Source organism: Quercus suber, unplaced genomic scaffold (assembly GCF_002906115.3).
Source record: "Quercus suber isolate HL8 unplaced genomic scaffold, Cork oak 2.0 scaffold_57, whole genome shotgun sequence".
Lineage (NCBI taxonomy): Eukaryota > Viridiplantae > Streptophyta > Magnoliopsida > Fagales > Fagaceae > Quercus > Quercus suber.
Window position 1 is genome coordinate 741,370 of NW_027069522.1, and position 72,089 is coordinate 813,458.

Consider the following 72,089-nt stretch of genomic DNA (forward strand, 5'->3'; position numbering starts at 1 on the left):
TCGGATCTCATTCTCAGCACCGCCCGAGGTAACTAATTCTTTCTAATATAACAGATATGAACGAGGCTAATTATTATTATTAAATCTAAAGATTAATTTTAGATTTCACATTGCAGTTATAGATTTTTTAGGTTATGCACCATCAACAATAGCAGCAGCGGCTGTGCTTTGCGCTAGCGGTGAGGCTGGCTCATCTGATTGTCCGGTGGTTTTTGATAAGAGAGTAAACAAAGTATTATTCTGTGGTCTTTTATATAATTTCCTATTTTTTAAGGAACTGTTGTATAAATAATTGTTTTCTTTTTTGCAAGACTATTATGCTCTAGACTGTTGACTGTTTTGTTTGAGTAGAGAAGCATAGAAAGTTGTGTAATATTTTTTTAACTTTTTGGGGGGTCTTTTGTTCTTTTTGTTTTTTTGGGACAGGAAATGGTGAGAAGCTGTCACCAACTGATGGAGGAGTATCTGGTCGACACGTGTCCTTTAGCTCGCCTTAAAGAGCGGAGAGCAGAGCCGGCGCCGCCTCCAAGCCCAGTTGGCGTTCTCGACGCCGCAGCTTGTGGTAGCTGCGACACGCATTCCGAGAACCCCAGCTCAATTGGCTTAGCCGAAGCCGAGCCGCCAATCAAAAGGCTACGATCCTCTGCCCCGGATGTACAGAATCGGTAGATATAAGGCACCCAATCAAAAAACCAAGCCGTAGTATTTCTCTCTCTTTTCACATCTTTTGTCAGAGAAAGAGGTTTTTTTTCTTTTTTTTTGGTCCCTTTTTCTACTCGGCATTAAATTCTCATTTTGTCGTTGATAGTAAGATGGACGGTCAGGATTTCAGGAAGGGTTAGGGAATAGGGATTTTTCATTTTTATCATCATCTTATATAATATTGGGAAAAAAAAATTATATAGCAAATATTTTGAATTTTGAATTTTGTAGTATGTGGAGGGCATTTTGGTCAATAAAGAAAGTGTATTTTGTTTTTTTTATAAGAATAAAGAAAGTGTAGTTTTTTGTTTTTTTTTTGAAGGGGAAGAAAGTGTAGTTAAGTACGAAAAAACTGTATCTACAGGGATGGCCTAATGATTTTTCAATTATTCCCGAAAAGCCACTTCAATTCTCAATCATGTCTGCATAGAAGAGATCCAATGGGTCATGATGGAACCCAACTGTTTATTGAATGTGTTTTGTCCAAAATGCCCTTGTGAAATGCATATTTCCGTGGCATAAACCATGAAAGAAAGAAGATTATATATTTTGATGGGCATGTGTATCTTTTTACGAGGGATTGAATGATCCAAAATGGACATATACAACGTGCCCGACAGGAAGTACGGTCAGTGGGTTGCAGTTTAATGTAATGTCTCAAATCCGCAGATGTGGAACAAGGATCCCTTAGAAAAGCGCAAGGTCGTTTAAACTGTTGTTAAAACTATAACTTTTAGCGTCTAATAATACTACATGTATTTTTATTTATATATTTTTATTCAGATATTTTTTAAAAATACAAATAATATTATTAAAAATTTCTTAATAAACGGGTTTTAAATTTGTGAAAATTGGACAACAACAAAAGATATTGTATTTTTATATAGGATGGGATAGATTATTCTTGCAATTAAACAAAATTAGTTTTTTTATTTAATAAAAAAAGTATACACAAATCTTCTTATTGTTTTTATGTGTAAACAATTAAATATATATGGAAATAAGTGTTGTTAATGTGCTATATACTCGTCAATCTTTAGAATTGTATTTCATATAAAAACATATATACATCAAGAGTTTTTTGGTATATTCAAAATTATAAGGGATTCTAGTTAAACCATTTCTTATCCTTATCCGTTGTGTGTGCGTTTGTTTTTGTTTCTCCAAAATAAATAAAAAATAAATTGTAAGGGATTCAAGAATTAGGATAATAATTTGTGTTTTATAAATAAAAAAAAGGATAATAATTTGTGAATGTGTAGTTATTTTTAGGTGGAATTAAGGATGAGGTTTGTAGGTTTTGTTCTTAACTAATTAACAATGATTTTTAAAAACACAAATTCGTACTTGTTTGTGATGTGAGATTCAATATATGAGACTTAAAAATTTGACATCTCTTGATATGTAAGGTTTATAAAATTATGGAATTTTGAAGCTAAAGGTAAAAAAGAAGAAGGAAAATTTAACACGTCCCAGAGCATTTTTTTAGGAAACAAATTTAAAAGATATTTATGGGATAAGTAATGCTAGAAGCCTAGAAGTATAAAAATTTGTACAAATTTTTTTACAAATTGGTAATGTGGTGAGTAGTTATTGGTAAATAAAAAAATAATGTTAATTGTGAGTCTAAATAAAATTCAGTAAGAAGTTGGTAACATCAACAGTTTGTAAAATAGTTTGTGACTATAAAGTCTATAATATTAACGAACACTACCTTATAAATTTTTTATGGAAGTGATATCAAAATTTTTTATAGAAAAATTAATTAACAAATGTTATAAAAAAACTCGTTAATCGACCCAAAAAAAATAATTCCGCAAACATAACAATTTTCACCCTATTGTTAATTTTCAAGATTGCATGTTATTAAATTGTGAAATTGAGTGTGAGTTTAATATATTTTTTATGATAATTCATAAAAAAAAAAAGTAATTGGTGGGGGAGGGGGTCGTACATGTCCATAAGACACATGTGTATTCAGGGTGACAAGTGTGAAAGATATGACGTAGGCAATGACGGGTCGAAGCCACGTAAGAGATAGTGAAAAGGCCGAAAGAGCGAGAGAGAGAGAGAGGAATTGGAGGGAAACGATCTGAGTGGAGGGGTTGATGGGAGACAGAGAGGTAAATTCAATCAAGACCGTCCAGCTGTAAAGAAGATCCCAGCAGTAGTACTATTTCCACTGAGGCAAAGATTTGATTTGATGGAGGGTGGAGCCACTACTTGTCACATCACCTTGGAGCTGGAATGGCAATTTTATGTTATGTTAAATATATAATATAATTCGGGAAAAGACTTGTTTCGTCTCCTTGCTTGTTAGTTTATCAGTCTTTTTCATATTTTTTTTTTTAATGAAAGTCTGTAAACATAATTTAGCAATAAAAATTTACATGATAAATTTTAGTCATAGATAAATATTAGTAAAAATTTTCCAAACCCTGTAAAAAATATAATGAAATTTTTTATGTAAGTAGATTTATTTATTTATGGACTTGATTAAGGGGTGTTTTTAGGATATTTGTTAATGAATATTTTAGAAAAAAATTAATACTAATTTTATGAGAAATATAAAATATTATCAACAAAATGAATTGGTTTTTTACCATAAAAAGTTTTGGAAAATATTTTTTTTAAACTATTATTGTTGAGGGTAAGACTTAGGTACAGTTCCTATCTTAAAATTCTGCCGCATAGATTTTTCTTATGAGATAAAAGTGTATTTTTTAGTAAAATAGCTACATGACTGGATCTTAAGAAAATAACCTAATGAACAGCACCTAAGGGAACCTAAGTTTTGTCATATCCTTAAATTATTAGTTAAAATTTTCTTTTATTTAATTATTATTTATTGTTTGTTTTTAATATTTAAAAAGTTGTTGGTTTATTGATCTATGCACGACCGTGAGATGACTTTTTTTTGAGGAAACAGTAATACTCATTAGAACACACAAATACAAAATTAGTATATAGAGTTTTTTAAACAGATTTATAATATACTACTTTTGTGTTTGTGTGTTCTAGTATTACTGTTTCCTAAAAAAAAAAATATAGGGATGTTTATCCCACATTAGTTGTGTGTGTTAGAGTTTCAATCTTTATAAATTCAGACTACTACATAAATATTAAACCCTTTTGTAGTGATACTTTAGTTATGTAATATATTATAAGCTTGTTAAAATAATCTACGGTCGTGGGATGACATTAATGTTATATAGTACATACACAGAAAAAACAATTCCCATACCCTTGAGCTTACTATTCCTAGTATGTGTCAAAAAATTTGGCTGAGCTACAGTGCACCTCCTTCTTGTAGCTAATAAGATACCAAAAAAAAAAAAAAAAAAAAATTTGTTTTTTATCGTGTTGGGCAGTGGTTGTTATTTATTGTAGTAAATAAATTATTTTATGGACAAAATTTAGTTATAAAATTGGTTGTAACTTAAAGTTACAATCTTACTCAATAAAATTAATATTACTACATATTTTGAAAATTTAACCATTAAATTGCATGTTCTTTATGCTCTTAATATACATGTCAAATTTTGTGTTAATCAGATATTATTTATTATATAATTTATAAGCTTATATTTTATGCATAATTTTAAACTATAAAAACTTGCAATTTAAACATTTTATTGATAACATTAGCTATTGATCTTTATTTATTTTTTTAAAATTTTGTAAGGATGCAGGGTATAAGAATTAGATATAATCCAATGGTGGATTTATTAAAATTAATCTCTAATAAAAAGATATTGAGTAAGGTTGTAACCTAAGATTATAATTAATTTTGTAGCTAAATTTTGTCCTTATTTTATTGTATTGTTATATTATTTTATTGTATTAAATGCAAAATAAAACCACTTATATTTGGTGTTTGTTAAAATAAGGTGATAAAATAGATAAATTAGTTTCTTATGGTACCAAATTGCTAAAATTTTGACACTATCAATGCTGATGGTCTTATGATAGTTTAAGGCTTTAAGGAGTCTGAAACTTTGAATGGTTCCTAAGAAAACACATTTCTGTTAAATGTTGTGAAAATGATGGAACAGTGTTACACTTTCAATTTAATTTGTCCAACTAAAGTTGGAATTGTCAATTTTTACCAGCATTAGATTCCAATTCTAGAAATGCAAGGAGACACAAGGAGACACATTTCCATGAATGGGACTCCTTCTCATTCATTACATTAAGTGTCTGTTTGACACAAGCTGAAAATTTTTGCTTATTTACAATTTTAGCTTATTTTTGTTATTATTCATGAGTCTTATTACACTTTTTGGTACTATTCATGGGTTCCACTATATTATTCAACTAACTTTTACTTTTATCTACTGTACTTTCATCAAAAAGTTTACTATAAATGTCACCTTATTTACATTACTTTTTTTATTTTGCAATTTCAGCTTATTTTTAGTACTATTTATGAGTCCTACTGCACTTTTTGGTACTATTCATGAGTCTTACTATATAATTCAACTAATTTTTATATTTATCTACAGTATTTTCAATAAAAAAAATTTTAGTTTCAGCTAAATAAGCCGTTTTCAAATGGAATTTGGTAGTGCCAACCTTCAATTGAAAAGCTTTTTGGAAAACACTATTTAATAGTGCCTTTTGTTTTGCATACCCAATTAATTAGGATTGGAAATACCGGATTTTCATACATCTAAAGGGAGCTTTCAAAAATAGACACATTTGTTTGAAAACTGACCCAACATGAAAATGCTCTTAACTTTGTTTTGGATTTGGGTATTCTGTTTCCACAAGCACCTCATCAAGATGTTGATTTAATGAGTGTTGCACCTTTATTTACCACTTTTATTTTTTATTTTATTTTAATAATGAGCCATTCATCATTCATCAGGTGCTCTCTCTTAATTGAAAATTCCCAATAGCACTTTTTGTTCTGTATTGTTACATCAAGATTTTATCTTTTTCACCTTTGATAATATACATATAATAAATTCTTTTCTTGCTTATCTTTCCCAGCTTAAACATGATATTTCAGTCTCTCTCCCAGCCTAGAGCTTTATATTATTTGTCTTTATGGCTTCATCTTCATATGCCTTCAAGAGAGCTAAAATGGGGCCACCAATTTATGGCTTTGATCTACAAGGTCGGTCAAGGTTGGGCCCCATTTCCAGGCTGTATGAAAAAAAAGTGGGGGTGAGGAACCAGATTTATTCATATCAACTCGAGGAACAGGATATAAATGAAAGCAAAAATTTTTTTTTTTTGGGGGTATGTTTTAATGTCCCCAACGCAGTCCCCCGATGTTTTTAATATCCTACCCCCCACAATGTGTATACAATGAAGCAAAATAGTATGTTATCAAAAAAATGAAGCAAAATAGTAGGAACACAATTATGCTGCACCCAATTTTTCAACTTGTTAAGTCGTGTAATTATGATTGATAAATAATTATAACGAGTCGTGCAGAATTGGATATATGATTGAGTATGTCTCTAGAATTATTCTACAACAAAACAAAGTATTAATTGTTGCATGAATTTTTTATTTTTATTTTTGTGGTTTTAACAATTACTAACATCGAATTCTAATTTATTGGGTGAGGTAGTTCTGTTGTGTTGTGATTTGGAATTTAGGAAAGTGTAGAGTGTACATGTGAAACCTGGGCTGAGACAGGAAATGGACCCCTCAAGGCCCACAAGAAGACAAGAGGGCTCACAAACAGCCTTTTAGTAATGGTACTAAAATGTCCCTTACTTTCAGGCTTTAGGGAGGGGTGCCCTGACCATTTAGGACATGCTCTATAGAATGGAGCCAGTGCATGAGACAAACCAGCATTAACAGCCCTTCACAAGCACCACCAACTATGTCCCTCCATATCATAATACCATTTTCCTTCACTTGCATGCCCAATTGGCATGTCTCTCTCATCAATATCCCTGTTTTAGCTTGTGGGATTTTTTGTCCTTGAGTCCCTTGCTTTGGTCTTTTAAGGAAGAGAAAAAACCACAAAAAAAAAAAAAAAAAAACCCAACATACAACATTTTTAACCTAGTGTTTTTTTACATCACCTACGCCTAAAGCTTCTCTCTTGGAATGGCATTATGAAGCTTAAGAGGAGAGTGATACAAAGTTAGAAAAAATTATAGCTAGGGTTGTAATTACAAACTTGAGTTTTAATTTTCTTCTTGCTCCACTACTAAATGGAATATGGAGTTAAGTTGAACTCTTGCCGTTGCTGATAATACTTAACACTTAACAGTGAAGTGTGCGTTTGGTAATTGTTAAAAAAGTTTTAGGTTTTTTTTATCTTTTATCTTAGCTTTTAGTTAAAAAAAAAAAACATATTTAACATAAAAGTTACTAAAAATTATATATTTTGATAAATACTATACAAATATGCTATAGAAAATAAGCCATTCTTAAATGGCAGCAATATTGGTGATCATTTGATTCTTTCAAATAGATTATAATTGCTAGACATTAGACATGGCTTCGGTCATTTAGAATATTAGCTCATTAGTATCACGAATCTCAATTTGTAGATGTAACATTATAGGGCATATAAAAGATAATGTTGTATTTTAGTGATGTGTGAGGACTCGATCAAAGTGGCTTCAGGGGTAGTTGAATGCCATTCGAAGGAGAGGGAGGGGTTTGATAGGCTACAAACTGAATGACCCCTTGTGATAAAACCAATTAATTAATTAGCCAAGTTATTAATTAATCAATTTATCATGCAATTGCGTGGAAGCACAAATAAATCACCAAAAACTAAATATGCAGCGGAAATTAAATGACACGGTGATTTGTTTACGAATGGGGAAAAACCTTGCAGCAAAAACCCTACCGGGTGATTTTCAGGTCACCACTCCCGAAACTCCACTATTATCAAATCAAGCGGTTACAAGTAAAGGAATCTCAAGTACCTTACCAACCTACAGTTGAACCTTTACCCTAATACCCAATTGGACTTGATCTGTAGCGACAGTTTCCACCTTTGATGCACGGCTCCCAAGTACGTGACTAACCAATGCGCAGATCCCAGTACGCGACTTCAGAACACCAACTTAAGGAAGAAAGGTTGGCTGCAAAGTTCTTCAGTTCATCCTACATGATGAATAGCAGGAAGATGCTTGGTTACAAAACCCTTTGGTGCAAATACACAGCAACTTCTTGAAGGAAGATGAACTAGGTCAAGAACTTCGTTTTTTGATCACAATTTGCTTGAACAGAGATTGCTCAATCAATTTGCAACTTGTGTCACACTTGACGGCTCTTAAAACAATCCTTTTATATGTTTAGGGTTTGGAGAAAAGAAGGCCCAAAAACATATTCACGGATCCTAAGAAAATCAGATCAGAAAATCTGAAATTTTAAATCTCGACAGATAGCAGGTGTCGAGGTAGCTATCGAGCAGGTGTCGAGTTTTAATGAAATTGCACTTCAGCTTGCTTTTTCTTGGACAGACTTGATGACTTCAACACTTGACCTTGAAACCTTGTTTCATGAAGTATTGAAAACACCTAGAACTACCCAATTACAAGTAGAGTGCGTTTTGTCAAAGGATTAGCTAATTTACATAAATAAGTGACATATGTTCTTAACAAGTGAAAACACATATGTCCTAACAATCTCCCCCTTTGGCAATCCGTGACAAAACCACAATAAGCAAATAAACATATGAGAGAAATCATAAATCACTCAACTCATATTCACTTGTTGAATACAATAAAATCTATCCTAACACAAACTCTTGAAAAACTTTGCAAGAAGAGAGTTGATGGCAAGTAGACTTTGACAACCTGTATTTCTGAAACACTTTAAACAAAACTCATCAAGGTATCTTGTGTGAAGCAGAAATAATAGATTGCATACAAGTATAAAGAACATGTGTATAAAGATAGAGAAGAAACAACACCTGAAGAGAGAGGTGAAAGAAACATACATCCACATATATAAAGAAATATAAGTACAATGTATGTAAAAATAGTCAAAGGATCTCATATACAAGATCAATGTATCTAAAAAGTAAGAAAAGAAAAGATACATAAAAACCTCACTATATCCCTCAAAAAAATATCAACACTCCCCCTATCAAAATGTTCTATACTAACTCTTCCCCTAAGATGACTACTCTCATATCCCAAAACTACTCCCCCTTTTTGTCACGAGTGATAAAGGGTAGAGTGTCATGTAGACATCTCATCAGTAGAGCTAGCATCTCTATCATCATCATCATCATCATTATCATCCTCAGAATCTGAAGCTGCTAGAGCAGGTGGTGAAGGAGTAGCCTCTAGAGCAAAACTACCCATGGTTGCCTGCCGTTGTGCAATACGACCAACACGAACATTCACCTGATACAACTCAGCAGAGAGTGTATCAAGGCAAGTGTCCATGTGTTGCAGTTGCGCCATAATGTCTCCTAGAGATACATCGCCCGTAGAGGAAGAAGGAGCAGATGTAGATGGAGCTGATCTGGCTAAAGCAGATCTGGACGGAGTCGAACGGGAGGGATGAGTGGAATCCGTCTGTCGCGACCTGAACTACGCCTCACTATGTTTTACGGTAGCGGCATCTATGTCAGATATGTGTGTGAAGTGGTCGGACATAGGAAAGGGAATGGAAAAATGGCGTAAGATCCTCGTGGTAGCGGAAGGAAAGATGAGCTTATCACGGGACGCCGAATCAAGATGAACATCTATGATAGAAAGAATGAAGTGAGAAGGAAAATCTATAGTAAGATGCTCTAACAAAGATAACAAAAATAGAGCACGAGGCTCAATGATGGAGTTGTAGTGAGAAAGTGGATGGAGTACAAAAGTCATCACCATGTTAAGAAATCTAGGACTTTTAGCAAAAGGCCTACATGATGTGTACTGATGCTCACCCCAATCAGCAGGACGCTGACAAAAGGCAGAGATGAGCTCATCTTTGGACACAGTCCTTAGACGCTCATAAGAAGGATAGTCAGAAAACTCTATCCTAGGAACCTTAAGCACATCTGCAACTAGCTGCGGTGTGACAGGAATGCGTGTACCTCGAACGCGAGTGAAAAAGAGAGGTACTGAACGATCTATCCTGTGCATGTTGGAGTAAAACTCCTGAATCAGTACAAGGGGACAAGTGACCGGGATGTCACACAGTGACCTCCATCCCCTACTGTGAATGACAGTGGGAAGGTCAGTGTCGGCGAAGTCCGCCAGAATAACTTGGCGTTTCAAATGAACACCTCGTCGAGAAAAGTTCTCCGAAAATGCCTTGTGGGCATCTCCATCGCGGAACTGAAGGTTAAGAGGAGCAGAGTCAGAAAAAGAGGAAGCTCCAGAACGTAGAGGGTTCCGAGCAGGAGTGGATTTACGTTTGGGTGCCATAGACACTACTAACGTAAAAGAATAAGAAAGAGATAGAGAGGAAGACAATCAAAAAAGTTCCTAAAACAGTTCACATATATCAAATATATTGAACAATAAGTACGTATGCATAGGAATGCATGAGCATGTGGTATGAAAATCAAAAAGGCATCATGGGTTCAGCCCAATCCAATCCTACTAGCATACAGCATAAAGCACACATCTAAATGCATGTAAATGTGATTCCAATGCACATGGAATGCAATGTATGACATTTTAAAAGCATTTAAGTGAAAAACCAACCCAAAATTTCAAGAACAACTCATCAATTTTGAAAAACCCCAAAAATTTCAAAAAAAAATCCTAAAACCTAGGTTTCAAAACATGTAATGCATGAAAAAGGAAGGGAAAATGAACTTACCAAGTGAAGGAAATCAAGGGAAGACCAAAAATGATGAAGATTTGAAGATTTGAGTGAGAGAAACTTGTTTAGGAGGTGAAAAGTCTTCGAATAGATCGAGAGAGATCGATAGAATGAGAGAAAGATTGTGATCGCAGCTTATATAGGCACCTCAGTAATTCTCGACAGCTGAGGTGTCGAGAGGTATCAAGGAAGCTGTCGAGGAAGGTGTCGAGAATTTTGCCTTCGACAGCTGTAGGTATCGAGAGGTGTCGAGGTGCAAGATCAATTTCAGATAAAAGAAGCTCGATCGATCGACAAGGTGTCGAGGAGGTGTCGAGGGGACAAAAAATTTCTCGATCGATCCATCAGGTGTCGAAGAGGTGTCGAGATTGTGATAAGAAAAAGGCTTGAGAGGCTCGACAGATGACTAGGTATCGAGGAGGTGTCGAGGAGGTGTCTAGAAAGCAGTTAAAAACAGTTTTTCGAGAAGAGAAAAACACAGACATGAATGTAATCCAACATACACCTCAACCAATGATCCATTCAACATATAAAGCTCTCAAAATCATCTCTTAACAAGAATTTAAGTACATGGATCCTCAAAAATACACCCACACACTAAATAAGTCTAACCAATTTTATTTTTAAAAAACAAGTTAGGACAGTTTAGTGAGCATACATTAGCACATGTAAACACTTGTGATGGCCAAATCACATTGTACCTGCACATGTATCAATAGTAGCAAAGAATATTGCATGTCGTGTGTGAAAAACATCGCAAGATTGCATATGTGTATGCATGTTATGACAATTTGAGACATGAGAAAACAACTTTAACTCACACACAATCATAACTGTTTGATGGGGACTATCATCTTCGAGGTACATCCTATAACTTCTACATCTCCTAAAATACACGCTTGCAACCATATTTAAAGCATTTTTGATCTTTTTGCTTTTTATTTTCTTTGCATATTTTCTTTTAAGCATATCATACATGGGCATATAAAAGAGAGAAAAAAAATACCCAAGATGTTAAGCATTTGACATCGCACTTTTGCTATGCCGAAGCATACAAATGTCTTTGATACTGTACTTTTATTATGCCGAAGCATACATGTGTCATATTATGATTGGCGGGCAACAGTTGTGAGATGGTTATTTATGCCTTTCTTTTAGGATTTTCTAGTCCTACCCGTCAAAAAGAGTGATACGAGTGTTAAGTTTAAGAGATAAATTAATCTTACTCATCAGAAACAAGAGCCACAAAGCTCACTTGCTTAGTTGTGCATAAAGATGCTCATCTAAGTTACAAGAGATGCAAAGTTTAGAAACTTTGTTTCAATGGCCATCCAAGGTAAACAAGTACCAAATTACACAAAACACACACTGTTTTTGTATTTTTCTGATTTTTCATTTTTTATTTATTTTTATATTAAAAACAAATAAACAAAACTGAAAGTAAACACACAAAACATGTTAAACAAAGCAAAGCATAAAACTAGACTGACTCAACAAAAATGCAAAACACACAAGTAATGCAACAAAAAAAGAAAAAAAAAAAAACAAGAAGGGAAAAAGAAAGTGATGAAATCACTTAGAATCCTTTTTCTTCCACACCTTGGAAGAACTTTTCCTTTGATTGAATCCTTGAACCGATGGTGAGGGGGAAGAATTGAAACCGTTCAAGTTAAAAAGAAACATGAGGGCTTTTAGAATATCTCCAAGAGGAGCAAGAGAGGATTGAAGCTGATTTTGGCTTCCTGATGCTATCATGCCATTGCTCTGTTGAGTGGCTAACCACTTATAGCAATTTGGTCGAGTATGATCGGCAGCTCCACAATGATGATAGAGATGTTGCTTCTTTTGTTTAGGCTTTTGAGAGTTAGCCTTCCTAGTCCTAGGGTTTTTAGCATCTTTCTTATCTTGCTTAGGGGGTGCTCCTAAGATAGATTTACCCTTGTCTAAGTTCTCACTAGCTAATTCAATTTTGACATCAGTGTTCTCAATTTCAGTGTTATTAGCAGGAGAAACAAAAACAGTATTGCTAGTGGAAGCAGTATTAGAGAAAGAAAGACCATACCCCAAGCCAGTTCGATCTGAAGCAGATTTCTGATTTCCAAGCATCTCATCAAGTTTTGCACTTGAAGTCCTCTCCAATTGAGCTCTAACTTGAAACAGCTCAGCTTCAAGCTTTTTGGTCTTCTCGGCCAAAAAGTTGTTCTCAAACCTCAGTGCTCTAATAGTTTGATTTGCCTCATCAACCTTTGTGGACTCTTCACGTTCAAGTTCCACATCACTAAGCTCCTTGGTGGCCAGCCTATATAATTTCTCATGCTTCTCAGAGAGCTTGTAAAGCTTCTCATAGGCTGAGTGGATATCATCTTGATCATCCATCTTCTCAAATTTGGACTCCACCAATTCTTCTTCTTCATCCACTTCTTCAACAATCCCCTTAGTAGGATTGACTGTGGCAGTGAAGGCATTTAAGATTCCATCATCCTCAGTGTCGGAATCATCTTCAGGCTCAGTGTCACTCAAGGTTGCAGCAAGTGCCTTACTCTTCCCAATGCTCTTGAGATATGTTGGGCATTCATGCTTCATGTGACCGAATCCATGACATCCAAAGCACTTTGGTCCTGCAGGAACAGTGTACTGATCGCCATCCTTAACATCCTTCTTCCCTTTGTCTTGACTCTTGAATTGAGAAGAACTGGATTGTCTGCGGTCCTTGTCAAAATTCCTCCCATTGGCATTCTTCATAAACTTCTTGAACTGCCTTGTAATGTAGGACTTCATCTTAGAATCTTCGTCATCGGAAGACTCATCTGTATCACTGCTCTTCGCCTTCAAGGCCATGCTCTTGCTTTTACCGATTTTGCCAATCCTGGAGAGTCCTAGCTCATAGGTCTGCAAGTTTCCAACCAGCTCAGTCAAAGGAATCTTGTCAATATCCTTTGATTCTTCTATTGTCGTAATCTTGGCATGGAATCTCTTAGGTAGAGATCTGAACACCTTCCTTACAACCTTGGGTTCAGGGATGGTTTCCCCAAGATTGAAGGCTGAGTTCACTATGTCCTTAGCTTGGCATAGAACTCATCAAACGATTCATTCTCCTTCATCTTAATTTCTTCAATGCTAGTAGTGAGCCTCTGAAGTTTTGAATCTTTGACAGCCTTTGTTCCTTCATAGGTTGTCTGGAGGATGGTCCAAGCCTCCTTAGCAGTTTCAGTTGAGGATATCTTCTTGAACTCCTCATTGGTGACTGCGCTAAATAGGGCATTTAGCGCTCTGCTGTTGAAGTTAGCCGCCTTGATCTTTACATCATCCCAATTGGCCGGCTCTTCTTTTGGCTTAGTCTAGCCAATCTTTACAGCTTGCCACACCTTCTCATCTAAAGACTACAAGAAAGCTCTTATGCGTACTTTCCAGTATGCATAGTTAGTGCCATCAAATAAAGGAGGTATGATTAATGACTGTCCTCTATCCATGACAAACAGGGGTCAATGGATCACACAGTAACGATTAAACCTAATCAGAGTATGCCCGCTCTGATACCACTTGATAGGCCATAAACTGAATGACCCTTTGTGATAAAACCAATTAATTAATTAGCCAAGTTATTAATTAATCAATTTATCATGCAATTGCGTGGAAGCACAAAAAAATCACCAAAAACTAAATATGCAGTGGAAATTAAATGACATGGTGATTTGTTTACGAATGGGGAAAAATCTCGTGACAAAAACCCCACCGGGTGATTTTCAAGTCACTACTGCCAAAACTCCACTATTATCAAATCAAGCGGTTACAAGTAAAGGAATCCCAAGTACCTTACCAACCTACAGTTGAACCCTTACCCCAATACCTAATTGGACTTGATTTGTAGCAACAGTTCCCACCTTTGATGCACGGCTTCCAAGTACGTGACTAACCAATGCGCGGATCCCAGTACGTGACTTTAGAACACCAACTTAAGGAAGAAAGGTTAACTGCAAAGTTCTTCAGTTCATCCTATACGATGAATAGCAGGAAAATGCTTGGTTACAAAACCTTTTGGTGCAAATACACAGCAAATTCTTGAAGGAAGATGAACTAGGTCAAGAACTTCGTCTTTTGATCACTATTTGCTTGAACAGAGATTGCTCAATCAATTTGCAACTTGTGTCACACTTGACAGCTCTTAAAACAATCCTTTTATATGTTTTGGGTTTGGAGAAAAGAAGGCCCAAAAACATATTCATGGATCCCAAGAAAATCAGATCAGAAAATCTGAAATTTTAAATCTCGACAGATAGTAGGTGTCGAGGTAGCTATTGAGCAGGTGTCGAGCTTTAATGAAATTGCACTTCAGCTTGCTTTTTCTTGGACAGGCTTGATGATTTCAACACTTGACCTTGAAACCTTGTTTCTTGAAGTATTAAAAACACTTAGAACTACCCAATTACAAGTAGAGTACGTTTTGTCAAAGGATTAGCCAATTTACATAAATAAGTGACATATGTTCTTAATAAGTGAAAACACATATGTCCTAACAGGGTTGAAGGAGTACGAATAGTATATGGAAACAATGTCTAAAAAGAAAATGATATGACAGAAGATATATGTATGCGACCAATGGATATATCAAAACACTTGACCCCTTTGATTGACAACATCTACCTAGAAAATATATTTATATATGAGTATTAAATTTAAGTTTGGGACAATTAAAGGGAACCATGTAGGAATAAATAACAAGCAATACTAAAAAAAGAAAATAAAAAAACACATCCAAAGACACATTATTAAAAATGAAAAAAAGAAGAAGGAAAAGCACAACCAAATAAGAGAGAGAGAGAGAGAGAGAGAGAGAGAGAGAGAGAGAGAGAGCACATTTCATAAGGAGAGCGAGTGCCAAGCACTTCAAAGTGTTTTATAAAATGTTTTGAAGAATAAGAAATAAATGAGAGAAAGCCTTTTACTTACTGTAGCAATTTAGATGTAACATGATTTTTATAGTTTGAGGTGCTAAAATGACTTTTTAGTGGTTTTACAACCACCAATGTAAATGCTCTTATATGGCTTGTTACGGTGTTAACAAGATTCCTTATTTTAAAATAAAGGCTTACAATTTTATAACAATTGAATTTGTAGTGAAATTCCTTACTAGATTTTAAATACAAAAAAAAAAAAAAAATTCATAATTAAATCTTGAGTTCGATCGAATGAAAGTTGAAATCCTAACATAACAACTTCTTTAATATAGATCTTTATACTTCATTCCTGAACATTGTATGACATATTATGGACTCATAAATTATTACATTGTTATTAAATTGCAAACTTAAAACCTAACAAATAACAATACATGAGAAAATCCTAACAAAAGCCTAATACTTTTATTTTATTAAATACTACTCCATATGGGTCCAGTAAACGGATGTCCTTAAGGTATTTGTTAATGGATAATTTCAGAAAAATTTTAATACCACTTTCATGAGAAATATAAAAAATTGTCAAAAAAGTTAATTACCTTTTTCTTTTTCCATAAAAAAATTTTTAAAAATAATTATTAAACCAATGCCCTTAAGGAATCCATTAACTTTTCTCACACTATATATGGTACTATTAGGTTTATTTAGGTTACCAACTTGGACCAAAACTTTTTCCTTGAAACTAGAACAGCCAATTGTCTACATTAAAAAAAAAGTAGAAGCAAATGTTGACCATGTTAAAGATGTTAAAAAAGGGGAGGTAAGGCTTGGCTTTAGTGCACTGGAGCTGACGCGATTCAAACATGTGTGAAAATCAAACACTTGTCCGCATTGTTTTGACAATAGACAGAAAGTAAGCTGTGTCCCAAGGGGGGGGGGGGGGGGGGGGGGAGGGGGGGGGGGGGGAAGCAAGGCCATATTTTTCTATATAGAATGGGTGGTGCTAGAACCTTAGCCCAATATGCACTTTCACAGTCCAATAAAGTTTGGATGGACCATTGTCATTCTTTTTTAATTCCTGTAGTCAATATATTGACAGAGGATGATGACATTATGTAATCTTTTTAATGTTTGAATAAAATTGCTATTTTAAACTAAAAAGAAATGCATTAGTAATTTTATATTCCCAATGGAAAAACAAAATTAAATTCACTAAGGAATAAAAAGATAACAGCAGAATTACACTACGTACACTCCAAAAAAATTATTGTTATTCAAACAAACAAACAAAAATTGTAAATTAAAAAAAAAAAAATTGTGGTAGTAATCCATTGATTATCTACTCAGGCACTCAAAAGATTAAAAAAAAAAAGAAATTTCCTCATTTAATTTGGTACGTAGCCATTACTTTGAGCCTTTTATCAATATAAATGACTAATTAGTATCTAATTAAATAAAATATATTCTAATAAAAGCGATTCATGCATTGATGACCAATAATCATATATATTTTTTGGGTAAGACTTATGTACAATATTTAGGTGCTGTTCCTTAGGTAAGATTTTGCCATGTAGATTTTTTTTCACGGAAGGAAGTATATTTTTTTATTTAAGTAACTACATGGTAGAATCTTAAGAGGAACTTAAGGAATAGCATCTAAGGTACTGTACCTAAGTTTTGTCTTTTTATTTTATTTTATTTTTATTTTAAATATAAGATAAAAATTCTACTCTAACTTAATCTAAGTATATATATGTGTGGAATTCCTTCCTATTTAGGTTTGTCTATTGTTGAGTGGTCTATTTATGCACTGTTGAGCAATGCACATGAGATTAGTCATTGTTTTGACTTATGTGCATTTAGCTGGGTTAGAAGAGAGGCAAATAGTGTCACTCACATTACCTTACCTCAATGTAACAAATTTGCTTTTACAAATAGGTCTTTTGTTTTTTGTAATAAAAATTTTTTCCCCTCTCTTTCGGTTTTGAAAGAGTTGGGAAAGGATGTTTGTGGTTTTTTTGTTTAATTAAATCATGCATTAAAAAAAAAAAAGTCATTGCTTAATACATTGATGAAAAAAGTCAAAAACATCATCGAAAAACTGAAATTAGAGTCTACATATATGTGGGCCATTGTAAGCCATGTCAAGCTTTGGCGAACTTGATTGCTACTTTCTCAGTTGTGGGACTGATCTTATAAAAGTGCTGCAGATAATCCCCCACAACTACGTTCTTGTAACTCTCATTCTTCATCGTTGTATTCCTTACAGGCACAATCTCAGCTAAGGAGGCTGGGTTGTAGAACAAAGCAACTGAGAATCGCTCAACATCCATTTGGGTCACAACCCTATGCCATGGACTCTGTAACCTCCCATTGCTCATAATCTCTAGCATGTCTCCCACATTCACTAGCAATGTGTCCCGTGGCCACTTCACGGGGAGCCATTTTTGGTCCTTGAGTACTTGGAGTCCACCAGAGGTGTCAAATTCCATTAAGATAGTGAGAGCACTTGCATCTGTGTGTGGTGTGAGGCCCAGGGTTTGGTCAGGCCTAGGACATGGTGGGTAGTAGTTCACTCTCACATTGATTTCACTCTCATTAGTGTCGAACTGTTGGATAAAAACATGTCTTTCTAGTGATAATGATTCGGCAAGGACTTCAAGCAAGTCATCCAACACCTTTCTTGCTTCCCTGACGTATAGTTCTATGGCTTGCCTGTCATTATATATAATGTCACTAATTGTTGTGACTTGTGAGAGGATTAGAGGACAAATGTGCATGTGAAGATTTATTTTATTTTTATTAGCAATTATAAATGAATATGTGTGTGCTAATATATTAAAAAAGTGGTTTCAAATACTAATTTTATTCTATTTTCAAGGTTGAAATGATGGTCCAATGATAATAATGTCCTTTGTGGTGCTTTATGTAAGGACCTTTAGATTGTTGGCAAAATTTATGACATTTTTAGATGTATTTTTTTAATATTATTTTTGCATTGTATTTCAATACTTGTGGTGGGATTAATTTTGTATTGGGTTCAAGTGGTTTCAAGTTGGAGATTGAAGTATCTTCAAAAAAAAAGTTGGAGATTGAAGTGCATATTGAAAGATTTCGCTGGGTGAACAAGCAAAAGTGTCTGGCGAAATCAGATTTTGAAAAATAGTTATTCTAATGGATTTGTTTGATACTTTGCAAACAATTGTTAAATGAAAATGCCAACACATGAGAGTAATTAGTTACGAATTTCTCTGCTATGCTAGCCCTTTGCCCATCTATTTAAGCCCCATTTACCACGAAATTTGATACTAAAAAATTCCGATCCTAATTGAAGTGTTAGAGAGCCAAATTAAATGTTAGTTTAATTACCCATTTCTCTCTACCTTCGCCTTCTCTACATAGCCACATACTAATAGAGGAGATAAAGACCATCACATTCATCACTACCTCAGAGTTGTATGAGTTGATTGGTGTTTGGGAACCATTGGAGCAACCCAAAATCAGCCATGGAGGCTTGAAGTTGCAATTGGAGCATAATTGCGAATTTGGATGAATGCTTGAGTATATAGGTAACTATCTATTTTAGTGGATTGTTTTCGATAGTGAGAGATGTTTTTATGTTTTGTACTCAGTTTTTTCTTTTCAATAACACATTGTGTGTTATAATTTTTTGTGGGTTGTCCATTTTATATGTTTATTCATATTTATGTTATCATTAATGTTTACTTTAATTTGGACCAAATTGTTAGATTAGGCTAAAATTGACTAAGCTGTAATTTAAAACTTGGGGTCTAAATCATAATTAAATTTGATTGTTCTCATATTTTGAACTCCACCTTCCTCTCCCCAGTATTTTCCTAGAAGTTATATGTTATTATATATACCCCGAAACTCCCAAACCAATATTTGCATCAGGTGAGCTTCATTTGCAGGCTGTTAATTTTGGGCTGAGCTTATGAATGATTTTTTTAAAGGTTTTGTAGGAGCTACGTTTGTAGCCCAAGCCCAAAAGATATGGGTTAAAGGCCCAACGAACCCAGGACAATGAATTTGTAGAGAGTGGGCGAAAGAGCTGGGTTGGTTATGAATTAAACAATGGTTGGCCAGGTTACTTGTAGTGATGATAATATGAAGTAATGCTTGAACAACTCCCTGAATGAATGTCCGAAGAGATGTTTTATTAAGTGAACAGTAAATACAACATTCAGAGCTACAGTAAAACTTTTCTTCCTTTTTCTCACGTCCCCATTATCAGGGACCCTTCTTCTTTATATAGCACCCTTTTTCATCATCTCCACCGTCCACTTGTTCTTCATCTGCGTATCCACTCAAGTGCACGTCACGTCATGTGTCCCCTTTAGTTCTTTGTGAGTGGCGGTAGCTGAGGTTGCACTGTTCAGGAGTCTTCTCCACATAAATGTGGCCAGAAAAACTGTTGCAGTGCATTAAATACGGTGGTAGCAGCTTTTCCTTTAGATATTTTTTAGTTCTGATCATCTCCAGACCTACCCAGAACTTATCATTATCATTGGAATTGCTAGGAAGATCATTTGGACCTTCCACACGCTTGATTGATCAAGGTTATTTGTGACCGAGGAGTAAGACATCTTCGGACCAGTGGTAGCCTCTTCGGACGGTACTCCCCCTCTACTTCTGGGCTTTCTGCCTTCAAATAGGCCGTTCCAACCAATTATTGCTCATCGGAAATATAATACTCCTCGACATGGTGCCCTAGGCCCATTGAGTAGCTCTAGGTTTCTACCCTCACAATAGCCCCTCAAAATCTTAATTTTTCCCTCTCATCCGAAGAGAAAAAGTGGGATTTTGACTTGTCATGGAGTTAAAGCTTAAAAACAGACAAAAATTCGTCCTGGCACGTGTATAGGTATAGATGCGCGCGCTCCATCATTGCTGCCGTTGTTTTCCGTATTCCTAAAGCGCTACATTAATTACTCCAGGGGGCGTCTTGTCCTTGGCATCCAACGGTGGGCTATTGATCCAACGGACGGGGTTCTTCCTCGGGATTTGGGCGAAATAACTTCTGCCCCTTCGTTTGACCTCGTATAAAATCTCAGAGGTAGACGTTTCTTCCTTACTTTGCAACTCTCAGACCATCCCACAAGAACAAGCATACAAACGCTTCGAGCTCTTCCAATCGCCAATTTTAATCCTTCCCAGAGTTTTCAAGAATCATTCCCAGAGTTCAGAGATCGGTCTCTAGTTCAGTTCCTGTAAGTTCTCATCATCTCAATCCTTCATTTTGCTCTTCGGCTGTCCTTTTTTCCTTTTGAGCATCTATTTCCTCACTGCTACATCGTACCTCCATTTTTTCATTAAGGAGTGATGGGTAAACTTGAGTATTTGGTAGATAGCCCTGCCCAGTTGGAGAAGTTTAGGGCCACATACCATATACCTCCCAACGTGGGTGTGAGGTATTGCCCTTCGGAGAAAATACTAACTGATCGGAAGACGGGGGAAGTCGTGATTCCTATCATCGCCTTCCTAGAAGGAGGGATGACAATTCCTATGGCCCCTATCACCACTAGCTACCTTCGAAACCATAGGATTACCCCTTGGCAATGTGCACCTAATATGTTTAGGATCTTAGGAGCAATTGAGGACCTTAACTGCCACCTAGGACTGAGGCTCACTTGGCTCGACGTGGTGCACATGTATGAGTTCCACAGCCAGCAAGGGGTGGGATATTATTTAAAATCCCGGTCCGACATTGTTAGGCTCATTTCCTGCCTTTCCAAATCCAATAAAGGGATTAAGGATGACTATGTGATCATCTTGGGCGCGTGGCATGACGGCCCTCACTGTCTGACCAAGCCAAGAGAGCCAGGTGGGACACATTAGTCTTAGGCACACTAACCATAGGCTCAAGATCTTTGTCTTTTAACAGTTTTTGATTCTTGTGTTGCTATTTCCCAGTTTCTGACAAAGCTCTCCTGTGACTTGTGACAGATAAAAGAAACATATCTTCTCTGCTCAGCCTCACCAATGTCGCCGCGCTTAAATTTTTATTACGGTCAGAGATCTTTGTAAGCGAGGACGGACAACTCCGATCGGCTCCCCTCATCCTAGGGTATAAAGCAAAGCCAAAGGACTTCCAACCGGTCGGCAACGCGATAACTCAGGGAGATCACCGTCTCAATCGTATTGACGTCTCGTGGAAGGGTTTTTTGGCACCGCACGAGCTTCCACCCGTGCCACACCCAAACCCTCAGGGTATACCCCCTCTCGTCCAGCCACTCCAGCAAGTTCCCCTCGGACCAGAGGTTGAGGGTGAAAAGGTTGGCTCCTCCACCTCCTCGCTAGAAGAACAAATAGACAAGTTCCACTTCGGGGGGGAAGCTTCAGGGGCAAATCAAGTGGTAGAGGTCTCGGACGCTGAGGAAGAAGGTGACAGGCAGTCCAGCGTCCACCCACTTTTAATAATTGCCCTTCCTGACGATTCTTTGGACGACGACATGGCGGATTTGAAACGTCTAATGAGGAATAGGGGCCAAAAGGCTGAGCAAAAGGGCGCTGGCACCTTTCAACCAGTAGAGACCCTGCCTCCAGTGCCTCCCCAAGCTCCTGAACTCGGCTTGAAGCCCATGCCGAACCTACAGAAGAAGAGGCCCCTCGAGCCTGAAGAGAGGGAGGTGGGGGTGCCACCAAAAGTGAATAAGCAACAGAAGACGGCGAGAGACCGAGGCAAAAGGCCCTCTTCCACTAAGAGCCGCGACGAGGTCGTCGGCGCTGAGATCCGCCGAGGAGGAGGACCTCGCAACTGGTCCCCACGGCTAGAGTTGGATGGCACTCCCATTCCTTGGGATACATCCTTCAAGAATTACGATGGGGGAAGGGCAGGATATGTTGCTGAGGCCTTACAGCAGCCACTCCTCCTCCCTCATGATATGGAGTCCTACAGGCGCTTTAACCAGCAGGAACTCTTCTTATCCCTTAAGAGGGATATAGCCATAGTAAATGAACTCACTCTTTTAATTCAGGTTCTATTTTTAATTTGCTTTGCTTCCTTTCTTCGCCTTATGCTGAAAATGTTGTCATGCAGATTACTCAGCAAATCTACATGGCTGAGGAATGGAACAAGAAGTCCTACCTCGAGGCCCAAGTAGCAACCCAGTCTCAATCCGAGGCGGAGAAAGCTCTTGGCCAGCTGAAGGAGGAGTATGCTCGGATGTCAGAGCAACATAAAGCTGTGACTAGGCAGAGGGACAACCTTAAGGCTGGCCTTAAAAACGTCGAGACCCAGGCCGAGGAACAGCGCAAACAATTGAACATGTCAGAGATTAACCTGGCGACCGAAAGGGAGCTAGTGAAGGGTCTCCAGGCCGAGCTTCAGAAAGCCAGGGAGAATGTCCAAGTGGCTGAGGAGAATGCTCGGCTGGCAAAGGAGGCAGTTGAGGCTGAGAGGAAGGCAGCCTACCAGCTGGGGGTAGAAGAGGTTGGGAACCAGCTTACAGAGCAATTTGCCGTAGTTGCCTGAGATTACTGTGATGTAACTTGGCAAAAGGCACTGGACGCAGCTGGAGTCCCCCTCGATTCCGACTTGAGGTTACCTGGGAGCGTTTATTACGACCCTGAAATCCAAGTGCTCCTAGGGTCTGATCCTCCTCCTCTTACACAGCTTCCTGAGGCTTCGGAGTAAACCATAATCGGCGAACTCTCCCCAGCTAGCCTCGAGGTTGCCAAGGAACCTGGTCGGTCCGACGAGCCTGTTGAAGCTCTTCAGGACAAGGGCAAAGCTTTGACGGAGAAGAAGACCCTCCTAGAGTCCAAAGACCAAGCTGCTGATCCTTCGGTCTCTCAGAGGAAAACCTAGGGACTTAGGGGTTTCTTATTTTGTATTTAATATATTTTCTTCTGTTTGGTGAGGATTTTGTAAACTTGTCCCCTTTTTAATTAATGAAAACTCTTTTGCTTTTATTTATTGTGTCTCCTGTTACATTCTTTATGACTCGTTATTGCTGCACATGACTGTTACTTTTAATTGAGATGACAATATAGCCAAACTCATTCATCATATCATGTAGAAGATGTAAGCAAAAATTAGTGCTAAGAGAATCCGCTAGTATAAAACTTACTAACAAGCTATGAACGAGCTTAAGTTGTAATGCTTAGGAGAACTGTAAGGGGGTGCCAACCAACCCAAATCATCTGGTCCAAGGACTATAGGCATGAATGAGTTTAAATTTAAACACTTAAGAAAATTGTAACGGAGTGCTAACTAACCCATATCATCTGGTCCGAGGACTACAGGCATGAATGGGTTTAAGTTTAAACACTTAAAGAGATCGTAACAGAGTGCTAACTAACCCATATCATTTGGTCCGAGGACTACAGGCATAAATGGATTTAAGTTTAAACACTTAAAGAAATCGTAACAGAGTGCTAACTAACACATATCATCTAGTTCGAGGACTACAGGCATGAATGGATTTAAGTTTAAACACTTAAAGAAATCGTAACAGAGTGCTAACTAACCCATATCATCTGGTCCAAGGACTACAGGCATGAATGGATTTAAGTTTAAACACTTACATAAATCGTAACAGGTTGATATGCTGATTAAAAGAAAAATTTGATTAATAATAATACCTTTTGAGGTTATTTACATTCCATGGGCGTGGTATCACATGATTGTCCAGGTCTTCAAGGAAATATGCCCCGATGCCAGCCCTTGAAGTAATACGATATGGCCCTTCCCAATTAGGCCCTAATTTTCCCCAAGCTGGGTTCTTTGCAGTGCCAACCACCTTTCTTAGTACCAGATCACCAGGTTCCAGAGGTCTGAGCCTTACGTTGGCGTCGTAGCCCTGTCTAAGCTTTTGTTGGTAATGCACTAATCGGACCATTGCGTTTTCCCTCCTTTCATCAATTAGGTCCAAACTTTTCTCTAGCTACTCATTGTTACCTGTCGGACTAAACGAGCTCGTTCTCAACGTCGGGAATCCAGTTTCCAAAGGTATGACAGCTTCAGCCCCGTAGGTCATTGAGAAGGGGGTCTCTCCAGTAGACCTGCGCGGAGTAGTTCTGTAAGCCTAAAGCACATGTGGCAATTCTTCTACCCATTTACCCTTTGCGTCATCTAATCTCTTTTTCAAGCCATTCACAATGACTTTGTTGACAGCTTTGGCCTGGCCATTACCCTGGGGATAAGTTGGGGTGGAGTATCTATTCATGATCCCCAGTTCGCTACAATAACTCCTAAAAGCTTTGCTATCAAACTGTAGGCCATTATCCGAGATGAGAATACATGGGACTCCAAATCGAGTAACTATACTCTTCCATACAAACCTTTGCACGTCTACGTCTCGGATGTTGGCAAGAGGTTCTGCCTCGACCTACATGGTGAAGTAGTCAGTGCCGACCAGCAGATATTTCTTGTTTCCTGCAGCCTTAGGGAATGGTCCCACGATATCCAAGCCCCATTGGGCGAAAGGCCATGGGTTGGATAGTGGGTTGAGGGTCCCCCCTGGCTGATGAATGTGTGGGGCAAATCGTTGACACTGATTACACTTTTTAACATAATCTAGGGCTTCTTTTTGCATGTTTAGCCACCAATAACCTTGAGTGATGGCTCGGTGAGCCAAGGACCTACCTCTAGTGTGGCTTCCGCAGGTTCCTTCATGCAGTTCCTCTAATAATAGCTCAGCATTTTCAGGATGCATGCACAACAAGTACGGTCCTAAATAGGAACGTTTGTATAGTTTCTGATCTTTAGACAACCGGAATCTGGCTGCTTTCCTTCGAATTTTATCGGCTTCTCCCTTCTCTTCAGGCAAGATATCTTCCTTTAGAAACTTAACCAAAAGGTCCATCCAACTGGGTCCAGCCCTGACTTGATGTACTTGAACTACTTCTTTTCCTGCTTCGGTGGGTTTATGCAAGTCCTCGACGAGGATAACTCTTGGCAAATCCTGTGCCGAAGAGGTGGCTAGAGTGGCCAAGGAGTCAGCGTGTGAGTTACCATTCCTAGGAATATGCAGCAAGCTGAAAGATTCGAACCCTGACTGCAGATGTTTAACTTGGCTCAAGTATCCCCGCATTCTTTCATCCTTTGCCTCAAACTCCCCCTGTACTTGACCCACAATCAACCTTGAATCCGAGAATAACTTTACTGCCTTTCCCCCCATCTTTTGGACCATACTCATCCCTATCAGTAAGGCTTCGTATTCCGCCGCCTCATTGTTTGTTGCCGAGAAGTCCAGCCTTAATGCTTTCTCAATGATGATTCCCTCGGGGGATATCAGCACTAGCCCCACTCCAGAGCCTTTCTGGTTTGCAGCACCATCCATATACGCCTCCCAATGGGAAGGGCCTTGGTGAGAGATCATACCAACCGATTTTTCATCCATGTCTGATGTCAACTTTACCTCTTCTAATCGGGGCTCCGTGAACTCGGCTACCAAATCAGCAAGCACCTGGCCCTTGACCGAGGTGCGTGGTATATACTTGATATCAAAAGCCCCTAGGATCGTCCTCCATTTTGCAATTCTTCCAGTATAGTCTACACTTCGGAGTATAGCTCTGAGCAGAAGCTGGGTGAGAACGACGACTGTATGAGCTTGAAAATAATGTGGGAGCTTTCGTGTACCGAGCATCACTGCTAGAATAGCCTTTTCCAATGGTAAATAACGGACCTTGGCTTCATGCAGCGACTTGCTTACACAATAAACGGGTTTTTGCACACCGCCATCTGCTCGGATCAGTACCAAGCTTACAGCATGGGTAGCTACAGCGATATACGCGAACAAGACCTCGTCGGGCTCAAGGCTGGACATGATTGGTGGTCAAGCTAGATAATCTTTTAACTATTGGAAGGCCACAGCACACTCTTTTGTCCACTCGAATCCTTTCCACTTGTTAATCAAGGAAAAGAAGGGCCGACACCTATCCGCTGATCAAGAGATAAATCGATTTAGGGCTGCCGTCATCCCTGTCAGTTTCTGAACCTCCTTGGGATTCTGAGGAGCTTGCAACTTATTGATGGCCCTTATCTGATCAGGGTTGACCTCAATTCCCTTGTGAGTCATCATATATCCTAGATACTCGCCTGATCCCACACTAAATGAGCATTTAGAAGCGTTCAAGCGTAGCTTGTATTTCCGGAGAACTTCAAAGGTACTTTCTAGATCTTTCACATGCTCGGCCACCACTTTGCTCTTCACCACCATGTCATCTATGTAGATCTCAATATTTCTTCCCAGCTGTGGTTCAAACATCCTCGTCATCATCCTTTGGTAAGTAGAACCCGCATTTTTCAAACTGAATGGCATCACTTTATAGTGGTAGTTACCCATGGGAGTCACAAAAGCAGTCTTCTCCTGGTCTTCCAGGGCTAAGGGTATTTGATGATAGCCTTGGAATGCGTCCAAGAAGCTCATTCGGGAGTGTCCGACAGTGGCATCTACCAGCCGATCGATTTTTGGCATGGGAAATGGATCTTTAGGGCATGCCTTATTTAAGTCAGTGAAGTCCACACATACTCGCCATTTCCCGCTCTTCTTCCTCACCACCACAGTATTTGACAACCATTCTGGCTAGAAAACCTCTTTAATAGCTCCAGCTTGTTTGAGCTTTACTACTTCTTTTTTGACTGCTTCAGCGTGTTCCCTCGATGGACGCCGAAGAGGCTGCTTCTTAGGGGTAATCATGGGGTTTACTTTCAAATGGTGGCATATAAATTCCAGATCCACCCCTGGGGCTTCATAAGCGTTCCAGGCGAATACGTCGAGATTCTCCTTAAGAAGTCGCACTAACTCTTCTTTTTCCTGCAAAGGTAACTGAGATCCGACTTGAAAGAATCTTTCGAGATCATCCCCAATGACGACTTTTGTTAAATCTTCGCACCCTGCACCCTTGTCTAGATCTTCAGTGGGCAATAATCGATGCTTTGGTTGCTATAAGCCCTTTTCAGCTCTGGTTGATGACTCGGCTCTTGGCCCATGTTGAATGGCAGCCACCAAGCATTGTCTAGCTACGGATTGATCCCCCCGGATTTCGCAAACCTGGCCTTCAGATGGGTATTTGATTTTCTGATGTAAGGTGGAAGAAACCGCCCCAAGCGCATGAAGCCAAGGTCTGGCTACAATTGCCGTATAGGGTGAAAAAACGTCCATAACTATGAAATCCACCTCCACCACCTTTGAGCCAGTCTGCACAGGTAGTCGTATTTGGCCCTTTGGGGTAACCACTCTTCCTTCGAAACTGATCAGCGGAGAACTATATGGTGTTAAGTCACTAAGTTTGAGGTTCAGCCCCCTGTAGAGATCAGGGTACATTATTTCTGCAGCGCTGCCTTGGTCAACCATCACTCGTTTCACATCATACCCCCCAATTCTGAGGGTGACGACCAACGCATCATCATGAGGTTGGACAGTGCCCACCTTGTCCGCGTCCGAGAAACCTAAAACTAGTTGATCATCCAGTTTACACCTCTTCGGACCTTGGCCAGATTCCCCTGCAGGTAACCGATCCACCTACATGACCTTGGATGGCCAGGATCCTATTCTCTCTGGGGCTGCAAAGATAACATTGATAGTACCCAAAGGGGGTTTTAAAGGATCATCCTTCCGGGACTCCGCACTCATCGGACCTCCTCGGCCACTGGTGTGATGTAAGAGATGTCGCAGTTTCCCTTCACCGACTAGTTGGTCCAAATGAACCCACAAACTCCTGCAGTCCTCAGTCGTGTGTCCATGATCCTGGTGGTATTGGCAGTAGAGATTGCGATTACCTCTATCAGGATTCCCTACCATCTTGTTCGGCCACTTGAAGAACGGCTCGTTCTTGACCTTTTCTAAAACTTGATGGACTGGATCTCTGTATACGGTGTTGAAAGTCTGGGGGTTGGCTGCTCTTGACTACGCAGGAAAATCTCTCCTCGGTTTGCTGTTGGTGTATCGATCCGACCTGAAATCCCTCCTCTCCTGGGAGATAACCTTCTCCTTGCCTTTTCCTTGTTGTTGGTCTTCTTCAACTCTCTTATACTTCTCAATGCGGTCCATTAGCTAACGCATGCTAGTAACGGGTTTACCAGAGAAGGATATCCTTAAACCATGATCGGTAGGGAGGCCGAGCTTAAACGTTTCTAGGGCCATTGCATCAAAATTGCCCTCCATGTCATTAAACATCTCCCAATATCTGTCCGAATACACCTTCAGTTTTTCTCCTTCTTGCATGCTCAAAGACAGCAGGGAAGACAAAGGTCGGGCCACTCTTCGGCAGGTGACAAAACGTGAACCAAAAGCTTGGGTGAGCTCTTTGAAAGAGTTGATGGAATTTGGGTTCAGCCCATCGAACCACATCATGGCAACTGGCCCAAGACTAGAAGGGAAAACCTTACACATCAGCGCCTCGTCCCTGGAGTAGACAGCCATCCTTTGGTTAAAATGACTCACGTGTTCCATGGGGTCTATTTTACCGTTGTAGATGGTGAACGTTGGTTGGTTAAAGCGCCGAGGAAGTCTCGCCTCTTCAATCCTGCGCGTGAAGGGTGACCTAGAAATCTGGTTTAGAGCCCTGCTCATGGCATCGTTTCCCACGTCTCCACGTGATGGACTTCTGCGTTGCCCCTTGCGATGAGATTCCTCTTCATAGGTATAGGACTTGCTGGCTGGTGTCCTGGATTTATGTTGATAAGTGACGTCCGGCTCGTCATCAGGGTCCTCATCAGAATACGAGGAAGCCTGTTTCCTCTTTGCATGGCGTAACTCCCTTTTTAGCTTTTCAATCTCCCGTTGCAAATCTCGGTTCTTCTCTGCATGGGACATGCGACTCCCGCCATGTGATTGGTTCTGACTAGGGGGCACGGTGTGTACGCTACCCTCGCGGTTTTGTCTTCACTCTAGGTTGAGAAAATGGTCCACGTGCTGAGATGCCCTAGACTTCGCTTCTTGTTGACCGTGTCCAGCCATCACCTACTGTTGTCTTCACCCTTGCACAAGCTCTTCCCACAGACGGCGCCAATTGTAGGGTTTGCGTTTATAGCCCAAGCCTAAAAGATATGGGTTAAAGGCCCAACGAACCCAGGACAATGAATTTGTAGAGAGTGGGCGAAAGAGCTGGGCTGGTTATGAATTAAACAATAGTTGGCTAGGTTACTTGCAGTGATGATAACATGAAATAATGCTTGAAAAACTCCCTGAATGAATGTCCGAAGAGATGTTTTATTAAGTGAACAGTAAATACAACATTCATAGCTATAGTAAAGCTTTTCTTCCTTTTTCTCCCGTCCCCATTATCAGGGACCCTTCTTCTTTATATAGCACCCTTTTCCATCATCTCCACCGTCCACCTGTTCTTCATCTGCATATCCACTCAAGTGCATGTCACGTCATGTGTCCCCTTTAGTTCTTTGTGAGTGGCGGTAGCTGAGGTTGCACTGTTCAGGGGTCTTCTCCACATAAATGTGGCCAGAAAAGCTGTTGCAGTGCATTAAATGCGGTGGTAGCAACTTTTCCTTTAGATATTTTTTAGTTCTGATCATCTCCAGACCTACCCAGAACTTGTCATTATCATTGGGATTGCTAGAAAGATCATTTAGACCTTCCACATGCTTGATTGATCAAGGTTATTTGTGACCGAGGAGTAAGACATCTTCGGACCAGTGGTGGCCTCTTCGGACGGTACTCCCCTTCTACTTTTGGACTTCCTGCCTTCAGATGGGCCGTTCCAACCAACTATTGCTCCTTGGAAATATAATACTCCTCGACATGGTGCCCCAGGCCCATTGAGTAGCTTTGGGTTTCTACCCCCACAGGTTTATTTGTAGTTTCTACAGCAAACAATGATATTAGCTTTTATTTTTTTTTTACTTTCCTTAAAAAAAAAGCTTTTATATTTTTACTCAAAAGAAATTTTCTTAAAATTATAAATAATTTTAAATTATAGGAATAATATTGATGAGTTATTAAATCTACTAGAGAATTTTTTTCTTTTTATAGATATATTAGAGAATCTTTCCAAACATAAGTAAGAAGATAATGTTGAGATCTTCATATCCTTCAATCTAAATTATTCATGCCATTTTCATTAATTTAAAAAAACCGAATATTTTAGGAAAAATCTTCTAGAGAAGTGATGATGGTCCATCCAATTGAATTATATGGTCAATTTAGTTTTTTTTTTTTTTTTTTAATGAAAATTTGTTAAAGTATAATAGTACTTACAAATCCTATTTTTTAGGAGCTTCTTTCTCTCGTTTTCCATGAGACTTCCTTCCCTAGGGTTTCCTACGGGGCTGCTTTTTGCTTTTCTTTTTGCTGTTGTTTTTTCTACCGTGGAGTTCACAAACATGGCAGATGATGTCTCACAGATCCTAGAGAAGATGAAGTTAACCTTGGATGAAGAAGAGACGATTAATATATCAGATGAAGGTCAGCAAGAAGAATTGGAGAGCTGTGCCTTGAGTCTTATTGGGAAGTTTTTAACTTGCAAACCCTTTAATAAAAGAGCAGCTTTGACAACACTTAAAAAAGCTTGGGGATTGGAGGATGGTGTACAAGCTGTGGAAGTCGGCTCTAACTTGTTTCAGTTTAAGTTTAGATCTGAATTTGAGTTGAATAGAGTCTATATCAGAGGTTTATGGAGTTTTGATAATCGAGCTCTACTCTTAACAAGATGGAAGTTGGGGATGACGGCAATGAATGTCAAGTTTGATACAATAGCTCTTTGGATACAAATATGGGGGGCACCTTTTGAGATGAGATTTGCCTGGGTACCGGAGGAGGTAGGGAACCGGTTAGGGAGGGTTTTGGGGGTTGAGAGGCGACGTAACAATGACAGTCAGAATTTTTTTATGTGGGTTAAGGTGGCTCTTCCACTGGAAAAAGAGATACGGTGGGGAGCTTTTTTGGCTAGTTCAGAGGGGAAGAAATATTGGGTGGATTTCAAGTATGAGCGGCTGCCTATATTCTGTCACTACTGTGGAATACTTGGGCATGAACTCTGGTTTTGTGCTCAGTATTTCAGTAAAACAAAATCTAGGGCTGAGGTTGAATGTGGTTATGGAGATTGGCTGAAGGCATTGGGAGGCAAAACGAGATCACCACAGTAGAGAGAAGTAACAGAGGATGATTTGCATGGAGGGAAGAAGGGTGACAGTAATGGCCAGTCAGTTTCACAGAATAGGGAAGAGGTGGGAGCCAATGGTGGTGGGGAAGGGAGGTAACACACCAAAACGGTTATAGACGGAGAGAGGGGTGCTTCTGGAAGTGGGGGATTGGGCTGACCGCGAAAACTTTGCTGAGAATCAAGGGAGTGGAGGTGTGGAGAAGGGAGGTGGTGACTTTGATTCTTTATTGGGAGGGCAGAAACCGTGCTTACATGAAAGCTCTGAGGTGGCGCCAAAATCTCTTACTGAGCACGTGCAGGTCAGTAATGTTGTGGTTGGGCTGAATAACACTAGAAAGCTCTCTACATGGACCGGATTAGTTCGAATGGAGGTTGGGCCTGTGGGAATAATAAAAGAGGGAGCTAAATCTATTTTGGGGAAAAGAAATAACCTGATAATGGAATTTGATGGGGAGGTAGAGGTAGATAAGAATATTGGGAAAAAAGGGAAGGTTTGTGAAGATTTATTTATTACTGAAGTGGCGGGGTGTTGTAACACCCTTGCCGAGAGCAATGAGACTTTTAAGTTGGAACTGCCAAGGGCTTGGGAACCTTTGGACAGTTCAAAGCCTTCACAAATTAGTGAGGGAACAAGTTCCCGATGTATGCTTCTTAATGGAAACCAGGTTGGATCAAAGTGGTTTTGAGAAGCATTGTGGTGATGTACCTTTTAAAAATAAATTAATTGTGAAAAAGCCTAATTCGGGTGGAGGATTGGCTTTGCTTTGGAAGGAGGAGGTGACTTTAGATGTTATTAATTTTACTGATAACCATATTTTGGCTAAGGTGGTGGAGAATGATGGTTTTGTATGGTATCTCATAGGGTTTTATGGATGGCCTGAGGCAATTGAAAAGCGGAAGTCGTGGGAACTTTTAACTCATTTAAAGTCTTTTGTTCAGGGTCCATGGTGTTGTATTGGAGATTTCAATGCCATACTTCACGCATTGGAAAAACAAAGTGTCTATGCACCTTATCATAATTAGATGGAGGATTTTCGAGTTGCTTTGGAGAATTGTGAATTGACAGATTTGGGTTTTACTGGGCATAAATTTACTTGGACAAACCAGAGGCCAAGATCAGCCCACACAAAACAATGATTAGATAGAGCTGTTGCTGACAAAGATTGGATTGAAAAGTTCCCTTCTAGTTCGGTTTCTCACTTGGTTAGCCATACTTCTGATCATATTCCTATTTTGTTGAAAACTATGAATGACAAGAGGCTTAGGGGAAGGGGGGCTGTTGGTTTTCAGTTTGAGGAGAGTAAGTTGATGTGGGATGATTGTGAGGAAGTTGAGCATGAGGCGTGGACAAAAGGTGGGCAGGGCAGTTTGGTTTTGAGAGGTGTTATGGATCGAATCCAAGGCTGTGGGGCTGATTTGAATGCGTGGGGTTCATCAAAGACTAAACCTGAAACAGAAGAAATCAAAAGATTACAAAAGAAACTGGAAGTGCTGAATGCAGAGGAGATGACTGAGGATAGCCTAAGGGAATTTCTCGATGTGAGTAAACAATTGGATGATTTAATGCTTAAGCAAGAGATTTTTTGGTGTCAGAGGTCCTGAGTGTCTTGATTAAAATATGGGGATAGAAACACTAAATTTTTTCATTCCAAAGCATCCTAACGAAGGCGTCGGAATTTTATTGAGGGAATGAAGAATGCTAATGGGGTGTGGGTGGAGGAGGTGGATGAAGTGGCGGAGGTGGCATCAGAGTATTTCATGAATATCTTTAGAGCAGGTACTTGTGACAGAATGGAGGAATGCCTTAATACAGTTGACAGAAAAATAATTGATGATATGCTGGAGGTGCTGTCCAGGCCGTATAGTAGTGAAGAAGTGAAAGCAGCGTTGTTCCAGATGGGACCAACAAAGGCTCCTGGACTTGATGGTATGAATGCACTTTTTTATCAAAAATTTTGGCATATTATTGGTAATGAAGTGACTGAGGCTGTGTTAGATTTTCTCCATACTGGTCATATGGTGTCTGATATTAATTATACTCATATTGTGTTGATCCCTAAAGTAAAGAAACCGGAAAAAATGGCAGATTTTAGACCTATTAGTCTATGTAATGTGATATATAAAATTATTACAAAAGTTTTGGCAAATAGACTAAAGTTGATATTGCCACATATTATTTCTCCTACTCAAAGTGCTTTTGTACAGGGACGCCTTATTACAGATAATGTATTAGTAGCCTATGAGACTCTGCATGCCATGCATATTAGGAAAAAGGGGAAGAAGGGGGCTTTAGCTCTTAAATTGGATGTCAATAAGGCCTATGATAGGGTGGAGTGGGAATTTCTTAAAGGCATGATGATTAAACTGGGGTTTCCGGAGGTTTGGGTGGATAGGGTTATGAGTTGTGTCTCTACACCCTCTTTTTCATTCCGAATTAATGGCAAGGCCTATGGGAATATTGTGCCTACTAGGGGTATACGACAAGGTGATCCTTTGTTCCTTTATTTATTTCTAATATGTGCTGAAGGGTTTATGTCACTCCTTGCTAAGGCTGAATCTGAAGGGAGGTTGCATGGTGTGGCAGTATGCAAACGTGCCCCATCTGTAACTAATCTGCTTTTTGCTGATGATTCTTTGATTTTTTTGTCAGGCTAATAAAAATGAAGTGCAGGTTGTTTCTAATACTTTACAGCTATATGCTGAAGCTTCTGGCCAATGCATAAATCTGGAGAAGTCTTATGTCTATTTTAGTAGTAATGTGTCTGGGGAACAGAAAGCATGGATAATTGATAAATTAAAGGTAAAGGAAGTCGAGAAGTTTGATACTTATCTAGGGCCGCCTACTTTGATAGGAAGACGGAAATATGACACTTTTGGTTTTATTAAGGAGCGGGTGTGGAAAAAAATGCAAGGATGGAAGGGGAAGTTGCTCTCTCGGGCTGGCAAGGAGGTTCTCATCAAAGCTGTGGCTCAATCCATTCCTACGTATTCCATGGGTTTTTTTTAGCTACTTGGGAAATTATATGATGAGTTGGATGCTATGTGTGTTAGATTTTGGTGGGGACAAATTGGGGAGGAGAGGAAAATACACTGAAAAAATTGGAGTTTTTTAACACTGTCAAAGAAAGAGGGTGGAATGGGTTTCAGAGACTTACGATTATTTAATTTAGCCATGCTAGCAAAATAGGGATGGCTGTTATTGCAGGATAAAAACTCTCTTCTGTATAGTTGTTTCAAGATAAAATATTTTTTGAGGTGTGATTTCCTTGAGGCGAAGGATTGTCAAAATAGTTCCTATGTGTGGAGGAGTTTGTTAACGGCTCAACCAATTTTGAAGAAAGGATGTTATTGGAGAGTGGGTAATGGAGCTTCTATTTGGGTTTTAAAGGATTGTTGGCTGCCTAACCAACCAACAAAAAAAAAAAATCTTTTTCAACCTGAGGAGGAGATTTGGGAGTGGAGGGTCTTGGATTTAATTGCTGGGCCGAATCACCAGTGGGGCAAAGAACGTATTAGGGTAATGTTCCATCCATTTGATGCAGATGCTATTCTCCAAGTGCCTTTGAGCAGGTGAGTGGTGCAAGATGTGGTGGTCTAGTCTACTTCAAAAAAGGGAAACTATATAGTGAAGTCTGGATATTATGTGGCAAAACAGCTACAGATGGAAGAGAGCAACCTTGGGGAGTCTTCGACGCAAGGAATGAATGGGGCATTCTGGTCACGTGTCTGGCAGGCTAATGTTCCTAACAAGATTAAAAATTTTTCATGGCGTGCATGCCTGAATATTCTGCCATGGTGTAGTTCTTGTCAGCTTGAAGAGGAATCGGTTTTGCATGTGTTGTGGGGATGTGGGGCGGCATAAGATGTTTGGGCTGGGAGTTTAACTTGACTTCAAAAATCAGGTACTGTGCAGACCGATTTTCTGCAGCTAGTTGCAAGTTTAATGATGAGACTTTCAAGGGAGGAATGAGATCTGTTTTGGGTCACCTGTTAGTAGATATGGAATCAGCGCAACACAACCTTGTATGGGGGTGTATTCCAGCATCCTTCAAGGTCATCTCAGCAAGCATTAGAGTATTTGAGAGAGTTCACAGAGGCACAAGACCAGCTGCGTGTTTCAGCTCCGATTCTGTCTGTGTCACAACAGGTATGGCAGTCTTCGATGGGTAATTGCTTCAAACTGAATTTTGATTGTGCTTGCTTTGACGAGGGAGCTGCTTCGGGTTATGGGGCTGTGATTAGAAATGAAAAGGGTGAAGTAATAGCTGCTTTGGCTGTGAAGAGTGGTGCTGTTCGGGACAGTGAAGAGGTGGAAGTGCTTGCATGTCGTAAAGCTCTCGAGTTAGCAATAGACACGGGCTTCATGGAAATTATTTTGGAAGGTGATAGTGTGTTGGTGATGCTGACGGTTTCCCAGGCTCAACTGAATCTTTCCAGGCTTGGATTAATTTATGAGGATATTTGGTGCTTGGCTGCGGGTTTTAGATCTATTTCGATTAATTGTGTTAGGCATACTGCTAATGGGGTCGCTCATGCTTTGGCTAGATTTGCTAGATTAATTGATGATGATATTGTTTGGTTGGAGGAAGATCCCCCACCTGCGGTGGATGCTTTGTATTTGGATGCTAATGCTTTAAATTAATGAAAATTGATTGGGTCGGGTTTCCAAAAAAAAAAAAAAAATAGTACTTACAAAAAAAGAAAAAGAAAAAGAAAAAGAAATTTTAAGAAATCATATATAAACAAATATATATATAAAAAGTAAAGGCTATTTTTATTATATGCAAGGTTTTTTTTTTTTTTTTTTTGCCAGGCAGGCCATTATTGTGTCTAAATTATTTTGGAGGATAATAGGAACTACTTGTCGGTACAAGTTGCACACCAAGACAAAAGCATGCACGTGTTCTGTGGAAAATACCTGAAATTTGTTGGTTTTTGAGGCCAAACATGGAGTCCTTCAGATGCTCCTTCAGGTGCTGCTTTCATGGTCAGCCGATCAATCCAATCCAACGGCTGATCTTCCGACTTGACAAAATTCCGGCCATAACCCATGTTTTCAACACTGGCATAAGATCCAACACTTGCTTTTTTCTCTTCAAAGGGCAACCCAAAGAACCCTTTCACTACATCCTTAACACCATGCAAAACATTAGAGGGTACACCATGGTCCATAATTAGAAACATGCCCCACTCTTTGGCAGCACTGGCTAGCTTGGCTAGCTCTTGGGCTCGAACCTTGGGCTGAGGCTCAGCTACCAACCTTAACTTGGCCATATTTATGGTTGGAATTGGGAGGGCGACAGAGGGTGTGACTGGTTGGTGATCGGGATGTACCCTTTTGAACTTATCTGGCAAGTGGTTGAGCCCTTGGAGTTGGCGTGCTAGTTCCTGCACCACTGGAACCTTTGAGGTTCTTAATTGGCCTTCTTTGTCTATGAAGCTAGCTTCATGGAAGTAACCTTTATCTTCCTCCTCCATGTGTTTCTTTAGGAATTGGGAACCAGAAGCCTAAGCCTGTGTGTGTGTGTGTGTGGCAGAGAGCCTAAGCCTGTGTGTGTATGTATATTTGGTTAGTAGTGAGATAAGAGGACAAATTTAGTTGTGGCAGAGAGCTACTTTAGGCACGGCTGACAATTCATCCATATATGGGCTGTGGTCCGCGCGCGTGGGTTAAAATAAAAATTGGGTCATAAAAGTCAGCGTTTTGGTTGAGAAGTTATATTCTTTGTGGGACAAGTGTCTGCATTCTCTTTATCTCAAAGAAAAAAAAAAAGGGGGTGCCTACATTCTTTCTTTTTATTCTTTTATTTTTTATTTTTTTATGAGAAGATTGCGACTTTATTAATTAGCAATAAAAGAAGATATATCATGGAAAATAGCTTGTTCCAAGAAACAAGGGTTCTTTTCCATCCAAATAAAATAATCAACAATTCTCTTGGCATGTTTAGTAAAAAAATGAGCTAACCTATTCCCTTGACCCCTGACAAAACTCTCCACAAAAGGACTACAAGCCTTTCACCACAGAATCCATAGTAGTTGGAGGTAGCGTTAAGCCAGCCAGTGCGCGATAGATAGTAAGCAAGTTGCCCTCCAATATAGAGTCTTGAATGCCTATATTCTTCGCAAACTATATCCCTGCTTCAAACGCCTTTGCTTCAGTCTCGACCACTCCTAATGGTGCTGGAATCTTCTTGTTCCAAGAAACAAGGGTTCTTTTCCATCCAAATAAAATAATCAACAATTCTCTTGGCATGTTTAGCTAAAAAATGAGCTAACCTATTCCCTTGACCCCTGACAAAACTCTCCACAAAAGGACTACAAGCCTTTCACCACAGAATCCACAGTAGTTGGAGGAAGTGTTAAGCTAGCCAGTGCATGATAGATAGTAAGCAAGTCGCCCTCCAATATAAAGTCTTGAATGCCTATATTCTTCGCAAATTGTATCCCTGCTTCAAACGCCTTCGCTTCAGTCTCGACCGCTTCTAATGGTGCTGGAATCTTCTTGTTCCAAGAAACAAGGGTTATTTTCCATCCAAATAAAGTAATCAACAATTCTCTTGGCATGTTTAGCTAAAAAATGACTAACCTATTCCCTTGACCCTTGATGAAACTCTCCACAAAAGGACTACATGCCTTTCACCACAGAATCTGCAGTAGTTGGAGGTAGCATTAAGCCAGCCTGTGCACGGTAGATAGTAAGCAAGTTGCCCTCCAATATAAAGTCTTGAATGCCTGTATTCTTCGCAAACTGTATCCCTACTTCAAACACCTTTGCTTCAGTCTTGACCGCTCCTAATGGTGCTGGAATCTTCTTGCTTAAAGTAGCTATAACCCATCCTTGATCATCCTGTATTATTACCCCAACCCCTGCTGCCTTCTGCTTCACAAAGGTCGCACCATCTACATTGACCTTGAAGTTAGGTGTTGTTGGAGGAACCTAGGATAGGATTTGTGCCTCTGGAGTCGGAGTGCTCAATGATAAATCCATTGCTGCATTATACTCCTCCAAATACTGCACAACCCACTTCATCAGAATAACCCCTTCTTTCCTTGCATTGCTAACTCGAACCTCATTTCGATTGTTTCATAGACTTCGAATTACATCCCCTATTAGCAAACTCCATATCATGTCTTTGAAGGATTAACAATGGTCATGTTCAAAAGGGATGACCAGCTTTGAGCAAGTCCAAAGTTCCTAAGCCCGCGGACAAGTCCAAAACAAATGTGTTCGTTTTAGACCCCTTAAAATACAACCAGATTAACCTAGTTAATTAGCCAAGTGATTATTTAGTCAAATTATCAGATCTAGGTTAACAAAAATATATCATATCAATGTAAAGTGTGGAAAATAAAGAACACAAAGATATGATGACCCAGGAAAACCAAACTGGTAAAAAACTTGGGGAGGATTTAATCTAGCTATCCTCAAGGTAAAATGAATCTACTATGAAAGAATTGAAATTTACACAATAGTGACTTAGACCACAACATCCTATTGCTACCTCGAGTAGAAAATTTACTACCACGACCACGTGATAGCTCCGAGTCCACTGACTACTTCTTTCTTGGATTCCCAACAAGTACAAGCATTCCTGCTTGTGTATCTTTAAGCTCTTGAATCAGCAACTAAAACGATCACCAAGTTCTTGACATAGTCTTGATTCTTGATAACCCTAAGTATGTGTGAAGGCAAGCACCTCTAGATCTCACAAAAGATTCACACACACAGCATAAAGAGCAACCTCAAAATGTGGCTAGGATTTTTCCTTTTATACTTAAGACAAAACATAAAACCCTACACATCAAATGGGCTTGGGATGAGTTAGAAAATTCTGTAGAAAAACAATCTACATGAACTTTGATCAATCGAGCCTAATTTTCGATTGATCCAGCCAGGCAGATTTACACAGTAAATCCTATAGAACACTCGATTCCAACTTTACATATAAATACACTTTGAGTAAGTCTAAACAAGACTAAAACGTTTTGATCATGGTTTGCCAACATTACAAAATGAAGTTCTAATACATTTGTTCCTAATTCCTTATAACCTAACAAACTCCCCCTTTGGCAATCCGTGACAAAACACAAACTTAACAAAATGCTCAAAGTTTACATAAAAACAGCCCATTACAAAAACATAGCCCAACATAACAAATTCAACCTAATTACTATCTATCAGTTGCAAGTTTAGACAGCAGCATGACTGAATCAACTTGTATATTTCCTAAAACACTCAACAAACGCATAAACACATGTGTGGAAAATATAAGTAAAACAAAATAACTTCTTGATTTCACTTAACACAAAATAAAGACTATATCATGAATAACTTCATAAATATAAATCAATAAACAATGTGAAACAATAAACATATACAAACAATGTATCTCCACCTATCATGGACAACCCAAACAAAATATATCATGAGCCAAAAAGATAAATACATAATGAAGTACCTAGACACAATCTAAAGCTCCACAGCTCCAAAATAGAAAAAAATCTCCCCCTAACAACAAAAACCCTCTACAAATGTACTCCTTCTTTTTGTGACGAATTGCCAAAGGGCAATAAAAAATCATCAAAAGGAGGTGGCGGAGGCGACCATCTAATATGCTCCAAATTCGCTCGCAAAGCACAAAGCTTATCAAGCGTGTCCACCAAAATTTGTCCATGATCCGCCTGAACGGTCATGACAGTTTCCAACATACAACAAATGCCTGAATCATTCGAAGTAGAAGGCAGATGAATAGCAGCAGCAGTAGTAGGATTTACAGACGCCTCAGTTGAAGTATCACTTGTAGAAGAAGGAGGAGGAGGTGCGACACCTGAAGACTTAACCCTAGGGTATTTAGAGCTTGCTTTTATCTAAGCAACCCTCTGCCTAAGAAAGGTGGCACCTATAGGAGCTATAATATGAACAGGCTCAGACGTAGGAAACTACTCTAATCCTAAATGCAAAAGAATCCGATGAATAAAAACCAGAAAGAAAAGAGCATGAGCAGTAAAACTACTCTTATGAACCTCGATCAAAGAATGAATAAAAAGATGAGGAAAACTCATAGGAGCGTCTGTGACAAGGGCATATAAAAAAGCACAATGCTCGATTAGGATGGTGTGCAAATGAGAGATAGGCCGCAAAAAATGACAAGTAATCCAAAAGAAAAGATAATGAATCTCAGTCAACTTAGCAGACGTGATCCGAGGATTAGAACCCCACTGGATAGAAGTTCCAGTGATGTATGACATGATATCATTGAGAGGAGGAGACTTATCATAAGGATAGATAGGATGCTGGACCAGTGGCACCCCAAGAGCATCAGCCACTACTAAAGGAGTAATGGTGTACCCATCACCCTGTATCCAACTTTTCACCTGAGTATTGGAATCATAGGAGTGGACAGAGGTTCAAGTAGAACTCTCTGATCAAGGTAGCCGGAGGAGGATGATCAACATCCAACAAAGGCAACCAGCCCTTATGGTAAAAGTTTCTCCTAATCTCACCATCTAACTCATCTAACAAAACTTTCCTCTTAGCCTAGACATTTCTATGAAGGTTCAACTTCTCATAAGCTTCCTGGTTTTTCTCATTTAAGAACCTCTATAACTATCAAAGGTGGGAGAAGAAGAAGAGGAGGGGGTCCTATGAGCTCTAGTCTTCCTAACCATGATGCTAAGGTTCATAAGGACAGACACAAAAGAGACAAAGAGAAAAACAGGAAAACCAAGGGCAGACTGCAAGTTAGCACAGAAAAAATATAGAAATAACAATTCTATATGATGCATGAACAATATCGATACATGATGCATGCTTTAATGCAGTGAGAATAAGTTCAATTTTACTTTAAAATCACAAAGTTGGCTTAAGCATAGAGATGATATCCAAAAACCCCAAATTTTAAAAACCCATTTTCATAAATCTCAACAAATTGATTAATTGATCATTACGCAAGTTAGGTAACGGATTAGAATGATCAAATCAATCAATCAAACAGGCCAATTTCATCAATTAAAGCTCAATTTAACAAAAGCCCCAAATCGGGTACTTTCAAGCCCTAGAAAATTAAAAATTTCCCAAATCATCAAATTGATCAAATTAAGACACAAAGATCAGTTTTATAGTGTCCCATAACAAAAACCCATTGATTAATTTCCAAAGAAAAGGCTTAAATCATCAAAAATCCCAAATTTTCATAGGTTCGGAATTTACCCAACAATGCATGAATTAATGCATGAAAACTGAAAATAAATGAAAAAGGAAGGGTATAAAGGTCTTACCGGCCTTAGAGGACAAAAACCTTGCCAAAGAAATGAAGGAAAACAACAAAAATTTGCTTTGACTCCTTGACCGATCGAAGAGAGAGAGAATAGAGTTTGAAAAGTTTTGAAAAAGTGATGAACACATGAAAACTCAAAGTTTTTAAAAAACTCTCTATGCGATTTTTGATTGATTGAAATTTAGATTCGATCGATCGATCGAATATGCCTTCGATTGATCCAATAGCGATCGAGCATCGATCAAAACAGACACAACAAAACCAAATTTTTAATTGCAATTTCGATGAGAAACAGGTTCGATCAATCGAAATTCTAGAAAAGTCAATTTTTTGAAAAACAAAGAAATTTTATGCAGAAACTCCCCAAAGCATAGTATTTTATGAATAAAATGCATGAGTATGAGATGAAATGCTTTTCAAAAACACTTGTTTTGAACCCAGTTTTCCCAAAAAAAAAAAAGGATTTTCAATCAATTCTTCTTAAATTCTTAAACTTCAAACACATTTTGCATAAATATCAAGGAATTCTTCAACCTTGGTTTGCGAAACCAAAATCACACACAATAACATGTACAAAGTTTAGCAAAGAGTAACTTGTATAGTGTGTGTAACTAACAAAAACTTGAGATATATGTGAGGTGATATGTAAATAGTAATCAAGCACAATTTCTACAAAAGTCATCACATAAACTTGAAAGAAACTATCACCTAAAGAGTTATATCATATAACTCTCACATCTCCTAGAATAAAAGCTTGCAATCATGTAAGTTTCTTAATTTGTCTCATAATGTACATACCAATTTTATTTAATCAGGAATTTATTAAAGATAGCCGGGATAATGTACACACCAATTTTAATTGATTGAATTTATTATAGTCCAGTAATGTATACACCAATTTTAGCATTTAAATCGAGACTACACCTTATGTTCTTTTTGTGCATGTGCTATACTTTTTCGAGCACAAAATCTTATGATTTGCATTAAGGTGTTTATGATTGGCTAGTAAACAGTGACGAGATGGTTACTTATGCCTTTCTCAATAAGTTCAAGTTCGTCAATCAAAGGTATGTGACTTCAAGATCAAGATCATTTGATCAAAAACAATAAATATCTTCCCTCATGACATGCACTACAAAGCTTCAACTAGTAAAGTGCAATAAGTAAGCTCATCCAAGTTAAACAAGGTATATAGACACGTTATGTAAAAATAAATTGGCCAACCTTGATTTCAAATCCAAGACCAAAAATGCAAAACACATTTTTCTTCCTTTTTCCTCCTTTTTTTTTTTTGTTTTTTGTTTTTTTTTTATTATTTTATTTTTGCAAAGAAATAACAAAAACAAACCTAGAATGAAATGTATGAATGTTATGCAATGCAAATTCTAGAAAAAAAAAAAAAAAACAAAGAAAACAGAAACAACAAGAAGAATGGTCACAAAGAGTATAGCGATGAAGCTCAAGGACCATGTTAGAAAGACTAAATTAGATTGAGCCTTTTGCATCCAAAACTTTCTAGATACAACTTTAGCATTGGAGTTATTCTTCAAATTAGAATTCTGAGCAACTCCAGGATTAGAATAAAGGTTTAAAGCCTTTACTACCTCACCAATAAGTACCATAGGATCTTGTGCTTGAGGCATATGTACTTTTGGCTTATTTGCTCGCTTAGCAGCTTGCAACTTGAAACAGTTTGGACGAATGTGCCCAGACTTTCCACAAAAATGACAAACTCATGCAGGCTTATCATGCAATTTGCCCTTAGGAGGGTTAGGAGTCTTAGGTTTAGATTCTTGAAGATCAACCCTAATTTTTCTAGGAGGTGTAACTTCAGCTTGTTTAACAATCTCACTCACAGGGGGCTCAAAAGAAGGAACAAAGTTTATGGAATGAGTTTCAGGCATATAGATGTTTTCTACAAAACCTAAAACAATTTTGTCAGAGGGAGACTTTTGAACACTCAACATGTGACCAAGTTTGGAGCTTGCAAACCTATTAGTTTGTTCTCTAGCAACAGATAATTCAAGTTCCAAATTCTTAATTTTATCAAACAAGAGCATGTTCTCAGTCTTCACATTATTGAATAGTTCATTAGCATCAAACAGTTTCACAAGCAAGTTTTTCTTATCAAGTTCAAGAAATGCAATTTTCTTTAAGCCTAAATCAACACTCATAGCATCCTTTACAACAACTTTGCAAAGTTTACTGTAAGCTTCTTGTAAATCTGCATCCTCAGAGAGTTCCCCATCAGAAGGGTTCTCCTTAACAACAACACCTTCATCAACTACAATAGTAACATTGAAAGCAATGAAGTTTCCATCCTCATCACTACTAGACTCATTGTCAGAAACTTCATCATCACTAAGGGTTACACCCATAGCCTTACCTTGGACCTCAAGAATGTTGGACATTCAGATTTCACATGACCATACTCTTGACATCCAAAACATTGTTGACCCATAGAATTATTGGAAGGTTGGCCTACTTCCTCTTCAGGTTTTTCAATGTTGTTCACTTTATTGGGATCATTCCTCCTAAAATTTCTAGGTTCAGCATTGTTTTTACCTCTTGCTCTTTTGTTGTTATTCCTAAGAAAGTTTCTAAAGATCTTGGCAAGATAGACAATCTTTGTAGTAGAGAGCTCATTATCAAATCCACTCACATCAACATCATCAATAGACTTAAGAGCCATTGATTTGAATTTGCTAGTCTTAGGTAGGTCCAACTCATAGGATTGAAGAGATCCTATAAGTTCATCAATAGGAATGAAGTCCACATCCTTGCTTTCAATGATGACATTCACTTTGGGTCTAAAATCCTCAGTCAAAGATCTAAGAGTCTTCCTAACAATTTTAGGTTGATCATAGATTTCACCCAAATTATATGCAGAATTAACAATATCATTAACTAGCTATTCTCAAGGTAAAATGAATCCACTATGAAAGAATTGAAGTTTACACAATAGCGACTTAGACCACTAACATCCTATTGTTATCTCGAGTAGGAAACTTACTACCACGACCACGTGACAGCTCCGAGTCCATGGACTACTTCTTTCTTGGATTCCCAGCAAGTACAAGCACTTTCGCTTGTGTGTCTTTAAGCTCTTGAATCAGCAACTGAAACGATCACCAAGTTCTTGACATAGTCTTGATTCTTGATAACCCTAAGTATGTGTGAAGGCAAGCACCTCTAGATCTCACAAAAAATTCAAACACACAGCATAAAGAGCAACCTCAAAACGTGGCCAAGATTTGGGCTGAGCTAGAAAATTCTGTAGAAAAAAAATCTACATGAACTTTGATCGATCGAGCTTAATTTTCGATTGATCGAGCCAGACAGATTTACACAGTAAATCTTGTAGAACACTCGATTCCAACTTCACATATAAATACACTTTGAGCAAGTCTAAATAAGACTAAAACGTTTTGATCATAGTTTGCCAACATTACAAAATGAAGTTCTAATACATTAGTTCATAATTCCTTAGAACCTAACAAAATGACCTGTAGTTTTTGCTGTCAACCCACACTCATCGCATGTACTATCCTGTAAAATCTTCCGAACCAATAAATTAGACTTTATAGGGAGAATGTCTCGACACTCTCTCCATGCAAAATGTCTAATTTTATGAGGAACTGGGAGAATCCACAGAAGCTTCCAAAACCTTCTTTCATGGCTGACATCGGAACAACTACCAATACTTGCAGATCGAGACAACTCTAATGCCCCCTAATGTGGAGTCTTCAAACTGAATAAGCCTTTAGGATCAAAAGCCCAAATCTGCTTGTCATTGGGTAAGCTTGTACTGATTGGTATACCTTTGATTACCTCAGCTTCACGGGGCAAGAACAGATTGTCAACTACCTCGGAATTCCAACAAGCTTCCTCCTTATTGATCAGCTCTCCCACTCACGTATTTGGATGCAAGAATAACCTTGGCGAAAGAGACTTTATACGTGGATGGAGTTGGCAACCATTTATTACCCCATACTCGTACACTATCTCCATTGTCAATCCTCCACTTCAACCCGAATTTTACTAAATCTTGTGCTGCCCAGATGCTCTGCCAAGTGAATGATGGGTTGGTTCCCCAAGGGGCATGTATATAGTCACACATTGGGACCCTATATGCCAATGAATCTTGCTGCATTTGGAGTCCCCATCCTTGCTTCGCCAATAAAGCCAAATTGAATTGTTTCAGTTGTTTTATTTAAATAATTTTTATTTTATATTAAACTTTATTATCACTTTTTCTTCAACCAAATTATTAAAGTTGAATTCCAGAAGTTGTGAGTGCATCTAGTAGGACATGCAAGGACGGAACCACACTTGGACTATTGCCCCCCTAATTAAAAAAAAAAAAAAATTTATTAAATATATGTGTATTAATTTTAGCAATTTTGTTCTATAAAATTACATTTTGTTTCCCTTTAGCAATATCATTATTTCTTTTAAGAGTAATGCTACACTCATAAATTTTTTTATAACATTTTTACAAACTGTTATGATAGCAAATTCTTATTAGTTCGCATACGGACACACCACTCACATCATTATACTTACTAATAATCACTTATCACATCAGTAATTTATAAAAAACTTCTAAATCTGGCATTTTCCCCATTTTAATGACCATAAAAAAAATTTATAGATCTAAAATCTAAAACAAAATATACAAGCCTAAAAAAAATAGCTCAACAACAAAAATTACTAGTAAAACTAAAAATTAACTAATTTTATCCAAAATAAATAACCCCACCTTTTAAAAAATTCTAAACAAAAATAATTTTGTTCTTACCCACAAAAAAAAAAAAAAAAAAAACTCAGCAGTTAAGTAGCAGAATCAAAGATTGAAACCGCAGTACACATCCAACAGTAAACTGCTCCCCCTAACTCAAAGTTCTGGCTCCGTCCCTGAGGACATGTGTCTACACTCTTATCATACAAAACTAATTAAGACAGTTTATCCTAGATTGAACTCCCCTATCAATAGTTTTTACGTAAAATTCTATAATCTAAGTTTGAAGAGATTTAAAATTTAAAATCAAGTGAGTTCTATTACCAAGAGTTCAGCTAATTTAAAATAAAACTTAATATTTATTTTAAATATCTTGATTATCATAGTTTTATGTTATAATATAGTAAATTTTACACACTACGCATTGTGCTTGTCTCGATATATCATATACGTACGTATTACAAATTTTATAATTTAAGTACATACAAATTTTAGAATTAACGTGGTTTTAACTTTTGTCATGTGTCTCATTAATTTTTAAAATAATTAGTTAGTTTTAGGTAAAACTCTATTAAAGTGTCAAGTGTCAAGTATTATCGTTGTCAGTAGAAAATATTTTAGTTAAAGTACTTTAGTGGATTCAAATTAGAACTAGTAATAATTTACAATTTATGATTTGTTGTGAAAATATTGTGGACATAACACTTCTCTTATTTATGGGCATATTTAGTAGATTGTAACAAGCAAGGTAATGTAATAGTTATTCCAATGATTTAAGTATTCTTTAGTTTGTTTATATTTTTATTACAAAGAATAAAAATTCCTTATGAATAGCTATTCTTTAAAATGAAGAATAAATATTCTTCTCTAAAAGGGTCGTAATAGTTATTTTTTAATAGGTGTAATAATTTCTAAAATTAATATATTTCCAAAAAAACAAACTTTCCATATAAACATAACAATTAAAAAAAATAAAAAATCATAAAAAAAACTCATCTCATGGTTGTAATAATGCTAGAGATACAAACTTTTTTTACAAAAAAATTTACAAACTGGTAATGTGGTGAGTAGTTATTGGTAAATGAAAAAGTGATGTTAATGATAGGTCTAGATGAAAACCAATAAGAAGCTGACCACATCAATAATTTGTAAAAATATTGTAAAATAGTTTGTGACTGTAGCATTACTTATCTCCCAAACATCAAAAATATTACTTTTATGAAAATATAATTGTATGATTAAGATATTTTCTAAAATAAATCTTAAGTTTTATTTTAATATTACAACTCACAATCAAATTTATGAATATGTTTAGTTATTCTATTATAATACATTTTATTCCCACTAATAAAAATTACAATTCCTGTCATAATTTTTATTCAGTGTACCAAACGTACCCATAATGTTAGTTATTAGTTACATATAATAATATATAATATAAACTATCTTAAAAACACACAAAATAAGCCATTCTTATAGCTTTTGATCAATACTAATAGCTTTTGATTTTTCCTTTAATACACAACTCATTCTTATTTTTTTATTTATAGAAACAGGATCACGTATTAGCTATATATTGACAGTTTTTTGTTGATAAGAAGGAGATCAATTCCACGTAAGGATCATCAAATAGCCCATGGCCCACAGCCTGACCCAGAAACCCGATGGCCCATTGGGCTAATGGGCGGCCCGGCCCGTTGTTATTGAGGCCCATGGATAGCTCACTAGCCCAGTGGGTCAGGCCATGGGTTAGTTTTTATGCCCATGGGTACCCGGTGGGCTAGCCCAGTAGCCCAGCCCGTTGGCCTAACCCATTAGCCCAACCTAACAACTCATAATTCATAACAAAAATATATAGGAAGTGTATGAAGGATTGATCTTGAGATATCAAAGAGGAATTTCTCAAGAGAACTCCCTCAACCACTAAGATATCTAAAGTAATTGTGCTAAACTTAGTTTACTAAATATATATTTTTCTAGTAGTTTATCAAATTTGAATTAACCATTTGACATTTTTTTATTAAAGATAAAAATTAAAAAAAAAAACTATTTAAAGCCTTAATAAATAAAAAATTAAATAGGTTTTCATCAACAAAACAAAAAATTAAATAGATTTGACTGTAAAAAATTTGTAATTAAGTATTAAATTCTTAAATTCTTTCCTTTAAAAAATAGATTGATTATTTCCTTATAAAAAATTGATTCTTTCCTTATAAAAATAATAAAAATAATATGCTAACACAAGCTCATGGGTGACCCATTAGGCCCAACCCGATAGCCCAACTCGCTAAAGACAAAATGGGCATTGCCCATGGGCAGTGTCATGGGCTAAGGTTTCCTCTTTCGGCCCAGCCCGACCCAGCCCATTAATTAGTTAATAGCCCATTATGCCCAGCCCATTATGCCCATGGGCCAAGTAAAAATGGGCCGGGCCGGCCCAACCCGGCCCATTGACGACCCTTAATTCCACGATATACATATATATTTTTTTGAGTGTGTGCTGAATGTGAAATAAAATAAAATAATCAAATAATAACCCTGCCTCAAGTCTGATAAAAAAAAAATGTGAAAAGTTCTTGAAACATCAAGTAGAGTCTATACTCTAAATGAGCTGAGCTTTGTCGAGTAATGTATGTTCAAGCCTCTCGTAGGAAAAAGTCAAAAGCTCAAGCTTTGCTCAAGCTCGTGAAAAGCCTAAAAATAATGTTTGAGCTTGAGCTCGTGAAAAAACCAAAAAGCTTGAGTTGCATGGCTTTGCTGGATTAATTAGTCAAGCTAAACTCAAGCTTAATATCAAGTTCAAACTCGAGCTCAAGTCAAGCTTTTGAGCTTAAGATCTAAGAAAATTACATTATCAATCAAATGCTTAAATATCTAAAATTAAGAAAAAAAAATAGTATACTTATTTTATCATATATCAAATCTTACTTATGATTAGCGATTATTCAAATTAAAAATTTACATAATTAAATTCATTTATTCATCCTTCTTTGTCAACAGCTTTAACAATTGTTCAAAATACAATTTTTACATTCACATTAGATGGTGAAGAACTGGAAAAATACTTGTTTGTAACTATTATGAATGAGAAAATACTTAAATGTTTCATAACTTTACACAAGATGATTGATGGGGAAATATCATATGTGGCTCACTTAATTAATTAATTAATTTTTAAATGTAACTAAAGTCTAAAGTGGTTTTTGGTCACTTTAAAGGAAAGAAAAAAAAAAAAAAATTAAGATAATGGGTAGTGGTCCTATATTGGTCATGTCATTAGATATGTGTAATGAGTATATTTAGCTAACACATATAAACTTATAAATGAGTTTATGTTTGAATTGTTTTGTATTAAGCCATATAACTCATGAGCTTGCTCATGATTTTTTTTTTTTGCTTGGGGTTGTCTTTTTGATTAAACAAACCTAAAACTAAGGTCAAGCTTGACTTATAAACAAACAAGCATGAATGAGATTTTATCAAGTTGAGCCTGAGTTGTTGATGATGGACTTGGTTCATTTATAGCCTGTCATTTAGTCAAAATTGGTCATAGTTCTAAAGTTATAAGTTCGTGGATCTTTCTTTTGTTGAACATTGAGTCAAAATTAGTCATAGTAATAAGGTTAAAAGTTCTTTAATTAGTGTGTTGTGGTGGGTCTTTTTTGCGTCTTGGGGTAGATTGCTCTTGCCGTACTGCAGCCCTATGATTCTGGGTAGGAGAGTCAAGACCAGCTTAATTGAAACAATCCTTAGCCTATCTTGTGCGCAAGTTAAAGCACTGCCAGGAATCTTGGGTGCGTCACGTGCCTACAACAGGAAATATTGTTACAAAATGTTATAGCAAGAAAAACATAACACAACAGGATAACTAAAGTACTTTAACTAAAATATTTTCTACTGACAACAATAATACTTGGACCATTCCACAAAGGAGAAGTATGATAACATGATTACAGCAGGAATAGATTAATTATAAGAAAGTTATGTTAGTCCTTAATGAACCATGACAAAAGAAAGGAAGATTAATATGCTAAAGGAACAGACTTGACCCCTTGGTAGATTCAAGTCTAAGAAAGGAACCAATCTCCAATATGGGTAACCTCAGAGGAGAATCTTGTCGTAGAAGTTACTCACTTTGGAAAACGGACCTAAGTGGCTTGCTCTTAGATTCTTGACTTGCTAGAGAGTGGGCTATTGAGAGGGAGAGAAGTGGGTAGTCTATTGGTGCATGTTTTTACCCCTATCACTCATATTTTCTTCCTCACTCTTAGTTTTCTTGTTTTCTCTATTTCCTTACTTGTTTTCCTTATTATTATTATTTTTTCCCGTGTTCCTTCGTTGTGGTTTATAGTGCATGTCTATGGCCTTTTATACTGCCTGCTGTGACAAGATTTACCATTTTTACCCCTCAGCTACTTTTAGCTTGTTGTGGGTGTCCTTCTAGGACTGTCTACTGGTCTACTGGCTGCCTAGTCATCACCACTACATTGTGTTGGTCGTACCATGCCTCATTCCCAGACAAAAGTAGTTTTTGTTTTATTTTCTACTCCCTTTTGCACTATTATCTAGATAAGGGCTGGGCTTCTCTCTTACCAATCCCTATAGCATGCACCTAGTGATTCTAGCTCATGTTTATCGCTTTTGGGTGGTATGTCATCCTAGCAGGACATTTCCCCTAAAAGACTTTGAGCGGGAACCCCAAAATAGGCTCCTTATTTCTCCCCACCACAAGACCGCACCCTTTCTTACCTCAGACCCGTAGCCCACCTCCCCTGTATTGGCTGGGTATAAGTAGGTGGTGCCTGAGCTTTCTGTGCGAGCTCCATTTCCATATGAGTCCATTGCTTTTCTGTCATTCATTTGTTTGCCATTGCCTGTAGGTTTGTCTGACTTTGCTATACACTCTGGTGCTTGTTTAACTCTTTTGTCATGGATGAGTTCTTGGGTTTTCATTCTTTGCAGCTTATTTCTTCTTTGGGCTGAGCATTGCCTGTGCATGGGTTTTCTTTTCTTTAATTCGGCCCATGTCTCCTTTCACCTCTTATTTATGGGTTGGCTGGTGCTCTTGCCACACCACTGCATTATTCCTGCTATGATAGCATTTAACATTGTTTACTTTACTACTTCTGGACTTGTGGGCTAAAGTGTCTGCCGTGTTAGTTTCACATGTTATTCCTTCCCAGCATTCCTGTTGGGTTAGTTCATATAACATCTTGGGCTTCCTCGGCCCATTTTATCCCTTGGGCATTCTTGGCCCATTTTATTCTTTGGGCATCCTTAGCCCATTTCATTCTTTCTTACTTCTTACATTCCCATGGGTTGTTGCTAAATCTTTTGGGTTTCCCTAACCCAATTACCACATCCTTTACCTTTGGGTTTATTGGTGTTTGAACCAATCCCATTTACCAATTCCTTTCTTTGGGCTACTCCGGCCTGTTTTTGCTTTCTTTCTATTTCTCATGATTCCTATGGGTTTACTACTTCATTCTTTGGGGCTTCCATGGGCCCGTTTGCTTTCTTTGGGGCTATTTTACAACTTTGTAGGCCTGTGGACCATTATTTCTGCCATTCTGGCCCAATGGTCTTTGTTGTTTTCTTTCTCTACCTTTTTTTCATATTATGGGGCTTCTTCTGTCATTGGACCCTTTCGCCAAAAATGGGCATCAATATTCAGCCCCCTGAGCGTATGAATTGCTCCTGCGGTTCATATGCGAATAGAAAGTCTTCATCTTCTTCTTCTTCTTCTTCTTCTCTCTCTCTCTCTCTCTCTCTCTCTTTTCTTTTTTTTTGCGGGTTTTTTGAACAGTGGGCCCCGCCTTATTTTCTTTCTTGTTATGAACTGTGTTGTCTCTTCAAATTTCCTAGTTTAACAGTTATTCTGAAACACAAGCTTTGCTTCATTAATACGATACGTCTTTTGACGGCTGACCCATTGCATCCTTTCACGTCATCTTTATTGTCATTTATACTTAAACTTATTCCCTTTCCCATCATTCACTTAGAACACCTTTTTCATTCCTTTCTCCACACTGTGTCTCCTTTCCAAAACCTCTCCACCAATCTTCTTCAATAAGATAATCCATCATGATGCTAGCAAAAGATGAGGGTTCTTCCTGCCGTAAGGTAAAGGAGGTTGTCGTCGATGATCTTCCAACCAGTGGGCAAAGAGGCTCCTTTCTCTGAATCGGATTGTTCTGAGGAGGAGGAAGGAGCTTACGACCCAAATAGCGAGTGCCCTCTCTTCATCGATCTGTGGTATGATGTCCACACTCATTTTCCTATGGTACCTAGTGATTATCTCCCTCCGTCAGTGGGTCGTGTGTGGCTCTACATTTGCCATCGCTATATGGAGGTGTCTTGGGCCCTTTGGCTTCATCCATTTTTGATCTTGATATATGCCAAGGGACATCGCTTCCTATGCCCATCCTCTTTGAATTTGGGTCGGGTACCTCTTTGGGTTGGAAGGAGGGGGTAGATGAAGAGTTATCCAATACAAGTTTCATGGCGGCGTTATGGCGGGTTAGCGTGTAGGCCATCGTTTCATCTTGTTGCTTGTCCAACTATAGGGACTTGTTCAACCTTTGTCATTTGGCCTGTCGATGGTGTAGCGCCACCCATACCTTCTTTCTTTCTTGCGGTGAGATCATCATGACCTTGGAGGATGTGGTGAACCAATTGTTGTTGCCCATTCTTATGATGTAGACCCCAGCAATATTGAGCTTTCCACTGAGGAGGAGGCCATGGAGGTCGAGTTGAAGAAAGGGATGAGTGGCAACGTGAAGTTGTCGTATTGGGTTGGGGCTTTCTTCAAGGCTTTTGATGTAGTCCATTGTACGACCTTTGTTGCATTTTGGCTCTGTAAGTTCGTTTTTGCTCTCACCCTTATTATGCTGTAAAACCTCTCTATTTTCGATTATCCATAAAGATTTCTGCTAAGGTGAGTCTGCCATTGGCCCCTATGTTTCTGGGTCATCTATATGTGCAGTTAGATATTCTGTAGATAGATGAGAGGCAATAGGCTCCTGCCACATAGTTACTACTTCTGCCCACAGTACAATTTTGTAGCATTTGTTATGGGAGCGCTATGCCAGGCACTTGGCTAAGTGCAAGCCTGTCTGCTTTGCCAAAGAGAACTACCATTCTTGTTCGAAGGTTATTACAAATTTTTGTGGTTGTTTTGTATTTGATTTTTCGTCGGTTTACTGCTGGGTTAGGTTGAAGCCGTTTGGGTATCATGCCGCTGAGTTATTTGATAAAGGAGTTGGCTTTTGTTGGAAGTTATATGGGAATTTGGGCATTGGCTTTACATGTTTTGATTTGGTTATGGGCTCCTTTACTAACACTGCTAGGACCACCACCTCATTGATTGCCTTTGATGAGAGAGGATTACGTATTTGGTAGCCACTAATGCTGGGTGGCTGCCTTACCTTACTGATGAGTGGCAGGTAGAGGAGAAGGGGTGGTATTTATATGCTGGTGAGTATCCTATGAGTTGGGAGAAGAAGGTGAAGGTGGTGAACCTTCCTGCTCCTATGAAGAAGGGTTCGGTGTCTCGGTTCGCTAAGCTTAAGTCTACCAAGAGAGGGGATGATTCTTCTGAGACTTGTTCTGACATCGTTCCCTATAAGAGTGGCTTTCGTTCCATTGGTAACATAGTCCTTGAGGGTTCTCCTCCTCCCTCTGCTTGTACCCTTTCCAGTGGGTGCTTTACTGTAAGCAAGCCCAAGCCTTCCGCTCAAGGCCATCCATGGATGCTCCTCCTTCTAGTAGGACCCATGGTAGCAAGAGAAAGACATCTCCATCGCTAGGGGAGTATGTTATCTCTAAACTCTACCTTTTCTTTATTTTACTTATTCATAGGGCTTTCCCGCGGCTAACTCCACATGCATACTCATTCATCTCTCTCCTCCTTTTTTTTTTTGGTAGTCTAAGTACAAGGAGGACACTTCTACCACCAACCCTATATTACTTGATGAGCCCGTATTGGAGGTACATTCCTTCCCTTCGCATGCATTTTCATTGCCACATGTTGCTATGTGTTTTCTCTTTCCCCCCTCCCCTTTTTTTTTTTTGCATGTTTATTTATTTTTTCTACCTTAACATCTACCTTCCTTTTTTTTTTTCTTCTCATTTTTTCTTTTAGGTTGATCCCAAGCCCCTTTCTATTTACCACCCCATAAGCGGGGAGGCTCTTGCTGCTATAGGCATGCTTATGGAGGGCTTCTTTGATGGGGCGGATGTTGTGGCTGAGGCCATGGCCTCTGCTTCTGTTGTTGCACATGGAGCTCTTATTGAGGCTCCAATTCCTCCACCTAAGCCTGTTTCTGTTAAGGAGAGTAACCAGACCAAGAGGGTTGGTGAATTTGTTCTTATTCCTATCAAGGTTCCTACTCCCCAGAAAGAAGTCACTCTTGCAGGTGCATCTCAGTCTGGGAGTGCTTTTCCTGCTACTCCTCTTGTCATCTCCACTAGTGATCCCTTCATTGCCCTCTCCTAAGCCATGAAGGATGGCTCCTCATTGGTGGTCACTCCTTCTTCCATTCCTAGTTCTGCCACCCGAGAGCCTGATGCAGACTTGTCTTTTGATGAGGGATTCGAGGAGGCACCTCCTTTAGCTTTCTTTGGGCCTCTTTGTGCCCCACACATATTGAAAAATTCCTTCTTGGCATTCTGTGATATAATTCCCCTTTCATCATGACATAGTCTTTTAACATTTTGAAGTCTGTCAGGTCTCCTTCTTTTAATAGGGCTTCCTTAATAGGAACCCTCCAATCCTCTACACACTCTTGCTTCTCCTGAAACATTTCTTGTATTATTTCAATAATAGATTCCTTTCACTTGTTGACTTTGACTCTGGTACCACTTCCTTTAAAGGCTATCTGTGAGCCCAACGTGGCTAGCGCGTCTACGTATCGATTCTCGCTTCTCTGAGCGTGCTCTATCTTGAACTTAGAAAACTTTTCTTCCATTTTTTGAGCCAGCGTTTGATATAAAGCTAAACTTGGTTCCTTTAAAGAGAAACTCCCTTTGGCTTGGCAAACCACCAGTTTACAGTTACCTATCACCTTTAAATGTTTGATCCCTATCTCGAGGGCTGTGGCTAGCCCAGTAAGATAAGCCTCGTATTCTGTGGTATTGTTTGAACACAGAAACTTCAACTTGAACGAAAGTGCCACGATATCTCCTTCTTCGTGATAGAGGACCATTTCTACACCCCTCGAGTTTGTTGTGGAAGAGTCGTCGAATTTCATGACCCATTGCTCTTCGATTACTTCTGACGTGGCCACTTCTCCCAGAACTTCATTGTCCAGTGGGAATTCCTCTTCTCCTGGAAATTGTGCTAGCAAGCCTACTATGGGCTGACTCTACTACCTTGGGTGTTCCTACCTTTAAGTCATATTGCGAAAATTGTAACAACCACTGAGATATCCTTCTAGAGAGGATAGGTTGCCAAAGAAGGGCTTTGATTGCATGGGACTTTATTATCAGGTTTATCTCGTAGGCCAAGAAATAATGATGCAGCCTTTGCGATGTATAGGCTATTGCCAGACACGCCTTTTCTGCTTTGGGGTAGCAGGTCTTCGCATCCCTTAGAGTGTGACTTACATAATAAACTGGCTGTTTGATACTGACTCCATCTTCTTGAGCTATCAAAGCACCTATGGCAAATGGACTTGAGGCCAAATAAAGCAGCAGTGGCTTTTTGCGGATTGGGACTTGCATTGTAGGGAAGTTTGTCATGATCTGCTGTAGCCTTTGAAAGGCTACCTACTGCACCTCTCCTTACTCGAAACCTTGTCCTTTCCTGAGCAACTTGGTAAAAACCGAGGTGATCGATGCCAAACTAGGGATGAACCTCCAAATGTAGGAAACCTTCCCTGGGAAACTCTTTAACTCCTTCACTGTGACCAGTGGTTTCATGGTTACTATAGTCATGGCTTTGGCTAGGTCCACATCTATTCTCCTGCTGTGGACCAAGAATCCCAAAAATTTCCCAACAGACACTCCGAAAGCACATTTTAGTGGATTCATTCTTAACTTGAAAAGTTTGCATCTTTCAAAAACCTTTCTTAACACCTTAACGTGGTCTCCTTGCCTCCTTGACTTCATGACTATTTCATCCATATAGTCTTCTAACTTGCGGTGCATCATGTCGTGGAATATAGTGGTCGTCATGCTCTGGTAAGTTGCACCTACATTTTTTAACCCAAAGGGCATCATAGTGTAGTAGAAATTACCTATAGGTGTTCTAAAAGTGGTTTTCTCTGCTTCCCTTAGTGCCATTCGAATCTAGTTGTACCCGCTAAACCCATCCATGAAGGAAAACATGGCATTTCCTGCTGCGGAGTCTATTAACAGATCTATGTTGGGCAGCGGGAATTCATCTTTGGGGCACACCCAATTAAGGTTCTTAAAGTCCACACAACATCTTATCTCCCAATTTTCTTCTTTACCAGTACAATGTTGGACAACCATTATGAGTGCTGGATGGGTTTGATGAAGCCAGTTACCAACAACTTTTGCACTTCCTTCACTATCTGTTCTTCTATTTCGGTGTGAAATACTCTAGTAGGTTGAGCCACTAGCTTAGCCTGGGGATTTCATTGAGCGTGTGTACCACTATTCTTGGGTCTAACCTAAGCATCTCGCTATAGTCCCATGCAAAAACATCTCTGAACTCTTTCAGCAGTAGGATCAATTCTGTCTTTTCACCTTCTAACAACTTTGAACTTATTGAAATAGGTCTTGGTTTCTACAGGTCTGTACCCAAATCAACTTCTTCTAACCTCTCTTCTACCGTTACTTGCATGTCTTTTTCTGCAGTAATCTCATTTTCACTTTTCGGGTCGCTTTCCTCTTTTGCATTTTTTTGGGCTACATAGCATACTAGACTTTTATGCTGTGACCCTTGTCCAGGACCCCCTCGCATACTGTAGGTGGGCCTCGCACACCTTCAGAACTTGTAGACTATTCTACCTTCAGGTGTTCGAACCCTGACGCATCGTGGCTTGTCACTTGACTTCGAAGTGGGTTCTTCTTTCCTCTTCTTTCTCCGCATTAGTAGCTCTCTCAGGTCAAGCTCTGGGTTATCCTGAATACCTTCCTATCTGGGGACGAAGGTGCCTTGTGGTTTGGACACCGAACTTTCACTAGATGATGCCCATGTTGGAAAAATCTGGTTTTGTATCTTATACAAAATACACAGCGGAAGCAACAAACATGGATCTATTTCATTCATGATTGATAACATGCACTATGTAAATTTCAAAATTTAAGAATAAGATAGCTAAAAGTTCAATATGTGTCTAAAACACCCTTGAACGTTTAGACCCCAAATTATAAAATATCAATTCAAGCTTATAATCAAATAATTAATGTGCGGAACATGAACATAAGCCAATCATAGAATTGATAACTAATCTATGCCAAATATAAACACATCCACAGCAGTAAATATAAGGCAAAGATAAAGGGAAGGAAGATGCAAACACACGGATAACACACGATGTGTTATTGAAGAGGAAACCGAAGTCCTCGGCATAAAACTTCTCCGCCGCCCTCCAAGCGGTCAAATAATCCACTAAAGAATGTAGTTGGGATACATGAACAGAAGAAGACCCTCCAAGTCTGATCTACTTAAGTACTTAAGCCCTCCAAGCTTCTTGCTCCAACGAGGTTACGTAGAACCCATTTCTTCTTTAGCTTCCCGGATTCCGCTACTAAACCATAGCATCAACCAATGTATATTGGTTCATTCCAAACTGCTTCTCTTAGCACCAAATGAACCTTTTCATAGACGTAGGTGTGGTGAGATAAGGATTTGATCAATGACCTCTCAAGGGTATGACAATGGAGAGGAAGAGAGTAGAGGAATTTGTAGAGTCTCTAAGGTAAAGATTAGGGATGAGGCAATCTTGTTTTTCTCTAGGGTTTCTCTCACAAAATTCTTTCTCGCTCTCTCAAATTAGTGTGTATAAGGGTCTATATATAGTGGTGTGTGTTTAGAATACTAAGAGTCAATTTTTGCCAACTAGGGCTGATTGGCGGCTTAACCTCGCGGCTTGTCCAAGTTATGAGTTCAAGTCGCGACATAATAGCCTGACCAGCCTGGGACTTTTGTCCTGTAGTATGACAGCTGGTGCGACCCTTCAGCTCCCCATGTGTGCATCTCACGTGCCTACAGTTGGCGGCTTGCCAGTCGCGAGTCCTAGTCGTGAACCCCTGCTTTCTTGCACATACTTGAGCTTTTCTTCACCTCTTCTCACACACTACCCTTACAATAATCCCACCTAAATACAGGATTACTAAGTGCTAAATTACAAGCAAATTGGCACGGAATAAAGCTAACAAGATGGTTGATAAATTTCAACCTTACAATCTCCCCCTTTGGCTATTTTGTGACAAAACCCTAAAACAAACTCTAGACTTAACGCATGAGTTGGGAACAATTGGAAAACTCACTCATACCTAACTCTAGAATCTGTGGAGCTTTAGAACTATAAAAACAAGTAACTCCTGAAACATAACAATACAATAAGTTCATTGTATGCAGAAAACTTGTAAAGCAAATGGAACAAGCACAATGCGATCAAGCACAATGGAATAAAGCAATAAACTATGGCAAGACCAAAACATGCAATCGCAATAACGAAGTGATCACAATGCTCATTCACAATTGGAATGAACATTCGGACATTCAAGATGACAAACACAAGGCAAATCACTTGAATGACCAACACTCAACTTATGCATAATACATGAAGTATGTGCATCTAGGAAAAATCCTACACGGGCACAAGAGTGACAGTACTTAAAATAGAATGCATAGCATTAGGTTAGAAGTACTGATTTAACAAAGCACAAAGGCTGCATATAGCATGGCAAAAACCACAAAGGCCTACAAGTGTGCATAAACAAACCCTTAAAGTTTACATAAGCAACATGGGTACAAAGCTTAAACAGAACAGAATATATGCTGAATAAACTGAATAACATCAGCAATATATAAATGAATCAACTATTAAACACATTCAAGAGTTATGAGTTTAAACCAAAACAAGACTAGGACCTATAATAACAATAGTTAATCAACAAACTATCAAAACTATAACCAAAAACATTAAGTGATAAAGAAATCTCCCCCTCAAAACAAGCACTCTCTGTCAAGAGCTACCCTAAAAATTCTCCCCCTTTTTGACCGGAATGGTCAAAGGGTCACTGCCCCTGGTTAGTGTGAATGCTGTCAAACTTGGCTGAGAGTACATCCAGTTGATCTTGCATTGCTGTCATCCTTTCAGTATGCTGGTTTTGAATGTCTCTGAGTTCATCAAGCCTTTCCAGGATGATCTGAAGTGCATCAGGAGCTACAGCTGATGAAGTAGAGGCCCTGCTCCTCTTGACTTTTCTTCTTGGTGTGGAAGATGGTCCTATAGCCTCTGCTTTAGTCTCCATTGGATCACCTTCTTCTTGAACACCCTCCTCTACTTCACCTGGAAGACGACTTTGTATCCTTGTGAGAGTAAACTTGTTAATTGCTGATAGAGGAGGGAAAGGATTGATATCCTGAGGAATTGTAACACCCTTTTCTCTAAAAATCCTCATAAGAAGACTAGGAAAAATTAGCTTGGGTCTTGAGGTGGATCTAGTCTCATCCACTATAGTATCAAAGATATGAGAACTAATGTCAATAAAGGTTTTCTCCTTAAGTTCCATGAGAAAGATGGCTCTGGCATTTGTCAGTGTAGTCATCTTCCTTATAGGGTACAGATTGTACATCATTATGGTGGTCAGGCATCTCATATCTTTAGGAAAATCAGAAGTGTTGTGACATCTCTTTTCTATAACCCCACCAATTCTTTTCTGGACAGTTTCTAGAGAAAGCATTCTATCCTTGTAGTTAGTGAATTCATAATCTTCCAATCCCTCAAGTCCTAGAACCTTATCAATATCATGAGCATCTAAGGTAAATTCCTTTCTTGTCACCCAACAACTCAACTCCTTCTCCCTTATCACAGCATTTGCATAGAATTCTCTGATTAGAGGGTCATACACAGGTGGAAGGTCACTCAGTAATTTTTCCCAACCTCTACCCTCAAAACACTCTAGAATGAAAGTGTCCTTTAACTCCTTGAAGTCAACAAATCTTTCCTGAATGATAGTTCCTTTAGAAAAAGAATCCCTATATCTCTTAAAGTGTTGGATAGACCTAAATAGGTTAGGGTCCATTTTCATTCTTTTGTCAGATTTCTTAGCAGTTGTCTTCTTCTTTGTAGGTGATGCAGCCATCTGTAAACAAGCAGAAAAGGACACAACAAGACAAAGACAACGTGGAAATTTACATATATTAGTAACAAGTTAGTTACAAAGAGAGTAACAGAGTGACTAGATAGAACACAGAAATAGCATAGTTGATAACCAAAGGATGGATATATCAAATCAAACAGGTTTAAATAGCATAAGAGCAGATAAGAGCAAAAAAAATGACATTGTAAAACACATTCAAATAGATATGATCCTATGTTAAATGAACCATGACATAATGAGTATGAAGTGTGCAAGCAGGAAACTAAAAACAGCAGTACAAACAATATCAGGTGTTTTAAAATAAGAACAATGCCAACCACAAACACCACACGCTCAAAAAGCCTAAAAATTCTAACCGACATTCAGAGAAAAAAATAGAAACCTCAAAACCATATGCCCAAAAGAAAATTTAACAAATATTAATGTTCAGACCAAATATTGGCAACTTGATGAGCACACATATATCACTGAAACACCTTTGCAACAAAAAATACCCTCACATAAACAATCTCAACATTTCAGGCAAACCTATGTTTGAACAAAATATATCGCAAAATCACAAATGCAGCATTCAAAACAATAACCTAAAAAGCAAAACAGTAAGAATGAAGTAAGGGAAAGAAAACCCATACCTTTTTCTTGGTGTTTGATGAGGACATGATGCAAAGATGAGAGCTTTTTCAAAGAAACACGGAGTGTTTGAAAGAGTAATTTGGGAAAGATAATGAACAATCACAAATTTTCGAGGGAAAAACTAAAAAACAATTTTAAAAACTGTCTTTAAAACACAAAACATGTGTTTTTCGCGGCTGGATCAAGTCGCCAGTAAGTCGCCAGGGTTAGCAGTGAACCATTATGAAGTAAGATTTTTGAAAAATCTTCTAAGTGTTTTTTGCGACTGGAAGGTCTACCCGTGAGGGAGTCGCAAGCTGAGCCGCGAAAATCTTTGTGTACCCCTTGCGACTAGACCTTCCATCCGTGAACAAGTCGCCACATTAAGTCGCGAAAACCATAAAAACTCAAATTTTTGAAAAATTTCTAAGTCTTTTTCGCGATTGCAGCCTTGACTCGCTAGTGACCTGTGAAAACTCTTGGAGTGAGTTTCGCGACTAGAGCATGCGACTGGACTAACCTGCGACAGAGTTGCCAAAACAGGGCAACACTGTTTTTGAAATTTTTGACTATTTTGTAAAAACAAAACATTTTCCAAAAACAAACTAAAACACTCAAAAATCTTTTTGTGTTTGATCAACACAGATTGAGCTTGTGAAAACATATTTAATCAAGTACAATCACACAAATGAATATGGCATTCATTGAATATAGACTTATGTGTTGTGTGTGGATATCAAAAATGAGATAGTCCTTAGTCTAATGTGAAGCTTCAATGATCAATTCAATCAAGGCATACACAACTAGCACTAGATAATGTGACCTATCTTAATTATAGAAACATGCATATATGACCTCCCACAAGCACTTGATAACAATTCTTTGAAGCTTTTCATTTGGCTCCATATTCAACAAATCATTTGCACTTTTTGAGTAAAGAAAATCTCTTTTTGAGATAGATGCCTGAAATTTTTGATATTTCAATTAAAGAGTTAGCCTTTGGCTTTTTGGGCATCAAACCTTTTATTTTAGTCGCTTTCCCTTTTTCCTAGTCGAATACTAGTATGTGCGACAGGCTTTTGCAGCTTTATATCTCTTTTCATTTGGATATTTACATTTAGAGAGCTCTTTTAAGCATAAAAATAAAAAGTGGGAAGATATATAGGCATGAGTCTATGCATGTCTCAAGATCAACAAAACCATTCACTAATTATTCATGACAGGGTTGAAGATCTATTTACAACAGTCACATAGATTTCAGAATTTCTTCCACAATGATATGAGTGCATGAGAGACAAGCTAAGCTCGTTAAATGCACAAAGCCATTAGTACAAAGGTACAAGGCAAAACATGTTTTGAGACAAAACTCAACAAAGTCGATCAAATTTTTTGGATACGTGTTTTTGGAATTTTGACAAAAAAACAGTAAAAGATTGATAAAAAAAAACATAACAAAAAAATGTAAAAACATTTGATGCAAATACAAACACACACACAAAATAACAACCTAAATACTAGCAAGAAGTACACAACGAAGCAAATTCGCAAACATGGGAAGTATTGATGCAAGGACATGTTGTAATGCTTATGCATGAGTACCCTTTGTCACCCACACGTCACGAGCGTTTAGGGTGATATCCTTGACAGATCGGGTACGAGAGTTGGGACTGTCAAACCTTCGTGTGAAGCTTTCCAGGTAATTGGTGAAGGCACCGATCATCTTCATCACGTCCATTATTCCTGGATCACGGTTTTGACTTCTTGGTTGCTTACCACCCCAAGACCTATTGTCATTTCTTCGTCCTCGTGACCGAGAAGCACTTGCATTTTTCACTGCTCTCAGCTTGTGACAATTGGATCTTGTATGTTCTTGTACTCCACAATAGTGACAGAGATAGTTCATTCTCGGACCCTGCTGAGATCTTGGAAGTGATCTTCCTCTAGCTCCATATCTGGAGTTTGAGTGACTATGGGACTTATTAAACTCCCGTTGATCAGCCACATTGTTCATCTTCTCAGCTTTATTTTTCTTAGGAATAGACTTATTCACAATCATCTCTTTAGCCTTTACAAGCTTCACTTCTTTGTCAACCATGGCTGATATGCTACTCCCTCCGGTGTAACCCAACCCGGACTTATCTAAGGAAGGTTTTTGAGATGAAATAACATCTTCTAAATTCCGGGTGGAGACTCTCTCTATCTTGGCATGAGCTTGCACCACCTCTTGCTTAAGATATCTTACCTTGGTATAAGCTTCCGACAGCTCACCATTTAGTGTCTCAATTTCACACTTCGCCTCCTTGTATCGTGCCTAAAGACTTTTGTAATCTTCCTCAGCCCTCTTCATCTTCTTAATGGCTGCATTAGCCACCTTAGCATATTCACCGGTCTTTTCAAGGAGTGAGTTGTAAGTCTCTTGCAATCCCACTGCTTTTTCAGCTTCCTCATCTTTAGACTCCTCACCTATTCCAATAGACTCCAAATCAGAATGTTCTCCAAGCTCCTTCACAAGTGAACCCAAATCATCCGAGGGTTCTACATATGCAATGGTCATGAATGCAGAGTAATTTCCTTCTCCGTCATAGCTATCTTCAGAGTCAGACTTTGATGAATCAGTATCACTCAAGGTAGTGGTATAGACCTTTCCTTTTGCCTTCAAATAATTAGGACATTCCTTTTTGAAGTGTCCATGTCCATTACACTTGAAGCACACAATGTCCGCAGGGAATTGAGAATCCTTCCCTTCACTTTTCTTAAAGTCTTTCCTATCACCTCTTGAGGATGGAAACTTCCCTCTGTTGAATGGTTTCCCACTATTCTTCATCTTCAGAAATTTTCGGAAGCTTTTCACATGATATGATACTTCCTTCTCCACTTCATCTTCTTCGAAAGGATCATCCATTCTTTCGGTGATGGTTTTAAAAGCAAGCGATTTACTCGTCTTGTGGGAAGGCAGTCCAAGCTCATACGTTTGAAGTGACCTAATGAGCTCTTGGATCTTAATTTCATCCAGATCCTTGCTTTCCTCTATAGCTGTGACTTTTGCTCGAAAGCTCTCCGGTAAGGATCTCAAAATTTTTCTCACCACCTTAGTATCTTCAATCTTCTCACCAAGATTGAGCTTCGCAATCACAATTTCATTAAGTTTCCCATAAAACGAATCAAAGGGCTCATCATCTCCCATCTTAAACTCTTCAAATTTGGTGGTAAGCATTTGGAACTTTGTGTCCTTCACCTTCTTAGTCCCTTCATAAGTTGTTTCCAAAATCTTCCAAGCTTCCTTGGCCACTGTCATATGAGAGATCCTGTGAAATTCATCAGGAGACACACCACAAAAAATAGCATTTAAAGCTTTGCTATTAGAATTGGCTGCCGCAAGAGCTGCCTTATCCTAGGTGGATTTTTCAGCCTCTGGCCTGGTCCAACATATTTGAACCGCATCCCACACGATGTCATCAATAGAGCATAGAAATGCCCTCATTCTAACTTTCTAGAAGGCATAATTGTTACCATAAAAAAATGGTGGAACATTTAAGGATTAAGACCTATCCATCTCAAAAAGGGGTCAAGGATCACATTCAGGTATTAAAACCACAACAAGTGTACCCGCTCTGATACCAATTGAAAGTTCAATTTGTCTAAAACACCCTTGAACATTTAGACCCCAAATTATAAAATATCAATTCAAGCTTATAATCAAACAATTAATGTGTGGAACATGAACATAAGCCAATCACAAAATTGATAACTAATCTATGCCAAATATAAACACATCCACATCAGTAAATATAAAGCAAAGATAAAGGGAAGGAAGATGCAAACACACGGACAACATTTTGATGTGTTATCAAAGAGGAAACCGAAATCCTCTGCGTAAAACCTCTCCACCGCCCTCCAAGCGATCAAATAATCTAATAAAGAATGTAATTGAGATACATGAATAGCAGAAGACCCTCCAAGTCTAATCTACCCAAGTACCTAAGCCTTCCAAGCTTCTTGCTCCAACGAGGTTACGCCGAACCTATTTCTTCTTTAACTTCTCGGATTCCGCTACTAGATCATAGCATCAACCAATGTATATTGGTTCCTTCCAAACTGCTTCCCTTAGCACCAAATGAACCTTCTCATAGATGTAGGTGTGGTGAGATAAGGATTTGGTCAATGACCTTTCAAGGGTATGACAATGGAGAGGAAGAAAGTAGAGGAATTTGTAGAGTCTCTAAGGTAAAGATTAGAGATGAGGCAATCTTGTTTTTCTCTAGAGTTTCTCTCATAAAATTCTCTCTCGAAACTCTCTCAAATTAGTGGGTATAAGGGTCTATATATAGTGGTGTGTGTTTGGAATACGAAGAGTAAGTTTTTCCTAAACAGGGTCGGCTTGGCCAGCCTGAGACTTTTGTCCTATAGTGCGACAGCTGGTGTGATCCTTTAGCTCTCCAAGTGTGCATCTCATGTGTCTGCAGTTGGTAAGTTGCCAGTCGCGAGTCAGCCGCGAGTCCTAGCCATGAACCCCTGCTTTCTTGCATATACTTGAGCTTTTCTTCACCTCTTCTCATACACTACCTTTACAATAATCCCACCTAAATACAGGGTTACTAAGTGCTAAATTACAAGCAAATTGGCACGAAATAAATCCAACAAAATGGTTGATAAATTTCAACCTTACAATAGTGTACCTTGGTGCGGTGAAATTCAAAAACAAAAGATTATAAGTACTTAGGAACACTTAATTTTTACTCTAATTCCACTAATGCCCAAGAAGTGTGGTCTCTCAATCAGTACAAGGGAGAAAATAAAAGAGTGGCTTTCTCTTATACATACACACCATTTCGCAATGATTGCTCTCCCAAAAAATTCTATATGTTTCTCCCTTTATATCTAGCTGATTATCTAATTGGGCTAGCCTTTTAGGCCATTCTAATTGGGCTTAAGTGTGTGGCTTGGAGTGGGACCAAAAAAGGACCAATAAGACACTAGCTCTAATAGGTCTTGGGCTTTTTTGTCAACTCTTGACAAGTCCAAAGTTACCATTAATTATATTTAATACCATTATATAAATATAGTTGAACTCTAAGCCTTATCTATAAATTATATCTTAAGACTTTTTATGGAAATTTAGACCCCTTAACACACAACCAGATTGAGTAACCTAGTTAATTAGTCAAGTTGTTATTTAGTCAAATTAAGATTTCTTCTAGTTCAATCCGAATCATTTCTTCAGCTCTCTCTCTCTCTCTCTCTCTCTCTCTCTCTCTCTCTCTCTCTCTCTCTTTACTTTTTCTATTTCTACTTCTATTTTATCTTGTTTTGATTCACCTTGTTGTTACAATGGAGCTTAGATAGGCTTTCATGCTCTTGATTTGTTGTTTTTGTTTTGATTTTAGATTTTTTGTTCTAATTAAATTTGTATTTTTCCTTGTTCTTGATCTGTTATTGTGTTTGTGTTTTGATTGTGTTATCGTTTGAGAGAGAGACAGATGAACAAGGAAGAGAGGAGGAAAGAAAAAGAATATTTTTTTTATTCAACCGGGTATTTTTTTTAAGATAAAATAATAGTTTGGAGTTGCTACAGTGTTCTCTAAATTAAGAGAATTACTATAGCAACTCCAAAAAAAAAAAAAAAATTGAAAAATCTGTGTTTAGAGAAGCTGTTGAAATGTGAAAAGTAGCATTTGGTGGTCCAAAAATAGGTTTACAGCTACTGTTGGAGGTGCTCTAATGCCTTTAACTTTAACCACCCAACAGAGCAATAAAGCCATTATCTTCTTCTTGTCTTTCTTTCTTCAATAATCATTATGGCTCACTATTATTCTAGCTCAGCAATTCTAGCGACCATCAGATTCTACCTCTTATTTTCACTTTTTGTAGGAATGGTCTCAGCTCAATTGTCCCCTTTTTTCCATGCAAATACGTGCCCTGATGCCCTTACCACCATCAAATCAGCTGTAGACTCTCAGTGTCAAGTGAACCACGCAAGGGAGCACTCTTGCTTCGTATTCACTTTAATGACTGCTTTGTTAATGTCATCTCTCTCTCTCTCACATTCATGACTGCTTTAATTTGTTTAACTAAAATCATACAGAATATTTTTTTTTTTTTACATGAACCCACTTTTGACACAATTTTATCAGGCATGAATCACAAGAAGTCACATATTTTTTTTTAAATATTTTTATTTACAATTTGATAATTACAATAGAAGATGGAGAATTTGAATCCTAAACGTCTTCATTGAAAACACAAAATTTTACTAATTCAGCAATAAAGTTCTTCACACAACAAGTCACGTAATTAGTAGTGAAGAAAATTGTAAACGTTTTTGTGTATTTAAACTAATTGATAACCAGAGGTTTAGAATAAATTCATGGGACCCAATGTCGTTAAGATGCCTGCAAAATAATTGTAATAGCTTCTTTTGGCTTAATAATTTAAATCGTACATCAAGAGGCTTATGGCTAACTTTGGCTAGCCTCTTATAGAAGAGATTATATCAATTCCCGGTTCAAGACCATCACCTTTAGCCAGGCTGCTTGCTGAACTTTATGTCTAATACGTACGCTCTTCACATGCAATATTGTTTTATGAGCCATGTAAAGTCATTTACTTGTTTAACCCAAAATAAATTTAAAGGTTCATGACAACATAAAAGACTATACTAAATTGTGCTAATGGATTATTGAACCCTTTCATTTGTTGAGGTATTTTCCGTGCATTTGTGGTGATCATGGAGTAGAACTATACTTATTACACATTTTATTACATTAATTTTATAAATTTTTGTGTTAATTTTTAAAATACAAAATAAAACAAGGATTCAAAATTTTATTATTACATGATATCTGTAAGGGCAAATTTTGGTTCCTAAGCCCAAAAGGTAAAAGGATCCAGGCCTAAAGAGTCCAATACAACGAATTTGTAGAGAGTAGGTTAGAAAACTAAGCTTTAATGAGTTGGGTAACAATTATAATAGATCCAGATGAAAAGAAAGTAAAAATAGACTGGTTTTATCTAAAGAAAATCATTATCGGCACAATCTGAGAAGATCAATTCTTATATATATCTCTTAAATTTGATTACAGGCATAGTTCTTTTTGCTACAATGTTTTTTTCTCAATTCCCCGATCCCACTCCCTCAGGGTTTTCTTTCTATTTTATACTATTTTCTTTCTTTCATTCCCACCCTCCAGTGTAGATTAGGTCGTTGGTGTTGATCATTGTCCCATCAGCACCTTCCTGCAGCTTTTGGAAGTAGCTGTAAGGCTAGAAATTACTGTTCAGGGATCACTTCCACATTAATGCGGTTAGAGAGTTAGCTGCAGAGCATTTAATGCGGTGGTGACAGCTTTTTCTTAGATATTTCATAGTTTCCCTTTGTTCTGTGCTTCCATAATGTGTATCCTTATTAATAGGATATCCTGGAACGTTACTCTGGGTGGCAACCACCCCTTCTGACCTCTACTCTGCTCAGCTAAGGAGGCATTCCTCCTCGGCTCACCTTTGCCAACCATCTTAGTCATTGCCAGCTCATGGAGTTTGATCCTTATGTCTTCGTTATCGTTTATCTGTCCTCGGACAAGGCCCATGGCCCAATATATACCATGGGCCCTTCGTCCCTACAATATCAATCATATTTTTTGTTGCCATCGTGTTGTCGAATTTTTTATAGTAAAATTAATAGAAACTTTGACATTTTCCTTGTGATGAATGGATAAAATATAGACGGTAAGAATATTTAACATAAGGAAAATAACAAGTTTGGGTAATGTTATGTAATAGAGGTCTGATGCATCGGCCTTCTTTGATGACACAACAAATTTCATAGGAGAGAAAACAGCTTCTACAAATAATAATTCACTAACAGGATTTGACGTAGTAGACACCATCAAATCTCAAGTGGAGAATGTGTGCCTTGGTGTTGTATCTTGTGCTGACATTCTAGCGGTTGCTGCTAGAGACTCTGTTGTTGCTGTAAGAAAAAGCTCCGAATTCATATTATTTATAAATTTTAATTTAGACCATAATATTAGAACATATATTAAAATCGTGTTCTTTTGCTGTTGAAATTATTTGTTTCAATCAAGCTGGGTGGGCCTAGTTGGCCGCTCCTATTAGGCAGAAGAGACTCTACCACTGCAAATTTAAGTGATTCTAATTCTGACCTTCCTACTCCAGCATTGAATCTTAGTGGCCTTATTAGTGCTTTCTCAAACAAGGGTTTTACTGCCCAAGAAATGGTGGCCCTATCAGGTGAGTATTGTTTAAAAATATTACATTTTTTCAAGGTACAGTCATGTACAAAAGAAACAAAATAAATTGATGAAAGTAAACTAATCCACAATAATTTTAAATAAAGAAAACTAGTTTTTTTTTTTTTTTTTTAAACTTATTTTGGCTGGCCTTATACCACAAAATTTTCTCTCCAATTTTTGACAAACTTTAACATAAATAAACAATCAACAAAGCATATTTGTGGATTTCAGTTAGTTTAATTAGAAAAATGAATAAGAAATTTGGGTTTCAATTCTTGTCTACACCAAAAATTAATTAATATTTTAATCTAATAATACAAGGCTATCATTAAGAGCAAACTTCATAAGTTGAAACTATAAATTAATTTTTTTTTTTAAAAAAAAACACTTCTAAAAGAGTGTTTTTGGCAAGCCCAAAAAGGAAATGTTTTTTTTTTTTCTTTATTTATTTATTATGGTGGATCCCATCCCATATATATATATATATATAAAGGAAAAAAAACCTACGTTGTAAATTTGTAAATCTCATCTAAACGCAATAGTAAAAAGTTCTTATATATAAACTCAACATTTAATTAACCCATCAATGGTTTTTAAAGCCATGAATAAAATAATCCAACATATTATATATATATATATATATATTAAAACCGAAACCTTTGACCTCTCCACAATTTTCCACATTAGCATTATTTAACTAAAAAAAAAAAATCAGTAAAAAAAAAAATACATAAGATCTAAACCGTTTATATTTTTGCAACTCTATTACCTATCCTACTGAAATACCACTTATTCTATTAAAAAGTGAAAACAACATCTATCCTACTGAAACACTACTAATCCTATTTGTTAGGTTCTAAAGACTTATGATTCATGTATTTAGAACTCTAATGTGTAATGTTAGCAAACCATGATCAAAATAATATGTTTAGTCTTGTTTAGACTTGCTCAAAGTTGTGTAATTCATGTAAAGTTGGAATCGAGTGGTTGCAGATGCATTGGTGCATTTAGGCTTGGCTCAATCAATCGAAAGTTAGACTCGATTGATCGAATCTCGGGTAGAATGCTTTTCTGTAGAATTTTCCAACTCATTCCTAACTCATTAAACGTTTTGGGTTTTCTGTTTTTACCCTAGGTATAAAAGGCAAAACCCTAGCCACGTTTTTAGAGTCGCTCCTGTTGTGTTGTTCATACTTTTCTGTTTTGTGTAAATCTCTTATGGGATCTAGATGAGCTTTCTTTTATACAAAGTTTAGGGTTTTCAAGGTAGAGATAGTATCATCATCTTGATGATCAACTCGGTTGCTGCCATTAGAGTTTAAAGAATAATAAGTGTGGGTGCTTGTAGCTGATTGGAGAATCTAAGAAAGAAGGAGTCTGTGGATTCGGAGTTTGCACATGGTCGTGTCAGTAAGTTTTACTGGTGGGTAGCATTAGGAAGTCAAGCGGGGAGCTTGTAAGTCCTTTTGTATGAACTTCGATTCTTTTGCATAGTGGATTCAGGTTTACCTTGAGGATAGCTAGGTCAAATCCTCCCTAGGTTTTTACCGTGTAATTTTCTGAGTGATCATATCATTGTGTCTTTTATGTTTCCGCTGCTTTATATTCTTGATATGATTATATGTTTGTGATAACCTAGAACTGCATAATTTAACTAAGTTAATCACTTGGCTAATTAACTAGGTTAATCTGATTGGTTTAAGGGGTCTAAAACTGTTCACTATTAATAAGTGAAAACAACATATAAACCCCGTTACCTCTCTCTCACTCAAAAGCTGTAACCGTCGCGTCCCTCCTATATTTATGTTGTTCAAGTTTCATGTTTGTACATCCAGGTGACATGTTTATACACTATAGCATGAAACTTTGACCAAAAATAAGATATTCTGCATTTTGGGAAGCAAATAGTGGTAGAGGTATTATAGCCTCACTTACAAATTCCTTATTTGTAATATATGCTTTTGTATATTGTCGTTTTTTGTTTTTTTTTTTTTTTTTTGGTTAGAATTTTTTTCCTACTTGGCAAATATATTGTTAGATTTTTTTTTTTTTTTTTTTGCCCTTAAAATAAATTTTTGATTTTTATTTATTTATTTATTTATTTTTTAGTATAGGGTTAATTGTTTGTCTATGTACATCTAATTTCTAAATATTGTAGTGTTGTTTGGGTTATTGGTTTAGGATTGACTTTTTTTTTTTTTTTTTTTTTGGTTTAATAAATTTGAATTTAGGATGTACATGATGAGATATATATATTGTAGGGACTCGATTTGGATTGACCCTGAAAGGTGGGTTTGAAGCCCAATAAGCCCAAACAATAAATTTATAGAGTATGGGTCCAAGAACTGGTACTGTTTTCAGGAAAGGTTATACTCTTCAATAAGGGATACTATTGATTCGCTCTTTGAGAAAAACTCTCCTCGGCTATCTTTCAATTGGTTTCTCTTTCTTTCTATCTCTTTCTCTC

General features: G+C 37.9%; 2 protein-coding genes across 3 annotated transcripts in view; one reads left to right on the forward strand and one right to left on the reverse strand.

Moving 5' to 3' along the window:
* LOC112034684 (cyclin-D1-1) overlaps positions 1-978 on the forward strand; it is a 2,182-nt gene extending 1,204 nt beyond the window's left edge. Inside the window, exons 3-5 of the mRNA XM_024067505.2 lie at positions 1-28; positions 117-232; positions 427-978. The exon at positions 1-28 is cut by the window's left edge and continues 282 nt beyond it. Of these exons, the coding sequence (XP_023923273.1) occupies positions 1-28; positions 117-232; positions 427-669 (387 nt within the window). The 3' untranslated portion in view covers positions 670-978. The remainder of the gene's footprint in view (positions 29-116; positions 233-426) is intronic.
* Positions 979-17,391: 16,413 nt separating this feature from the next.
* Positions 17,392-37,099, reverse strand: LOC112034688 (protein SRG1). 2 transcript variants are annotated; one of them, XM_065772341.1, is made up of 2 exons: positions 36,358-37,099; positions 17,392-18,089 (listed from the first exon to the last, which is right to left on the reverse strand). In XM_065772341.1, the coding sequence occupies exons 1-2, from the start codon at positions 36,915-36,917 to the stop codon at positions 17,498-17,500; spliced, it is 1,152 nt and encodes a 383-aa protein (XP_065628413.1). In that variant the 5' UTR covers positions 36,918-37,099; the 3' UTR covers positions 17,392-17,497. The 2 variants fall into 2 exon arrangements, with proteins under 2 accessions (XP_065628413.1, XP_023923277.1); XM_024067509.2 differs by having other exon boundaries at positions 17,392-18,068; positions 36,358-37,095.
* Positions 37,100-72,089: the final 34,990 nt, after the last annotated feature.

Bases quoted from the DNA above. Each gene is read 5' to 3' on its own strand.
- LOC112034688 (XM_065772341.1), bottom strand. From the start codon at position 36,917: ATGGAGGAGGAAGATAAAGGTTACTTCCATGAAGCTAGCTTCATAGAC. The intron at 18,090-36,357 runs GTATTTTCCACA...CACAACAATTAG, and splicing joins CAAAAACCAACAAATTTCAG to TGACATTATATATAATGACA.